Genomic DNA, 70,784 nt, shown 5'->3' with positions numbered 1-70,784 from the left:
AAAAAAAAAACGGATACTCATATGTAAAAGAATGAAATTAGATTCCTTCAATCTAGTTTCAAAAAGTCAACTCTCCATGGACCAAAGACACTGACATAAGCCCTGAAACTCCCAAATTTTTACAGTAAAAAGAAAAAGTACTCGAAAAAAAGAAAGAAAGAAAGAAAGAAAGAAAGAAAGAAAGAAAGAAAGAATACTTTAAGATATACCATAGCCGAGAACTTTCAGAATAGGACTCAAATCAGCCAGGAAATAAGGCCAGTAATGAACAAGTGGGACTTGGTGAGATTTAAAAGATTACAGCAAGGGAAACAGTTACACGAGTAAGGAGACAATCTACAGAACTGGAGAAATTCTTTGATCGTTAAACATCGGACATAAGAATAATACCTAGGATATATAACGAATTTTAAAGATGAAATAAGGAATCAGACAGCCCAATAGATAGGCTAATAAAAGGATCAGACAGTTCTCAAAACATGAAATGCAAACAGCCAACACACACACACACACACACACACACACACACAGATATATATACATACCACACATACCACACACACACACACAGATACATATATACACACCATACATACCACACACACAGATATATATACACACCACACATACCGTGCACACACACACACACACATACACACAGATACATATATACACACCACACATACCATACACACACACACACAGACACACACACACACAAACATTCAACCTCATTGCCATTTGAGGAATGCAAACCAAAATTACAGGGAGATCCATTTATTCCCAGCCATGATACCTGAAAAAGGAATGCTGATAAATCCATGCACTGAAGAGAATGCATATGCATTGCTGGTGGGAATATAAACAAGTCAAACCAATATGGAAACCAATTAAAGATTTCTTAAAAAAAAAAAAAAGTCAGCTGGGCAGTGGTGGCACATGCATTTAATCCCAGCACTTGAGAGGCAGAGGCAGGTGGATTTCTGAGTTCAAGGCCGGCCTGGTCTACAGAGTGAGTTCCAGGACAGCCAGGGCTACACAGAGAAACCCTGTCTTGAAAAACAAAAACAAGCAAACCAATAAAATGTCTAAAGATAGCTTCTCCTTTTCTCCACCATTGTGAGAAATACACCTGATTCGGCTTCTCACCATGTCTTCTCTTAAAACTTTCAGAATCAAGAGATTTCTGGCCAAGAAACAAAAGCAAAATTGTCCTATTCCTCAATAGATTCGGATGAAAACTGATAACAAAATCAGGTACAACTCCAAGAGAAGGCACCGTAGGAGAACGAAGCTGGGTCTATAAGAATTCACACAATGGCAAGACTGAGGGTTTATACTGAATTATGGTCATCAATCAGTCCTACCAGACAGAGTCTAACATTTTTAACCTAGAGACTTGCTCATGTCTAAACTGGAGGTGTGGTTTGTCCAGTAATAAAATGTAGGATCTTTCAAAAAAAATAGTCTAAAAATAGATCTTCCTCATGACCAACCTATATCACAACTAAGCATTTACTCAAAAGACCCCAAGCCCACATGTCACAGAGATGTTTGCATGCCAGTGCTTATTGTAGCAGTATTTGCAACATCTAACTATGGAACCAACCCAGGTAATGAACAACAGAAGATGGATAAGGAGAATGTAGTACCTATGTGTGATACTACTATAATACTAGATTAATACGTATAATGGAATCTTCTTTGCCATAAAGAATTCAGTCATGCCATTTGCAGGTGAATGGATGGAACTGGGAATAACCACATTAAAAGAATTAAGCCAGTCGTGGGGAGAAAAGCACAACTTGTCTCACTTGCAGTTTCTAGATTTTTATATAGTTACATGAAATATATATTATGTAAAATGAAAATGAAGTGGAAATAAAAATGGGGAATGAAAAGGAAGAGAGGAAAAAGATAAAGGAGGGTAGGGAGACATGGAGGAGAATATGTTTAACGTGCAATATATACTTGCAAAAAATATTTTTAAACTTTTTATTGTGTTTCATTATTTAAAGTTGGTATCCTAGTGCATACAGAGGTCAGGGGAAGACTGTAGGGAGTTGACTCTTCTTCTTCCATGTGGGTCCTGGGAATTGAACTCAGGGCATCAGGCTTGGTGGCTGGCACTTTTACCTGCCATGCCATCTTACCAGCCTGAGAAAATCTTTTAAAATATATGATAAAATGTTCTAAACCTGTTCTACATGATTACCTGACTTGGTGAAGTTATGAGATATCACTGAATCAGACACTTGAACTGGATTAATTCTGTAATATACACTAGATTAGAGAAATACAAATTACTCTTAGATTTCATAATGTCCTAGTCAGAATGGCTTAGATCAGGAAAAACGAAACCATTGGTGAGGATGCAGGGTAAGAGGAACGCTCATTCACTGTTGGTGGGGTTGCAAATTGGTGCAGTCACTATGGAAATCGGCATGCAGAATTCCCAAATATTTAAAAGTAGATCTACCAGTGGACCAGGTGACCAATCTCAGTCACCCCTTGACATCTGCCCAGAGGACTTGACATCACATTCCAAGGACACTTGCTCAGCCATCTTCGTTGCTACCTCTATTCACAATACCTGAGAATGGAAATAACCTCAGTGCTTCTCAACTGATGACTGGATAATGGAAATGTGGTCTATATAAACAATGAAATACTGTGCGGCTGTGAAGGAAAACGGAATTTGCAAGTAAACAAATGAAGCTGTAGTAAGTGACGTAACCCAGGCCCAGAAACACAAATGCTGCATGGTTTCTCTTGTTCGTGGATCCTAGCTTCCAGCCTTTGGATTTGAGTATAAAACTGGAGGTATCCAAGGAAGCCAGGAGAACAGGACCTTGAAGAAAGAGGGTGAAGAAGACCTAGAGTGGGGAGACAAGCACTGTACAGGGGTAATGGGGACAAAGGAGGACCTTTAAAGGGGTGGGGAAGGGCACCACAGAGGGAGAGGAAAGGAGAAGTAATTAACACTAAAGATGTTTGAATGTTATAGAGAGACATTATTTTAGAAGCTTACTTAAAATATAAATATATGTGTGTCCATATTCATACATGCACACATATGTGTGTATATTCAGACATGCTTATACATATGCATACATGCATACATATGTACAAACATACACGATACATGGAGTATTTGGTGCTCCCTCTATGAGCCAGTCACCAACAAAAATCTCACTACTAAGTCATGGGAAATCTTCCTTTGAATTGATGGTTGGAAGAATACAAGAGTCTCCTAAAATAGTATTTCTTAACCCTTTGGCAGTCAAATGACCCTTCCACAGACCATCAGAAAGCACAAATATTTACATTATGATCCATAACAGTAGCAAAATTACAGTTATGAGGTAGCAATGTAAATGATTTTATGGCTGGGGGTCACCACAATATGAGGCAGTGTACCAAGGGGTTGGTACATTAGGAAGGTTGAGAGCCACTGTGCTTAAACAATATAGGCTATTACCATAGCCCTTGGTTGCATCCCAAAACTTGAAGGTAAGACCACGCTGCTGAAGACAGCACACCCTTTGGAAACAGGACTTGGAGGAATTGGGCTGGAACTGACCTGGGAAGCTCTTGACTAAAGGACTAGCTCACATAGAACAGAAGGTATTATGTAAGCTCCCAAGGGAGAGGAAGAAGTAGTCCTGCCCAGGTCTGAAGCCTATGAACCGTAACAACCACTGGAACAGCAAGATATCCCCAGTGGTGCAGCAGTGGTACTTTGATCTTAGGCTTAATCAACAGCTGTGACTTAAGGCCTGCTCAGTAGGAGGAAATTCACAGGCCATATATTTGTAGATGGAGAAGTCATAGACCCGTGTCTCAGTTAGGGTTTTATTACTGTGAACAGACACCATGACCAAGGCAACTCTTTTAAAGGACAACATTTAATTCGAGCTGGCTTACAGGTTCAGAGGTTCAGTCCATTATCATCAAGGTGGGAGCACAGCAGCATCCAGGCAGGCATGGGACTGGAGGAGCTGAGAGTTCTACATCTCCATCCAAAGACAGACAGGAGAAGATTGGCTCCCAGATGGTAAGGAGGAGGGTCTCATTGTCCATCTCCACAGTGACGCACTTCCTCCAACAAGGCCACACCAAACTCCAACAATGTCACATCTCCTAATAGTGCCACTCCCTGGGCCGAGCATATTCCAACCACCACAACCTGGGAACAGGATCTATTGCCAGGTTCTTAAACCAGTATAATTTCTAACCGTATTTTAAATAGTTATCCCTATACCCACAGATAAGTGTGGCTGTCATCCCTCATCAAAGAAACCTCCTTTTGCAGCAGATAGAGACTGTTACAGAAATATAGAAATGGTCAAAATGTGGAGAATACATAACTGGATGGGGCAGGGGTACAACTCCAACTGATACCTCTGCAATGAACCCCCTACATCGAAGGCTCAGGGAAACACAGCAGAAGATGGGACAGAATGGTTGTGAAGTCCAGAAACTTAGGGTGCCTGCTGCTAGGTACTGTCCCCTAGACGTGACAGGGAAAATTTCCCTATGAAATCTTAACAATATGGTTATCTGACCAAGGCTGACATGACAGCCTCCAGTTGGCATGTCAATATGAGCAAAGAAATTTCACACAGTCTTACTGCTAGGTGAAGAGCTACATGTGTCAACTGAGAGAAAGGTGGTTTCTCCAGGATGACTTCTGCATTGGATGTCCAATCCCACTGTTCAGCCCTGGGCACATACATACACGAGGAATCCTAAATAGACTGACTCTGCAGGTTCTATGTACATGTATATATGTGTAACAAAAATAACTAAAAAAAGAGGTCATGAATTCAGGAAAGATGGGGGCACAAAAGGGTCTGGGGAAGGGAAGGGCAGGAGTCATGTAGATGCAGTGCTCATGTATAAACTTCTCAAAATATTATTTTAGAAAATTCATTTTTTAAATACTGTTTTTTCAAAAAGATGGCCCAAGTCACCTACTTATAACTGTCCACTTTAAAAAAAAATGCCAGTATTCTCGGCAAAGGTTAAAAAGATTCAGATATCCTGTGGTTACTGAGTGAGGGAGGAGATTTACAGGTTTCTCAAGGTCTGGCACATGTAGACACATGAGCATGTTTACAGTAACAGCCAAATACTGGCTTTTGTAAACACAGAAGGAAAACTCAGTAAGAGATATTTGTCTGTGTATGTTTAATATAAGCCTACCATCTAGCCGGGTGGTGGTGGCACACACCTTTAATCCCAGCACTTGGGAGGCAGAGGAAGGTGGATTTCTGAGTTCGAGGCCAGCCTGGTCTACAAAGTGAGTTCCAGGACAGCCAGGGCTACACAGAGAAACCCTGTCTCGAAAAACCAAAGGGAAAAAAAAGCCTACCATGTAGAAGTTCTACTTCTTGCTTTTACTCTGCTAATCACATTATGAATTTTTCTTAAGCATTCTATGATGACTCTTAGATTATATGGATAAATATCATTTAAACATCACACTCAGATTTTTCTATTTTGTTTCATAAGACATGGTAATAAAACCTTTATCCATAACTCCTAAGATAGTCATAGGTGAGTTCTAGTTGAAGAGATTGACTTAGAAGCTCTGAATGGATGATGGGTATCGCTGACATGTGTGTGTGTGTGTGTGTGTGTGTGTGTGTCTCCAGTTTCAGGACTGAAACTATCACGTGTGCTGTCATCAACCTTACAATGGTACTGATTGGTACTGATTTCATCCCTTCATTCTGTCAGTCATTTTTGTGGTTCTGGGGAATCAAACCCAGGTCCTCTTGCATGCTAGGCAAGCACTCTATCCCTGAGCTGTACCCCAAGATTATTCGACAGGAATACTTTTCTTTGGGTTGAAATCTTAGAGGTTCCTAGTTGTTGCACCTCGATCCTAAGGTTGTAGTCTACCATGTCGGGATAGATTTTCTGAGCTTGGTGCAAAATGGAGGACTCCCTTTTCTTAGTGCGACTTCCTCTTTCCTGCCTGATCTGAGGAGCCAGAGCCCCCAATCTTTTACCTGAGGAATGTTACATAGTCCTTAGTGAAATTATAGGTTAAACTTCCAGTAACGTCTCTCCATGCAAATGAGGTATCCCCAGAACCCTAAGCCAAACCTTACCAAGAGCGCTGTTTCACTGAATAATTTCTAAGAGAACTGTAACACTAAAATTCTCTGCGAAGGCCTCCACCCCACTCCCACCCCCACCCCCCTGCATTTACTGTCCAACCAGGGTCCTGTTAACCCACATATTCCGGACTTTGCTTTATCCTCCCCCCATTGGAGCACAGCAGTGTCTAGACACCACGAGGAAAGAAGCAAAAAAATGGGACCACATCTAGTGAGGCTCCACATTTCCTGGTGTTTAGAAGGCTTATATTATTTCTGTGAGTTGTTGGTTCATGGGTAGCCTTTGTATCTATTTGTGTTATTTTAATTACTGATGAGTACAAGTTTTAAGTGTCCTTAGAAATAAATAAACTTTCTGAATGATACAGGGAGGAATGTAAGAGAAAAATAAAAGCCCCACATTGCTTTATAACTTAGTCAAAGTTCATGGCTCCGACCATAACTGGTATCTCTACAGTCACAATCTTGCTATCAACTCAACACCAGTTCCGAAATAGTGGCCCCAAAGACTCAAAGCTCAAAAAGCCCCTGAACCTCAGGGCTGACTGAGGATTAAATGGGAATCCAAGACTTGTGAACATAGCAGCCTTCAAGTAAATTTTTCTCAAACTACAAAGGATCACGTCACAGTACAATAATATCTCCCAGATCACTAAGCAACTTAACAGAAACTCTGTTCTTGTCTCACATCAAGCGTAGAGTGGAGGGCAGCCTAAACGCTGCAGTTTGACAAGAGCTGTATTCAGTAGTCATGAGCCAGTGTGCACCATGCCTTACAACCACATACATCTGCACCAGTCCAGACTGTTTGTAAGAATCCCAGAGCATAGACCTAAGCTTCCCCAAAACAACATCTTTGTAATCTCTAAAATCATAAATTATACAATAATTCTAAAAATTATTTCTTAGCACTGAGAGAAAGTTTCACCTCTTGGAGTTGTTATTAATAAGTAAATATATATATATATACATATATATATATATATGTATATATATATTTGAGAGTGTCCATAAATAAGCAACTGCTAAGATAATGGGGAAAAACCCTATTCTTCAAAAACAATACTACCTATATGTATGACTGGAAAAATTATTTTGGTTCCATATCTCATCAATCAAATAAATATTTTTAGAAAGACCACCTTTACCCAAATTCTACATAACAGTTAAACAAACCAAAATAAAACAAACTATAAGTCAAGACCATCCAAAAATATTCAGACATTCCAGGCAAGTACAAATTTATTACTGTTTATTAGATCAGATCTAATAAATTTATTCCTGTTTCTTTTTAAGACACTGTGGGTGAATGCTGTTGTTGCTATTATTACTGTAGTTTTGCTTTTGTTTCTCAGTGGGGTAGGTTTTATGTAGGAAAATAAATTCTATTGAGCTCATTGAATCACAAGGTCGTATCTATAATCCCGTTTGAGCTTCAGTTCCCATGTAAAGAAACGTAAGGAGGAACTTTGACCATTTCAAAGAGAAGGAAGCACAAACACAGATTTCCCCCAAATGAGGTCATGCAGTATATAAGAGAAAGTCCAGTGAGTCTGAGCCCAAGTTCTTGGGTCTACAGGGGGACTTGAAGGAAAACAATTGAAATCAGTCACCCTGAAATGTGTTCTCAACCTGCAAGAGGATATCTGGATGAGAGAAGATGTAGTGACTTCTCAAATCCTCCCTTTCTTCTCTGTAATAGGAAAATAAAGTCCCTTCTTGGCCCCAGGGCTGTGCTAGAGCTGATTAATCATTAAGACTCTATGTGCTGAACTCCAGTCTAAGCAGAGAACCAAGTGTGAGTGGGTGAACTTTGAACCCTTCAGAGGCACAGGGGAAGAGTTAAGACTTATTTCCTAATATCTTTACTTATCAGTACTTTTTGATTTGTTTTGACTATAAGACTTATTTCTTTAAGGCCTAGCCTGCTCCTAAAGTTCTTTGCTGGGTTCCAGGTCTAGATCTTTCTAGATCTAAGTTTGATATTCCAGGGACATGGGAAGATCCTGGCAGGTTTATGTGTTCGTGGAGTACCTTGTGACTCTGTAATTGGAAGCATCCTCTGGAAAGCCCACCTGTCCAGCTGCTGTACAGTTCTTCATTGCTCTGGGGCTCTGACAGCCTCAGGGCCTGGAAAATCAGGTCTTGGCATAGAGAATTAGCAGCCTGTATAATTGGTTGTTGGTTGTCTCCTTCTCCCGTGTTGCTCTCAACATGTCCCTTGAAGAAGCGATTCAAGGATTGTTTATTTGTTTGTTTGAAAGAGTGGTATTGCAATGGCAAGGAAATTATTTAATAACTCATGCAATATTACATATTAAGTTCTGCAACTGTTGAGGAATGTTTAATCTCTTAATCTCAAAGATCAGGGTCTTCTTCCTTTCTTCAGTTTTAATAACAGTTAGCAGTCCCTGTACTAGTTGCTTGCCTTGTTGCTGAGACAAAAATGCCTGACCAAAGCAACTTGAGGCTCTCAGTCTGAGAATACAGTCCATCACAGCATCGAAGGATGGCAGCAGGGACTTGTGGCATCTGTCACATTACAGGTCAGGAAACAGAGAAATGCTGATACTCAGCTGGCTTCCTCCTCCTCATTCAGTCTGGCATTCAGGGTCGGTCTTCCCACCTCTATAACCTAATCAAGCAATTATCCCTCACAGACATGCCCAGAAGTCTGTTTCCATAGTGACTTTATTTATTATGTGTGTGAGTGAGAGTGTGGGTGCACACACACCCAGAGGACAACTTGTAGGATTCAGTTCTCTCCCTTCACCAAGTAACCTTTTCTGCCTGACTCTTCCTGCTGGCCCATTCATGGTGACTGTAAATCCTATCAAGATGGTCACAATTAACTCTCATAAGTTAGGGTGTTCCACCCATCCTCCCAAGGGGTTTTACAATTAACAATAGATTAGGCAATTTGTACAAGGTCATCAGTATAATAAAGAACACAGTTAAACCAGAGTCCCTCTTTCTCAAGCATTTCTTCAAATTCGGTTCCTTTTGTACTTTCAAAAGACATTTATTGTATTTTGTCAGCCTGTGGCAGGACCTCAGGGCATATCCTTTCTGATAAAGAAAAGCTTCGTGAGGAGAGCTGCTCGCAAATTTTCTTACTTAAACCAGGCATTAGCATCCTTTTCCAGTAAAGGTTCCAGAGGTAAGTATCTCTGTAGGTCGATGACCTCTGTTGCAGACCATTCAACTCTCCCACTACATTTGTATAAAGCTCAGCGATTGGGCTGTATGAGAGGTAGGCGGAGTGGGGAGAGGAAGAGAAGGAAGAGGAGGCGCTAGGGCAGAGATGTAGGAGCCAAGAACCACACTTATATGGGGAGCAGTCCTGGGTAACAACTTATGTCTAGGTTAGTTAATTGGTTAACACTTCCAATTGTGTGGGCATCTTGTTAATTTGAGCATTACCAAACATATAAAACCTTTGGATATCTTTAAGCATTAGAGTCTCATTCCTACCGGGTACCGAGTGGATGGCGGGATGGTCTGGGCTCAGCCCAGCCTTGTGAAGACAGACAGACAGATAGATAGATAGATAGATAGATAGATAGATAGATAGATAGATAGATAGATAGATAGATAGATAGATAGATAGATAGAGCCATCTCCCACACTGGTGTCCTGTAGGTGCCAGGGCTAGTGTTCTTGCTGGCCTGAGCCACGGCAGCAGCGAGAACACGCAGCCTTGCCTAGTTGGAAAGATGGCGGCCCGTAACTACAAGCCAGATCGGTGCCGCCGCCGTTATAAATATTACCATCAACACAGTACATAAACTAATAAGCTACATTCCAACCAAACAGGCTTGGTTTGTCCCAGTTAGTTTTTCCCCCATCTCTGACCTAGGTGGTGGTACTATTAGGACCAATCACTTTCCTATAAAATGCTTTCAAAAACATTAGTGAAAAATGTTCGGCCCTGAGTCTTAGTCACACAGGGAGGTAAAATTTCTTTCAAAATATATCCATTCTGGTATTTCCAAAAGGCCACTCCACATTTACTGCACAAACATACAGCGCACATTTGCCTCAAGTGTTGTGAACTCATGAAAGGGTAATGTAGTGTTAGCCGTCAGTGTGCAGGTGAGGAAGCAGATAAAGTCTTGAATCTGCTGTCTGAAGAAAAGTGTATAGAGGAGTTTATAAGATAAGGAACTGATGAGGGGTGTGCTTAAAGGGCTGTTGAGATGGTGACGCTTTTTGTCTAAGAGAAAACTATATAACTGATATAAAACAATAAACACATAACTGACATTTATCCCAATAACTCCTTTCATTTTAATCATAGTACAATGAGTTTGTTTTGCCTAAAAGAGGTGACAAGGCTCACTTTAAAAAAAATCATCGTAAAGATGAAAGACTGTGATCTTTTTTCTAGATGTGTACAAATGTCTTTTCAAAATGTCAGGGCGCTCGCTCTTCTGTATGTGCTGGTTATTGGCTGAGAGATGCTAAGCTTACTTTGCTGTGGTCTCCCACTTGTTGCCAGCTAAGTAACTGTCAGTCTGGGCCAAAACCGAATACAGATGGTGCACTCAGAATAAAATCATTCTGAGGGGTCAGTGCAGTTTTTCGGAATCTCTAGGGAGTAGAACATTAAGATGAGGGTGGGGGAGTAGACGGTTAAAATGGGTGGTGACAGTGAAAATGTGCCTTTTTTTTAGGCCCCAAAATATAACACTGGGCCAGCACTCATGAGATATAGGCAGTCTCGGAGGAAACAGTAGTCTTCGCTCATGGGTCAGGTAGGATCTGACAGTTGTCAACTTAATGCTTATTCCTGTCCAGAGCTGGGAAGTCATCTTGCCAGGATCCTTGTCCCAGGACAATTTCAGTAAGAATTAGTGTGCGGAGGAACTCACTTGAGATTTGCAAGAAAGAACATAACTTTTTAAAGGTCATGTGGACTAGACACTGTGATGGACAGACATAGATGTCGCTGGTGGGTTCTGCTATTTCTCTCTTTCCCTTCTCTGTCTTCACCTCATTTTTTTCAGGGTTCATGCCACTCAGCTCAGCCTCCAGTCCAGCTTTAGACACCTGGGGGTGACAGTTTCCATAGACTTCTTCCCAATCTCCTATCTATGTGTTCCACCTAACCACCAAGCATACTAGGACGCACTGACTTTTCCATGAACTCTGCCTTGCTTAGAAACCTTGGTGTTCCATGAACTAGCTAAAGACACCATCATTATTTCTCTAACCATTTGCCTCTGCTGGAAACCTTTCCAGGCCAGAGCTGCCCACAGTTTGACTGAGAGAAGTCATCATCGTTTGTTTTGGTAACTCCTTTCTCCCCGAATGTATTTTTATTTATTTACTTCTTTGGCTAGCAGTCTTCTTCTCCTAATGGACCTCCAGGCACTCGGCCTTGTAGGGAAGGAAGCAGAGGCTCAGATTCTACACCACTCTACAGATCTTTCCATTTCCTAAGTAAAGAGACCTCTTAGTACAGACCATCCAGGTCAGCTATGGGGACAGAGGATTGATTCAGGGTAAGAGAGAGCCCAAAGAGGAAAGGAAAAAGAAAACCAGAGAAATTACAACTTCCTGGGTTAGAGAGATGGCTCAGTAGTTAAGCACACTTCCTGATCTTCCAGAGGACCAGAATTCATCTCCCAGCACCTAAGTTAAGCATCTTACAACTGCCTATAACTTCAGTTCCAGGGGATCTGACATCCTTTTCTGATCTCCACAGGTGTCCACATGTGGTAAGTAGGACTCTGCAGATGGGAAAGTGTAGTTGGTGTAAGAGCTGTGGATACTCCTCTCTGCTCCCTTCCCCTGCAATAATGTCTGTGGAAACGTGTGTTTGTGCAGTAGAACTCCCAGATGAAAGCTCTCTGAAGAGCTGAAGATGGCTGCACTGCCTACCCCACACAGTTTTCCCTCCCTCCCTTGCTTCCCTCATATAGAGCTCTGGATGCTCTGAGACTAGCAATTCTGACTTGCTCCTTCAACCTAAAGGAGGCAACCCATCTCTTGCCAGCTCTGATTCTATTGTTCTGAACCTTACACTCACTCTTGTAATCTGAGCTTCCTAAACTCTCCTCTTTCTTTTGTAATGTTATTCATGTTTCCCATCAAGAATCTGACTGACAGTATGTTTGCTGAGTGTGAAATGAGCCTAAGGACAGAAAAAGCTAGCTCCCACATGTATAAAATAATTCATCCAGAAAGTAAAAATCAGTTTTCTGAGCAATGTTCTAAAATCATTGTCTAAACAACCACTCAAAACACACAATATTCCCCTACCTACTTCAGCACAATGGGCGTTCAATGCTTTCAGTGATCTTGTTTGCTTGTTTAATAGGCTTATGGGAAATAGTTTGCTTCATTCTACTTGGTATTTTTCCTTTAGATATTCCCTTATGAGTCTTAGTTTATGTTTGGGAGAATTAGTAATCAATACAAGTTAGGAACCGGGGCTGAAGGCTCGCCTTTAAAAGGAGTTGATGTACAGACTTCTACCAGAAAGCCTGAGATTTGCAAGGCTTGTTGTTAAGTTACTTATGCCTGTGCAGGGAGACTAGACAGATAGAAAAAGCAGAAGGGCCAACGGCATGAAGAAAATCAACACCAGTGAATGCAAGACCCAATCTAATATCTGATTCTTCCTGTCTGGATACAACCTTTAAGCGTCTCCTCTAATGATAGTAATTTACTTCTGTATCCGAGAGTAGATGGATCTACCATAATTGTTTGTAAGAGCTGCTTTGCTGTCATTACCCCTTTCTATTTCATTAGCTTTTTAGTTCAATGACATTTTTTCAATATCCAAAAGAATGTTGGACTTCTTCATAGTGCAAACTTTAAGTTTCTGATCAAATCTGCCACAGATAAATTCATGACAGCCAGAAGGTATCATTCAGAACAGTTTTATATTCTAACAGTTTTAGATAAGATTTCCAATGTGCCCACTCATCACCGGATTTCTTAACAGGAATGTAAAGGATCACATTCTGTTCTTGTGTGGCTTCTGGGTCAACAAAGCATGAATATTAGCTTTGATTTCATTCCTCAAAGGAAATAAGTGGTAATTCATTAGAGTTCCCATTTCTTTTGTTTCAGACTGTTGGACTTCTTCCCTTGTGATTGCCCACCTCTGTGATTTTCCTGTTTTGTGTGTGCTGAGTATCTGAAGACTTCAGGCTTGGACAATGTCTTAGTCAGTGTTTTATTGCTATGAAGACACACTATGACTGCAGCAATTCTTATGAAAGAGAGCATTTAATTGGGGCTTGCTTACATTCAGAGATCATAGTAGAAAGCATGGTAGTATGCAGGCAGACATGGTGCTGGAGAGGTAGCTCAAGAGTTCTAAGATAGTCAGGCAGCAGGAAAAGGCAGAAATGTTGGGCCTGGCTTGAGCATTTGAAACCCCAAAGCCCATCTCCAGGGACATACCTCCTCCAAGAAGGCCACACCTTCTCCAACAAGGCCATACCTCTTTATCCCTGTCAAATATGGCAGCCATTCCCTAACGACCAAGTGTTCAAATCTATGAGCCAGTGGGGGCCATTCTTATTCTAACCACCACACACAGCAAGCACTTAATCCATTGAGCCATCTTCCCAGCCTCCAAACAAGTGTTAACACCTTTTACAGTCTCCTAACACTTGGGTGTTTTTGTTGGGCTAGAATCCTTACAGAAACTATCTTCTGTGATCTCTCTTACAAGCCTGTATCTCCCATACAATTTTACTCATCATAAATGTAGACACATGTGCTCCAAAAGAGTTGAGTAACACAATCAGGGAGACTGCGTTATCACGCTAATTCAACAACAGTTAGAACTAATACCTATCTTTTCTTTTACCTCCGAGGAATTATCTTCATAGAGAGCCTGCACACATGCTATGACGGCCTAAAATAAAAGGCTAACTGTAGACAGTTTGTATGAAGAAGCCCAAGTGCCAAGGTGAGGAAGTTGCAGGATATTATGCACATCCCAGATCTTGCAGCAGAGCCAGGCTGAGGCTAGATGTCTCCTACAGCAACTCTGTATCTTCAGTCTTAGCTAACAGCAGTCCAGCTTCAGTATAGCCCTAGCCAATCAGATTCAACTCTGTCCAGGTAAAGCAGTGTCTCATTACGCCGCACTCAGAACAAAGAAAATGCCCAATTGTATCCAATTAGACTACTTTTGAAAGTCACTTCCTTCTCTGTTTATAAATATTCCTGCCCACACTACAGGGCGATCCCTCTGAACTTCCGATTCAGAGTATAGCGGGGGTGGGAGTGGGGTGGGGGAAACCATTCACTCATCTTTTGCCTAAAACGTCTAATTTAATTTAGCCAACATTTATATTTCAGTAAGCCGACCTCACCTTCTACTTCCCTTTCTCCTCGGAGTGCTTCTGGAGAGGACTTCTTCAATAAATTTCTTGCATGAGATTCCTGTTCTCAGCCAATGTCCAGTCTATCCTAGCTGGCCTTTTGGGACGTTTCATGTTAAAGTACAAGCCGTCTGACGCCAGATTCTGCCTATGCAATTGGCAGAGAACAGTTCGGTCCTATCAGCCGGGCTAGCTGGGACATCATCAACACTTTAAACACTTTCCTCCAACTTGTTAAACTTTAATTATGAGACTTTCCATGGATATGTACTCAGTGTGTGGAGATAAATCTATCTTTTAATATATTACTATTGCAACTCATTGGGGGCTTTAAACTGTGTGTTGTTTTAATTACTTTCTGGTTTTGTATGTTTGTCACTTAAATGGCCAGTTGAATACTTGTATCACGATTAACCTAACACTATTTTCTAAATCTATCAATCTTAGCAGCTTGAAACACTCATTTTAATGCATATATCATTCTTAAGTGTGTCTTCTGGATTTATTTTATTCTGATTTCTGCAATGCTGTGACAGTTTCAAAATTGGTGTCTTCTTATTGAAGTAGTAGGGGGTATTATTGTATTATAGTAATATATTAATTACTATGTTACTCCATTTCTACTTCAGATAAACTTCTGAATTCAGGCAATTAAAAAAGCTGAAGAGTTCATTGTATACTTCTGGTACGATTCTATGCCTATTATGCTTCTATTTGCATTTTACAAAAAATATCTTGGGCATATTGTTTAGGATCTCATTATTCCAGTTTTTAAAATGTAAGACTCGGCCCCAGCCAGTGAGCCACCACCAAGGACTCAGATGCCTCCCCCTCGAGCCCCTTTGCTTCCTGATGCTCCACCCCAACCCCTGCTTTCTCCAGCATCCACAGGCTGTTTCCACAGAGGAAAGGAAATCATATGTCTGCTATCCAGAACCTCCACTCTTTCACCCCTTTGCTGATGCAAATAAGGGTGATGACTGCTTCCTGCTGGCACTGAGGATTATTTTCATACAAGAATTCAACAGAGAGACTGCAGGAAGATCCTTACAACTGTCCAAGGAATCGGTGATGATTATGATAAAAAGAAACTAGTGAAGGCTTTTAAGAAGACATTTGCCTGCAACTGGTACTGTAATTGAGCATCCAGAATATAGAGAAGTAATTCAGCTACAGGGTGACCAGCACAGAAGCATATACCAGTTCCTGATAGAGATTGGACTGGCTGAGGACGATAAGCTGAAGGTTCATGGGTTTTAAGTGTTTGTGGCTCTCGGAAGCTTAAGTGAGGATTTCCTTGCAATGAGAAGAATTTCCCTTCTGTCCCTTGTCACAAGTTTAAAATCCTCACAGCTTGTATAATGTAATCATTTGGAGTCCACTTTTAACTTGGACTAGTGTAACTCCTTCATGCTATTATTTTCAGTAAAGTTGCATAGTTTTAATAGTCTTTATATCCTAAACATATTCTTAGATCGTATTCTTATTTACAGTTACCGGGACAACCGCTTTTTGACAATTACTGTAATATGTAAAAGAGCTATTGTGTGAAATCTTAAAATCTGCTGTCCACAAAACTACTGTTTTCGTAAATAATTTTCAATCAGGTTGTTCATATAACTTTAGTGTCCCACAAATGTGCCAGTATATTTCCACTTGCTAAGTAAAATCTACAGAAAGTTTTGAAAGTAAGTCTAATAATCTCCTCATTAAGAAGCCCTGGGATCTCCAAGGAGTCATTGAAGACAGCAGCGTTAAGCCTGACCTCAAACATTACGCACTCGTATGCGTGCCAGCTGGCTTCTGTTCGGATTAATCAATCATCGAGAGCAGATGTTTAAGTTATGTTTTGACCACCACCTGTATTTCCATCTACAGATTGACTCTCACTCAAATACGCAATGTACCATACTGTTCTCAGATCCCAAGGGTATTTAATGAACCATTAAAAAAAAGTGAATGTTTTTTTTAAGAAGAGAACACTTAATAGATTGCTTGTGAGCCAGTGCTCTGCATGAATTATTACCTTCATATGCACAACTTTCATTAAATTAAGACTGTTTTCAAACCTGTTTACTATGTGCCAGTTTTCAACTTAGAGTGTAGAAATGGAGAGAGACCAGACAACAATTAGGGTACTGTCTTAGTTAAGGTTTTACTGCTCTGAACAGACACCATCACCAAAGCACTCTTATAAGGACAATATTTAATTAAGTCTGGCTTACAGGTTCAGAGGTTCAGTTCATTATCATCAAGGTATGACAGCATCCAGGTATGCACAGTGCAGGAGGAACTGCGAGTTCTGCATCTTCATCTGAAGGCTACTAGAAAAAGACTGTCTTCCAGGCAGCTAGGATGAGGATCTTAAAGCCCACACCCACAGTGACATACTTCCTCCAACAAGACCACACCTACTCTAACAAGGCCACACCTCCAATAGTGCCATTCCCTGGGCCAACCATGTACAAACCATCGCAGGTACTATGTGCTAGAAAGGCACAGTACATAAAGGCCTCTGAAAGGGTATCTAACCTAGTTTTAGAGCCTCAGAAAATTTTCAGGATATGAATTGGAAATTAAAATATAAAGGGAAACTAAAGTTAGCAATGAAGAGAGTTTTTCTTCTCAGCAGCAGATAAAGCAAAGCCAGAAAAGGAGGGTAGTAAGATTTCTGTTTCCTCAGTTTCCAGATTAATGACCTTTGATCTTAGGTGCTATTATGAATTTAGCTGGAGGATCTGGAGAGATGGCTCAGTGGTTAAGAGCACACTGGTTATTCCTGCAAAGGACCTGGGTTCAATTGCCAGTACCCTCATGGTGGCTTGCAACTATCTCTAGTTCCAGTTCCTGGAGATCTGACACCTTCTTTTGGCCTCTCTGGGCACCAGGCATGTGTGTGTAGTATAGACATAAATGCAGGCAAAACATTCATATACATAAAATGAACATAAAATATTTTTAAAACATGAAGGCAGAAGACCAATTGATTGTATAAGACTTTTTAAAGAAAAAGATTTGGCAAAACAATGTATCAGCCATAGTAATCCCAGAGGTCTGATTATAAAGCATCATCATCATCATAATAATAATAATAATACATGAATAAGCTAAAATATAAAAGCAGACTATTTGGGGTTTTTCCTCTATTCTATTTATTGGAGTCATGTCAAATTGAAGTAGAAATTATTTCTCCTAAAAAATAACAAATACCCTGCTGGTCACCAAGTTCTTATTAGGTCCACAGGTCAGTCGACAGTTTTGCTGTTATCACAGGAACATGGACATTCAATCTAGTTTCTAGATTATTCCATTCCCTACTCAACTTTTCACAGCTACTTCTGTATTTTAAATGTACTACCTTCATTACCCTAATCACGATTCAATTATGACAACTACCTTCTTTATGCTCCCAGCAAAGAGGATAATTGAAACAGCCCCTGGTATAGAGATGGAGTAAGGAAACTGGAGGATGTGGTTTTTTTGAAGAGGTATGGCCCCCATAGACTCATGTATGTGAATGCTTGTCATAGGGAGTGGCACTATTAGAAGGTGTGGCCTTGTTGGAGGAAGTGTGTCACTGTGGGGGCAAGCTTTGAAGTCATATATGCTCAAGCCACACCCAGTGTGATACACAGTCTCTCCTTGTTGCCTGCAGATCCAGATCTCCAGCACCATGTCTGCCTGCTCGCTGTCATACTTCTCACCATGGTGATAATGGACTGAACTTCTGAAACTGTAAACCAGCCCCAATTGAATACTTTCTTTATAATGGTTGCCATGGTCATGGTATCTCCTCACAGCAATGGAAACCCTAAGACAAAGGGGGAGGCATGGGAGGTGGGACAGATATTAAGAACCTAGCAGAACCAAGGACTTGAATATTATTGGTTACATTTTGCATTTATTCATGTCTCTAAAGGCTGACAAGCAGTTTCCCCCCAAATGACAACTGCTCCATCTATGGCTTCATTTGTGACTTATGACTAAATGTACAAGCCTTTGCTTTTGACTATGTACAGTGCGCCAGTTTAACTCCCTAACCCCGACTTTTAAAGAATCCCAAGAAAAGCCTATAAGGTGACATGATTCTTCCATAGATGCTACTTCTGTTTCTTCTGTGCACATGATGCTCCTTAAAAACCAAAACAATCGGAGGGTGATGAAGATAAGAAAGATGCCTCGATCCCATCACCACATTTGATAAGCAAGTGTACTAGACAGCTACCTCCATAATGAGATCGTGCCACCTCAGATCTCTAAAATTAGCCAGCCCAACCAATTTTTCAAAGTCATTATCTCATCCTAACCATCTATATCCTGAAGCATTTAGTTAAAAAGGAAAACATGAGCTGGGAATGCTAGCACTTGCCTTTAATCCCAGCATTCTTAATGCTAGGAGAATTTTGTTCAAGGCAAGATTCTGTCTCAAAAACATACCTAAAAGACAAAAATGTCCTATGCCACTTCTCTGGCCTCACTTCCTAAACTTCCTTCTCTTTACTTATTGCTGCTTACCAGTGGGGTTCTTTCTGCTAGTCCAGTTCATATGCCTAAAGATTAGGACTTGTAGAGTTACTGTTTGTTCTGTCTGAAGCACCAAGCATTCCAGACCTTGGCATGGCTGGCTCCACCAGCCTCAAAGGTCATCTTAGGGAGACCTTCTGCAATCATACAACTTGTAGTGACCTCCATGATATTTATTGTGTTTGTGACATCGATCAATATCTAAAACTTTATGGCACATAACTTGTTCTCTCGATATCTTAACAAGCTACCATTAATAGGACTGCCCAGCTAGATGCAGCTTGAAGTAGGACTACATCCTCAATGAAGTGTTCAGGGATAGGCGTTCACGGCTGATTAAGTGGGTCAACCCTATCACCAACAACTTGGAATTAGGTCTTTCTGCTCTTCCATTTTCACGTTGTCCTTATGATCTCTCATGGCTTCCAGGCAGCTACAGAAGGCACGAGTATTCTGAAATAGAATGGAAACAGTGGGGAGTGCACAGCCAAGGAAAAAAAAATTCTTCCAAGGATCCAGTGGAATACTTTCACCAAAGTTGCAGTGGCCAGCTTCTAGGGAGACTGAGAAAGCAAGTGTCCGCCATTCTTAGGTTCTCCACAGCATAAAAATGGCCACTGATGTAAGGTAGTCAGGGAAGCAAGGCGCTGAAAAGACAAAAAGCAATTTTTAACAAAGGCTGTCTCTAGGTCCTTATCCACAAAATGCAAATCTCCAGGAGTAAATGCCCAGAGGTGTGGAGCCAACCCAACCTCTGTACTTACCAGCTCACAGGAACCTATGCTTTCCCTGGTTGCTAAAGCTACTTTGCGTTTTATTGCACTGTTTGCAATCAGCACCACCCTAAATGATAGCTACCCAATCTGATAAACTGATGAAACCCAGCCAGTGTTTAGGCCTCCCGTGCCAGATTGGTCTATACAAAAGGAACAGGCACAGCGCTTGAGGACCATAATATTTGCAGGAACCTGTGTAAGCTGATTTTTAATTTCCAACTAAAGAAAAATTAATAGAAGCTTACTGGTACAATTCGGATAACATTTTATCTTTATTTCAATGTCACTGAAAAACAGTTTTTTTATGTTTGATGGAGGAAAATGTCCACAAAAAAAAAGTGTCTGGGGCTCCTGAAACCATAAGACATAAGTCCAGTTTATACGAGTCCTGAAGATTTCTGATCGATCTTGGGAACCTAAAGAGTTGAAAAGAATGGGCCACGGAAGGAAAGGAAGAGGACTGGAGGAGATAAGAACGGACAAGGGTTACTATAATTTCTGTGTATGGATGATGGCTTTGATTACAAGTTCTACGGGGATATTTTAGCTGTGGGCCACGACTGCTATTCTAGGATTCCAACACTTTTCCATCTTTGGAAGCAAGCTCTCAGACTTGTGCTTATAGTAGTCTGGCATCAACATCTGGGTTAGAGTTTTTATAGTGTAAGTTAGTATCCTGTGCCTTTATTATAATGTCAGGTTCTATATGAGGCCAAATTAAAGATGAAAGAAAAAAAAAAGGAAAGGAAAATAAAGAAGCCTTATTAGAGATCCTGAGTCCTGATTATTTTGTTCCCAAAAGTGTCTGACTATTCACAATAAAGTGAAGGAAAATGTTTTAAGACTATTCGTTTTAATATTAAAACCTGTGCCACAGCCAGGAAAAAAAAAAAAGCACAAAGCTACTGTTAAAAGACCTGTTCATTTATAGAATCAAATGCACAGCCGGACAGCTGCAGATCCACAGTGTCAGAACCAGATGCACGGCAGCTTCTTTGATGCTGTCCTTCAGAGGCTGCTCTCCATTGAGACCAGCCTGGACGCTAAGATGCACTGTGTCTGCTGGCAGCACAGTAGGGAGGCTGGTCAGGGTAGCTGGTGCTCTTGACTTGGGGTTTTACAAAAGGATCTATGCAGGAGGTGAGGAGTTAAACTGGCTAAGCTGGAGCCGCGGGGGTTTTAGGAAGCATCCCCACTGAGCACAATCTTCCTCCTTACACACACATGAATACCTTAACTGCCTCCATCCATCCAACAATGGGTCTTAAGTTCTAAAGCCGATGCTTCTAGAACTAGCACAAAGGTTGCCCAACATCTCAAATTTACTTACAGCTACTGATCTGTACACTTAAAAAATTACAATATCAAAAATCCAGTGATCTCTACAAAACAATGACTCATTTAAAACAAACAACCAAACAAACAAACAACAACTTTCTCTGCCAATTCACCATCCAGAATTCTTTCTGTGTGCTGGGTGTAGATGCATGCCTTTAACCCCAGCACTTGGGAGACAGAGGCAGACAGTCAGGGCTACACAGAGAGAGTCTCTTCTCTTCTCTTCTCTTCTCTTCTCTTCTCTTCTCTTCTCTTCTCTTCTCTTCTCTTCTCTTCTTTTCTTTTCTTTTTTTTGGTTTGGTTTTTCGAGACAGGGTTTCTCTGTGTAGCCCTGGCTGTCCTGGAACTCACTCTGTAGACCAGGCTGGCCTCGAACTAAGAACTCCGCCTGCCTCTGCCTCCCAAGTGCTGGGATTAAAGGCGTGCGCCACCACCGCCCGGCGAGAGATTCTTTCTTGAAAAACAAAAAAGAAAAATGAATGTATGGAAGTCAGAGGCTAGCAAGCACTGCTATTCCAACAGTGATTCTGTAGTTTGTTTCCTTTTTCTACTCTTGGAATCCTTTCCGCGCTTTGTTACCTGTGCTCTTGGATTTTCCACACACTTTCGCACCGAGTGATGTGGTCAGCCATCCACATTGCTTTCCCAACTTTCAAACTAGAAACCGAGCTCCAGTCTGTTTTAGATTTCATTGTATCGTTCGATGTCACCTATGGAAAAGTGCATAAAATGAATATATAACATGACAAATAGTTACATCATAAATACTTACAAAGTTGCTTTTGTTCAGGAGATAGAACGCTGTGGGAGCCCCCGTGCATCCCTCGGCTCCCTTATTTTCCTAGGTGTTAGAAATTGTTATTAAAAAATTCAAGAAGCTCTTGGCCCTTTTTAATTTTACCGCCCATGCATATTTCACGTAACAGCATACTTAAGCTTTCTAAGTACAGCCGCGGTCCTGCTCGGAACTGAAGCTTCGCGCATCTTCGTTTACTCTGCTTGTATCGTTTGGTTCTGTCTCCAGGAAGAGCTGTAATCTACCAACTATGGCTTCAATGCTAATTGATTAATTCCACCCCCGGTGCTTAGTTATTAATAACTCTCCTCTGCTTGCTACACTGATTTACTGAAAAGGAAAGGGGATGTGTCTTGCCTAGAGTCACATTTGGACAATTTAATTAGTCAACAGAGGCATTCATGAGTCAAAATAAATCCGAGTGAAGCTCCAGAGGACTATGTGACACCTGCTCACTGTGTATCTGCTCTGCCTTCCATGTTCATTATTCTCTTTGACTTATTATTCTCTTTGACTTATTTCATTTATCTACAAAGTCTAGATCATGGCCCAAATCTCAGTATAGTCCTTCTTTTAATATTTGCACAGGTGACAAACTGTTTTTAATCTGCAAAGCAAGAGGACTGGATTACGATGTATTAAATTTATTATTGTGTATATATGGTATGTACAATGTGTCATGTCCAAGAATATATTGTCAAATTCAAAGTTTCAAAGTTATTCCCTCTAAAAAATTTATAATTTTATCTCCTAACATTAAGTCTTCTTTGATTCATTTTCAGTTAGTTTTAACAAGTGGTATTAAAGTAAGGGTCCAACTTAACTCTTAGGTATGTGGATATCCAGTTTTTCTAGTACCATTTGTTGAAAAGAGAACCATATGTACATTGCTTGACCATATGTGTACATGAGCTTAGTTCTCATCTCTTCATTCTATTCTGTTCATCCACACATCTTTATTTATATCAGTACCACATCATTTTAACTGAGGGACTGGAGAGATAGTCCAGCAGCTATGAGTTTATAAGTTTGGTGTACAGCTATGAGGACCAGGGACTGGATCTAAGTACCCACCCAACAAGCCAGAGGTCCCACTTATAGCTGGTACCTCAGTTCCAAGGGTGGCAGAAACAGGAGAATCTCTGAGGCTTGCCAGCTTCTCACCTAACTGAGAAAATGTGAGCCCTAGGTTGAGGGAGAGACCTTGCCTCAAATAGGCAGGGAGTGATGAAGAAGGATACTCCCTTGATGTTCAGATACCCCCACTCACATAAACATTGAAATAAAGTCTTTAAAGTAAAGAAAAAGGGAGGCTGGAGAGATGACTCAGAGGTTAAAACCACTGGCTGCTCTTCCAGAGGACCTGAGTTCAATTCCCAGCATCCACATGGCAACTCACAACTGTCTGTAACTCCAGTTCCAGGGGATCTGACACCCTCATACAGACATACATGTAGGCAAGATGCCAACACACATAAAATAATAATAAATTAATCATGATTTAAAAATAAAGAAGAAAAGGACAGAGGAGGAGGAGGAAGAGAAGGAAGAAGAGGAAGAGGAGGAAGAAGAGGAGGAAGAGGAGGAGGAGAGGCTGAATTTTAAGAGGTTTGGTGTTTTGGAATGTATGGTTAGCACTCACACCAACTCTGTTCCCTAGAAGGGACAGAGGATGCTGTGACTATTCTAGGAGATCTAAGATAGAAGCCCACTTTGTTTTTTCTGTCAGAGGACTTGGTGGTGAGGCTTTCAGATTCATATCATCTAAGCAGTAGAGGAATCATTATACCACCTTTTGGAGGCCGTGGTGGGGTTTTCCTCTTTATTGGCAGAACTAAAAGAATCACCAACTACAAGTTAGGAAGGCCTAGTCAGAAGTTCTGATATTCTCCTGGTGTGTAAGGGTTGAAGACTTCTGTAGTGGTTTGATTGAAAATGGCCCACAGACTCAAAGGGAGTGGCACTATTGGGGATGTGGTCTTGTCGGAGTAGGTGTGGCCTTGTTGGAGGAAGTGTGTCACTGGGGTGGGCTTTGAGGTTTCAGAAGCTCAAGCCAGGCCCAATGTCACTCTCTCTTCCTGCTGCCTGCCAATCCAGATGTAGAACTCTCAGCTAGCTCTCTAGCACCATGTCTGCCTGTGCCATGCTTCCTTCCACCATGATGATAGTAGACTAAGCATCTGAACTGTAAGCCAGCCCCAGTTAAATGTTTTCCTTTCTAAGAGTTGCCATGGTCACAGTGCCTCTTCACAGCCATGGAACCCAAATAAGGACAAATCCTTACTGCTCTAGATTATTGTGACTTCTAGAATTGCTTTGGTCCAATGTCTCAGAACTATTGGGGAAGCTAAAGAAATGGGGGGAGAGTTAGTCTGTTGTAGCAGCTAGATGCCTGCTCAGGCCAAGCACTGTACTATTTAAGCTAATTAAAAACAGAAACCTATAAACTGTCTGCAGCTGTATTACTTTAATGACTCCAGGCTTGGCTAAGTATTTTGCTATTTTTAAAGTCAGTCATTTTTTCCATGCCCACATTTTGTTTTGCCATCATATGTATGTGGTAAGAATTTTTCCATAGCTTTAAAAGTTGAATATAACATTAAGCTAATTTTCTCTTTCACAATAATCTCTGTGATTACTTCAGTCTATGAGATTTTCCCCTGTCCCTTTACATTATGTCTCTGACTTCTGTTCTTTCTGATAAAAGTTCCAGGGGTGGAGAAGGTAGTTAAGATGTTTGATCAAAACGATGGGAACTAGTAAGTATCTTGGTTGCTTGTTCTTACTGTGGTAAAGACTATCTATGATTGAAAGCAACTTCGAAGGAAAGGATTGATTTGGCTTACAGGTTACAGTCCACTGTCAGCAGAAGCCAAGGCAGAAACCTGGAGGCAGGAACTGAAGCAGAGACCACAGAGAAGCACTGCTTACTGCTTGCTCAGCCTGTTTTCCTATATAACCCCAAACTACCTGCCTCAAAGTGGCACAACTCACAGTGGGCAGGGCCTACCCCACCCTCAGTCGTCAATCAAGAAAATGCCTCCACAGACTTGCCTACAGGCCAATCTATCTGTAGGCAAGTTATCCAGTTGAGGGCTCCTTTTTCCCAAATATGTCTAGGCTTGTGTTAAGTTGACAGCATATAGCCACCCCTTTCTTGCCTAGGATCGTATTTAGGCTTAGTGTGGGCTGCTTTTAAAATTACCTTCGCTACAAAGCACATAGTAAGAGAAGACTAAAATTAAGTAGAATCACCCAGCTTAGAATAAAACAGACTCCCACACACCACGCTGTGGTCCTGGGGACAAGTCAGAGCACTGAGGACACAAGAGGAGCCACTGGGTCACAGGACCTGATGCCAAGAGCCTGAGTATGACCTAACCTTCATTCTCAGCAGACATGTCATCTTTCTGGAGAAGTAACAGTTTGTTTACCGCTAATAGTTTAGAAGGTGCAAGCATACTCAATTTTTTTAAATTAAAAAAAATCACAACCATATGCTGGTGAGATGGCTTCAGTGGGTTAAGGCACAAGGCTGGCAACCTGTGTTCAGTCAACCTCCAAAACGGTGGAAGGAGAGAGTCAGCGTCACAAAGTTGTCCTCTGATCTCCATGCTGTGGCATGGATCGCACTTCCCTGCCACATCATGTACATGCATACACACACACACACACACACACATGCACGCATGCATGCACACACACGCACACACACACACACACACACTGATAACTGCTGGTCTGGAATTCAAGACTGCTCAAGGTTTACACTGATTATGGAGAACAGCTAACAGGTTAAGTGGCTAATCAGGGACCGAAAGGGATCAGGGCAGGAAGACTGTGTCCGGGGAACCAGAATGTGACTATTCAGCAGCCACATAAGAAGGTATTTCTGTCTTTTGTCAACACTTCCCCAGAAGTAAGATCAGGAGAGGATTTTCTTCATTAGGTGGATATGCCAGACCTGTTTCCAAGGTGATAGCTAGCCTATTCCCAGCCAGCCTTTCCCTTGGCCAATGATCCCATGAGGATGGCATTTATGCATGGGCTCACAACATGGGTTCCCTTTGACCACAGCTAACCAGACTAAGGCTGCTCTAGGGTGCCCAGCCTCCTGGCAGTACAAACCAACACTGAACTCCAAATATGGCACCATTCCTTGAGGGCGAGCGTGAGTCCAGGAGAACTAGCTAGCCACCTGCTAGATTGATTACATTGATACATTGAGCCACACTCATCACAGAAGTAGCACTGCTTTGTTCTCTGGGGAATAGATACCCAAGGTGGAAGAGGGTTTCACCTTACCTCTCTGTGCTGGTGTCAGAACTACCATCTGGGGTAGTAACACAACACATCTTCTGTATTTTACAAAGCATCACTCTGGAGAAGAAACTAACTTTACAATAGACAAGGTGTGGCATTGGACTCATGACTTTAGAATTTATCCTGTCCCCATGATCGCTAAAGCAAATGGCAGAAAGAATGATGAATCAGGCTTTGAAGAGGTATAGTCCCCACTGCATGGAAACACCTGTAAGGCCCAGAAAATATGGATGCCCTGGGATGAGATTTATGGTGCAAGTCAGATAGCACTTTTCCTCCATAGCCAGGACTTTTGGAATCAAGGTCAAAAGTAGGAACGGCACTTCTTACTGTTACTATTGGTGACACTGATCGAAAGTTTGCTTTCTGACCTCATAACTTCAGGTTCTATTGTTTGAGAGTTCTCCATTCCCATAAAGAGAATGCTCCTACCCAGAGACACAGAAGGGAATTCATTAACTTGGAAGCTGAGGTTGCAGTGTGCCCACCCTAGACTCCTCATGTGGTCAACATAGGGAAACCATAGTTACAGCCTGGGAAGACTATGGTGGGCAGCAGGTGGAATTCAATTCACTTATTCCTACAAACTGGAGGGGGGGAAATCTATGAAATGTAGATTCAGGCATCCCAATATTTTAGACAGGATTCCTTTCCCCAAAATATAGGTTGAAATTCTAATCCTTTGTAATATGGAAACAGAGTCTTTGTTGATGTAACTGAATTAAAATGAGGTCATAAATAATTAAGGTTGGCCCTGGTCCAGTGTGGTTGGTGTTGTAAGCAGAAATACAGAGGGAAGTTGGGCATGTGACAACAGATGCATGTTCCAGACAGGGAATTTCTGAAAATTGCCCAAAGCTAAGAGAGTGGGCTGGGATAGCCTGTTCACCTTCGCTTCTGAGAAAGAACCAAACCAGATGATATTTTTATTGCAGACTTCAGTCCTCCAGCATGATGAGAGAATACATTTCTGTCATTTAAAGATACTGAGCATTGGTAATTTTTATGTCAGCCCAAGGAAGATTTATATGCTTGTACATAGTTATGTGCATATATTCTTAATATTAACACTAGGAGAAAACTACAAAACTCAATCCAGATCAGGTTGCCAATGGCTCTGAATCTCAAGGAAGGGCTTGCATCTCTATAATAGGCAAGGACTCAGGGAAAATTTTAAGTGCTTGTTAAGGCCCAAAGGAATATGGAGTACTTAAAAGCTACATAGTCACCTGTAAAAACAGGATACATATAGGTATTTGTACTTTATTCTAGTGTGAATACACCAAACACACACACACACACAAATCTGTATCTTTTCCAAGTTCCTTACTCATAGTGGTAATTAAATTTATATCTCTATATTAATTGTATCAACAGGAAGTATGACTCAGCCAAAATCGAAATGAATTTGATCCAAGAGGAGTAAAGAGATTTTTCTGTGGGGGAGAGCGGTAAGGCATTTTTAACTGATGGTGTAGCAATGGTAACGGCTCTGCTCTACTCTCCTAAACTGAAATCTATGTTCCTGAGCTGGCACTAGCAATGAGAGAAACTTCGGAAGGCTTTATAAAGCAGAAGTTATAACACAGTCGGGTTTACTTTACACACTGGATGTCAGCATGGTGGCGGAGAGTGTCACATTGTGCCAGTCATCCGCTCACCTTGTACAAATAGGGCAGCGCTTATGCCCCTGATACCACCAGGATTCCAAGCTCCTACGCCACAAGAAGATGTGCTTTTGGTGATGAGATAAGCAAGTTTTGCAACATCAGGGATGAGGATGGTAGGAAACAGATACCCAGTCTGGATTAGCTTTAGAGATTCTAGCTCATTCTCGGTAGTTTAAGTTTACCTTTGCTATTCTTCAGTCTTCTGGTTTAGCTAAATTAGTGGCTTTGGGCTCAAAACCTGAGGCAGAGACTACAGCCTTGTATAGTCATTCCATTCACACCTGGGTTGTTTGAAGTGTTAGTCACGTAATCAATTCCCTTTTCTGCTTATTTGCAGCAGCCCTTCCTTAGCCTGTTGTGAATGTTTGGTCCGCTTAATTCAAGCCATAATTTGCATATCCTTAAAATGAACTTGACTTCATGGTTTCCTTTAAAACTTTTTGTTATTTCGCAATATCTCATGACATGTAAAAATCTCCCGTGTAGACAAAATGTTCAAGTATATAGTAACATACCTAAACCCTTACAAAGAAAATGTGCCCGTATGAAATGAAGCTTCATGAAGTTACCTGTCCTCTTGGAATGTCTGATTCTATCCGATTGGTTTCATCACTGCAGAGAGTGGTTTTAGGAGTAACTAGGAGGCGGTTCTGATGGGGTTTAGTAGAGATTTAATGAGGGGACTCGATACATCAGACTGGACACGGGAGTCAAGAGAGTGGGAAACCCCAAAGAACTGTCCGAAGAAGCCATTTCCATCTCCATTCATTAAGGGACAAAAGACGAAACCAGTATCACCATATATCTACCGAGCACCGAGTCTCTTGAAAGGTGCTGCCAACAAGAACATTATTGATGCTGTTTTGTAGCAATTACCACATGGCTGCAGGATAGGGATATGGAGATGGGGCAATACCCCAACTGCTCTTCAATTCCTACTTTACCTCCAACTGACATTCCCCATAGCAGCAGATCTGGATGACAGAGTAAGTATGGTTGATCAGAGACCGGAAATGAGGAGTGATCATCTGAGAGCAAAAATGATATTAAGGGGGGAAAGATATTTATAGCTCATTACAAACAAATGACCTATAGAGTTTCCACTGTACTCTGACAATCAGAAGGAGGGTGAAATTGAACAGCTTATTCCCCAGCAAGCTTGTAGCTACAGCAGTCCATTTGCATGATCTGCGAGCATCTCTTGAGAGTACTGTCCTGTCTCCACATGGGTAAAATAGTTCAACCTTCATTTCATTAAAGGAATTGAAAGCTAGTACAGTTAGGCTGGTTAGTGGGGGAGAGAACTTAGGTTGCTTTGTTCAGGCTCTGCCTGCTTTATGTGATCTTTCCAGAACAGAAGAGAACAGGCGGTACTCCTAAACACTAAGTACCTCGCAGCTGAATTAGCTCTTGTAGAATATAATGTACAATAACACTCACTCAATTTATTAAGGTAAAAGATGCAAGACAGTCCAAGGGAAGGGGAGAGATATTAGGTAGGTTTATTGGCTTTCTCCCCAGGCTTATCTGTGGCTCATGTTCTGCCTCCCTAGGAGCCCTTGTGAACAGTTAATCCTTCAGGTGATTCTTCTTTCAAACAGCTGTATTGAGGCGCTCTCCGCTGTCTGGGCTATTCCCGGGCAGTTCGGAGAAGTCTTAGCCTCTCCTTATTAACTCTCAATTTCTGACATGGTGATTTATGAATCATCAGAGACAATGGGAGAGGTAGGTTGTCAAGGTCCCTGTGTATTCTGAAAGCATGTCACCTTGCACTTATCTTCTTCCAACCTCAGCTAGATAGGGTGTGATGTGGGTGTGAGTGAGAACACCCCCAACGTTTTAGAGACATCTGTGTCTCCTCCCCTTCTCCGTTCCCTAATCTAATCTACTACCTCCTTTTTCAAGGCTTATCATCTACAACCAGAACTTCACTCATTCATTTGTGTATAGGCCTCAATATCCTTTTAAAATTTCTTTAGACTCACTCACTATGTACCCCAGGCTGGCCTCAAAGTTGTGATCCTCTTGCCTCAGCTTCCCTAGTGGTAGGGTTATAGGTGTGGGACACTACACCTAGGAGAACTCAGGAATTTTCAACTGGTTTTCTGCTGCTAGACTGACTTCTTCAACTTTCTACCCTGCATTCTAGGAATGAATGCCATTTCTAGAATATTCCCCAAGGAAACTGGGAGGGCTTTCTGACAGAACTAGATTTCCTCAACCATATCATTCAAATCTCCCCTTAGCCAGCCACAGTTTATTTGTACAAGGAGTTTTTGTAACCAGATGTTTATAGCCAATCTGGATAGGATGCTCGTCTTAAAGCATAAATGTAATCTTGCCTTCTCCAGCCACTTGAGTATCCTACCCCTTCCTCTAAGCCAAACCCTTTGTCTCAAAGCCTTCTATGTCTCACTTCTTTCTGAGTCTGCATTTTCCATCTCAAAATCCTAGCCCTTAATTAACCTGCAATGAACCAAGTAATTCTTTACAATTATGGATGAGAAAAAGTGACTTTAAAAATATATTTATTTATTTTTTGTATATATGTACACTGTAGCTGTCTTCAGTCACACCAGAAGAGGGCATCAGATCCCATTATAGATGGGTATGAGCCACCATGTGGTTGCTGGGAATTGAACTCAGTACCTCTGGAAGAGTAGCTAGTGCTTTTTTTCTTTTATCCTTTTTTTTTTCTTTGTTTTTCTTTTTTTCATTATTGGATATTTTATTTACATTTCAGATGTTATCCCCTTTCCCCATTTCTCCCCCACCCAGGAACCTCTTATCCAATCCCCTCTCCTCCTGCTTCTATGAGGATGTGCCCCCACCCACCTACTTCCACCTCTCTACCCTCGAATTTCCCCACACTGGGGCATCTAGCCTTCACGGGACCAAGGACCTTCTCTCCCACCTATGCCCAACAAGGCCATCGTCCCTTACATATACAGCTGGAGCCATGGGTCCCTCCCTATGTGCTCCCAGGCTGGTGGTTTAGACCCTGGGAGCTCTGGTTGGTTGGTATTGTTGCTCTTCCCATGGGGCTGCAAACCCTTTAAGCTCCTTCAGTCTTCTCTCTCACTCCTCCATTGGGAACCCCATGATCAGTTCAGTGGTTAGCTGCATCAGCCTCTGAATATAGCCAGTGCTCTTAACTGCTGAGCCATCTCTCCAGCTCATGAGAAAAAGTTACTTTTAGTGCTTGCTATACAACAGGCACATGTATTCTATGGCTTTATATATGTTTAAACAATAACAATAACCCTAAAATTAACCTAACAATTCTAACAGGAAAGTTCTTTTAAAAAAAAAAGACTATTATTATTATTATTTTTATTATTATTATTATTTAGCAAACAAAGGAATGGGTTTCATCCACAACATTCCACAAATAAGTTTTCTTGTTAGCAATTTACAGTTGAATAACTTAGGCATGGAACACAGTTATTTACCCCCCAACAACTAAATCATAAAAGATGGTGAATTTCAATGTAAAACTTGTCTCTAGACCTATTTGGCCTAGGTCTCTGAGAGACCTGTCTCAAAGAAAAGTTGGAAGGCACCTGAGGAACCGCAGCAGAGGTTAACCTTGAAGTTGTCCTCTGATCTTTACACATACAGGCATTCACATGTGTGCACACTCACATTTAACTGCCCACGAATATGGATTTTCTCTAAAATTCACAATGTTAATCGCCAATTTACTCTACATCTTTTTGTGGCCTATTTCATACTGGAACATCCTATGTGGGGGACATACAAGTATTTAACCCTTCCAGTTTCCTCTGGCTAGTTAGTGCTATGAATATGACGCAAACTTTGCGAGACATACAACTGAGCACACACATTCATATGAGACTTCACACCTGTAGTTCTGTCAGAAGAAACTTCTGAGCAGAATAATAATATGTAGGTGGGAGAGGCGGTTTATTCCCATGCAAGGACTACCCTGGAATGTCTACACAGCCTTTTACTCTTTGAGACTGATTTAAATGGCTTAATTTTGTACTTGTCAAACACAAGAAACAGGATGAGTCCTTCTGAGTTAGACGTACCGGAAACAGCTGTTAATTTACTAAATCTGCATACAGCCTGATTGTCCCCTAAGAAAGCAGGATGGTGCTCTTCTGTGACAGATGTCTGCTTTCTTCTCAGCATCCAGGTAAGGGCTGGGACCTTACTCAGCTTCATCCCACAACCTTAATCAAGTTGCCCTTACCCTTTATCCTTTTTTTTTTTTTTAATGCAGAGAGTGTTTCGGCTTTTTGAACACTCGGCTTATCACATTTGCTATGGTATATCATGATATTCTCTCCCTGTTCCATGATCCAGAAGTGTCCATTTCTGCCTTTAGAGTCCAGACCATGACAAAAGGTGCCATTTAGTTTTAGATAGTGCTGCATTAAACACAAACTATCTGGAGTCTTTATTATCTCAGATGGGCCTGAAAGAAAGAAAGAGAGAAGACGATGCTGGCAATGTAATCTGATCATCTATTTACCCATTGCCTCATTACTGTGAGATATAAATATTCCTGAAAGTGACCAGCTATATTAGCGTGGACTCAAGGACTGTTAAGTTATTTTTGGTAGAGGTCTTTTCTGTATTCAAGTCGACTCATATTTTCACATGTGATTCTTACATTTACTCGATTCCTAGACATTTTGAAAATAATTCATCAAGTTTTAGGAGGGATGTCAAATCGCTTTCATAAAATGAGTTTCAGATCCTGAGAACTAAGGGGTTTACTATTGCATTGTGCTGTTTATGATCCATGACTAACAGCACTTGTAGCAGACTCCACAGTGGTAGCCTTTTCCTGAAAGACCTAAACAAAGAAACCGAGCTCTGTGGCTGCCCCTACCAGTCACAGCCAAGTATCCCCTGACTGCTAATTACTCCTGAGAAGAACAATGACAGAGACAGTGCAGTTTGAACCTCTTATTTTTAATAGGAACCGCTCATGGTCAGGAGATTACTGTAATTTCCTTTTTCTTGGTGTTTAACTTATTGAAGTGACCCTTTGTAGCAGAAAGCAAATTGTTTATCTTATAGTAAAGCCAAATGATTTAATCTGTATGGTATTTCTGGGTTATCTAGCCCTAGTCTTTTTACTGAAGAATATCACATTTGGGCAATAGTATCTTTGTAAATAGTATAACTGCGTTGTTCATATTAGCAAATCAGATGCTGAACAATATTTATGGGTTTTTTCCCTTTTCTTTTGAAATATGCCCTAAAGGCTGGAGCCTGGTAAAAATAAAAGCAATTTTTTTTACTTGGCAAATTCAAAACATTGCCTACCTGTCGATATTTTGTATGTGGCTTAGAAAATTTAATTTCAGAGTCTAGACATTTTCAAAGTAGGTTGTTGCATACAGAGCATTTATACAAATAAAATGGGTTAGTGTCTCAAATTGAAAGTGGTTCTTCTGATACAGCTACATCCTACAACAATTTATCATATGCTTCCTTCTTTTACATCATGAAAGGTTTACCTACATCGTGTTCTCAGTATAGATATCTCTACTGACAAGGTTCAACAGTTCTTCATTTCTGTGCTTTGTCATTGGCAGAGAGACAATCTTGTGTCCACTGTGAAACACCTTTTTAGTAAATCTACCTTTGGAAGGCAGATGGAGCGTCACAGATGGCAGTTGCCAAAGGAGACCAGAGCCAAATGCAACAGTGGAGAAAGTTGATGGTCAGCTGCTTCCTTTGGTTGCTAAAGAGGATTCCTTACTGATTCGATTGGCTGCTCTCATGGTGGCACAAAATGCAGACCTTAGAGGGACACAAAGCTGGCAGACTCCTCGGTTGCTCATCTACAGATGCTAGATGCTACAATCTATTTTTGGTCATAAGCACCACCAGCTGCCACCTCACCTTTTTATTGCTCTTAATCCTGGTTTGGTTCAGTTTATCAACATTTTGATGATTATCATGGTTCTAACATTGAGTCAGTTTTCTAACGTTCTGAGTAGGAGTAGGATTTTTATACAGCTCTAGGCCAACTCAAAATTTCTATGAAACACCCCCCAACACCACTCACACATCCTCCAATAATGTTTCCAGGGCAGAGAAGAAGAGCCAGCCTTGGTCCACGTATTCATGGCTAATCTTCACAACTTTGAGGAATTTGCCTATATGCTATACCCATCTCTGATTCTTAAGCTTATTACAGAGAGTCAAGCACCTAAGATTTAAAGTTAGATCTTGTTTTCTATCAAAGCCTACTCTAACTGTCAAGATAAAGGAAAGAAAAGTATGTGGTATAAGTATAGCAAAGCACAATCATGGTGGGAGATGTAAACTGTCATCTTTGGATCCCTTGATATCCCATGAAGCCACAGGCCTTGGTCCATAGTTTCAGTTGCTACTGATGAAACTTCTCAAACCTCTTAGACTGTATTGTCATGATATTTTTTTACAATGCCAGAATGAATTCTATTTATTCCTTTGTACCTTGGTTTCTCTGGAGGCAGCATGAGCAGTAGAAAGGTGGAATTCCATATCTAGCTTCTTCCAGGAGGTCTAGCATCACAACACACACACCATCAGTGGTCAGCCATGGCATGTGCTAGAACATACACGTGCACAAAGGTAATATGCAGAGGCCGTGGTGGAATAAACATGGTGAGGCTCACACTCAAGTTTGGATGGCCCTATCTTGACTGGTTGTGTACAAAGGATGATTCCCTGATACATTTTGATAGAGTGCATGGTGTTGCTCCTCTGGCACACATCTCCTCAGAGCATTTGAGAGCACCGAAATGGATGAACAAATATCCCAGTGTCAGCATAGATTCCTGTTTGGAGAAAAGTCTCTCATAACAGCTTTGTAATGAACCAGTCTGCCTGGTGAGAAATTAAGCACCATGTGCAGGCACAGACTGCAGAGTCGTAGCTATAATGGAGGGAAAGTATGGGAAAGCAGGAGCCCATGAATCCCTAGTTCCCAAGATACCTATTAACTAGTCTGTTAATGCCTACTTTATGCATATTTTCTTCTTCAGGCCTTACCCTCCAAGAAGAACTGATGCTATATTTAAGTAACTGATTTAAAACTGTATTTATTTCTTCTGGAGGATTCAACTGTAAAATAACTTGCAGTGAAAAATCACATCTCAGGGGATTCTCTGTTTTATTATGTTTCATTTATAGGCAGTGCAAACTGTTGAGAAGTAGAAAGGCATACTGGGAGGAAAAGTCAGAGCATGAGATCAGGGCTGTGCCATAATCAGGGCATTTAGGAAGCGCCTCGTATCAGCCAGAGGGTTCACAGTTCTCTTCAGCCAGCCTGCTAGGGAAAATCCTGGCCTTTCAAACCCAATATCTAATACCTTCAGATATCCTGTCTTGCATCTTAGGGCTAAAGCAAATGCAGGTAAAAGGAATGCAGTGGGATTCGAGAATGAAGAAAGAAACCAGACAAATACACTTTGTGTTGGTACAGAATAAACAGATCTGTGAAACAAGGGATGGCTTAGTAACAAAATCATGATTACAGAGTGTTTCATATAGGCTGAAGATGCCAATGGGGTTAGATGCCAGAAACCTGAAATCTATGGACTTAATTAGATTTTATCTTAACATTACATATAAAACAGACTGCCAAAGGGTCAAAGACCCCAAAGAGAGAGAAAATGCTGGGGATTTTACGGGAGATGAAGATTCTTGTTTGTGTGGCAGGAAAACAATCTCAACTTGAGGAAACTCCAGTAAGGGGTCCTCAAGTTAGTAGCACTTATTAAGTTAAGTTTAAGGATTTTTGTCCAGCCAGGAGCATCATGGGCAACGTTGACAGGTATCAAAGTAGAAGATGCGTGTAATGCACACTGGCATGACTCTCTGTTGGAGGACAGGAACAGAAGTGGTAAGGGGATAAAAGAAATACATGAATCAGGAGAGGGACCCTGTATGGACCCGTGATTGCAGTGGAATTCCGTGACCTCATTCTTAAAATGCTACAACCATGAAACATTAGGAAGATTTCAAGCATTTGGTGAACAAATGTATCAAAATGGCTGAGGCGATCCAGAGCAGTTAATATTTTCACAGCATCGCTGTGGATCATATTGAGACTTTAATGTAGAGAATGGACTTTCCTTTTACAGATTTAGGCTCATCAGGCTTTTTTAAATATAACTCTTCAGAATATGTATCCTGGCCACCAATTTATTTCTCATAAAATAACAGGGCAGCCAACATCTGAGAATTTGCCAAGTATTGAAGCAGGCTCTGAAACTACACAATCCAACAAGGCACTGTTTTTCTTTCAAGGAACTCAGACTAGTAGGGAATGGGCTAAAACCAGCAGCGGCATCCAGCACTTCCATAATGCTTGCTATTTGCCAGGCGTCATTCTATGTGTAGGCCATTATTAATCTTAATAGCTGTGTGAGGTGTGAGGTGAGTATTTGTGGGTAATAAGTTAGTCTAAGAGAAATTATGTAACATGCCTGAGGTCATGGAACTGGAAAGAGATAATGCCAAGATTCAAACCCAGACAGACTGGCAATTGAATCCACATTCTCCCCTTCCTGATGCTTGAAACAATTTTATTATACCACTGTTTGCCTTCGACAAACTCTAGTTACAGCGATAAGACTATAGAGAATGGTAATTGTTGCGTTGACCTTCGCATCCATCCTCTGTGGATTTTTCTCATCAGGCTGCTTTAGGGCAACTGCCTAGTGGCCAACTGACTACTCACTGAACAAGAGGTGTTAGGCCAGGAGGGAACCCAGGTCACACGTGGGGAAAGGCAGGCCATGCTGTCCTGCATCCCTCACTCACATACCAAAGTCACAGTAAGGCACATTACTCAGAAGAGGCAAAATCCTCCAGCACAAGAGAGGATGTAAAAGTGCCAGCTCCCATACTAGTGAACCCAGCCTTCCAGGAGAGCGTCTAATGTTCTTAACCATACTGTATTAAAACAATATAAGTACCACTGAAATACACAGTTCAGCTCAATGAAAGAAGAGACTGCTTGTCAAGTTAAGGATAGCTAAATAATGTGCTTGGTATTTCTGAGTTATTAGTTTGAATCTACATGTCAATTTGGAGGGATTGTAAATGTTTTCACCAGTCTTTATTTTATATCCATCAGAACATTGTGTCTCTAGACACTTTCTTAAATCCCACAGTTCTGAGAATTACTTTTAGGTGCTTTAAAAAAAAAGGATAAAGTTAGCCTTAAAACACATTCTAAAACTCACTTGCTAACTTTGTTGCTAAGTAAATTTAGCAATGACCTTTATATTGATTTTTAGATAGTGGCAAAATTAAAAGAAATTGACATGCAAATGTGTTTTATATACCAAGCTACCACTGATCGATCTGTGGAGGAATTGCTTTTTTTTTCTTTTCTATTCTGTGACAGAGACTTAGATACAGTTCCTCAGCATCCTTGATCAGGTTTGGGTATCAAAGTTGCTGAAGCTCTTGGAGATGATGTGATGTATGTGTCTTTTCTGTACCCTGCAAATGTTTCAAGTTTGAACATTTTTGCTCCAGGGATTTTGTGTGGAATTTGACAATAAACATGCGATGCATAGTGCTTCCACAAGAAGGATTTCAAGCATGTGTTTCTTTAATGGTAGTTCATTCATAAGTCTTTGTGGGACTGCGTAAGGGTATCCTGGGTCATGGTTGAGCAGGTACTTAGAACCCCGAGATTCTCCGTGGAATTCTGCGTGAGAACCGGCAGGAGTTCGGTCCCTCCCATCATCTAGGATCCTGAAAAACAGTCACATTTCCATAGAGTCACATAGGCCAGGCTATAGGCCTCAGGCCCTAGAGATTTACATACTAATGAAGGCCAGAGGGCAGAGCAAATTAAACATTCCTCCCCCAGATCCTCCCCCAATCCTCCCCCTTTCTCCCTCCCTATATAACTCTGGACTGCCCTGAGTTTTGGGAGGGTACGCCTAGATCCATCTATTATCCGTCATGACAATAAATCTTTTTGGAACCAAGGACTTCCTCGTGTTATTGGGGCCTGCCGCCGCCAAGGCCCTCAGGCCGCTAGAACCATAAGAATCTTCCTCCCTGATGTGGGACCCGCCATGGCGGCTCAAGCTTGCGCCGCTGTAGCGGCCTTTTTAAATTTTTCCCACAAGTCTTATGGCTTCTTGTAGATCCTTTCAGTCTTGAAATGGTCTTCATTTTTCAAGTTTGCTAGAATTCAAATTCCTTCAACAAGTAGTATTTGTCATTGGTTAATAGTTTTCTGTCTTCACCAAAGACTAAAATCTGGAATGAAGAGTCTTATCACCTTAGTATCTCAATAGACAGTAGGTATTTTATAAGCTTGTGAAATAAATGAGCATATATAAATAAATGAATCTTCCCAAAATATCAACATGTCTATCTTGCTGTGTTGATGGTGCTCCCCATGTTTATGGGATCAGCTATGCATGGTTTCAAGAGTCCATCACTGTTGACACCCCCTCATAGAAGGTAGGTAGGTTGGTCATTGGATCCTCCCCTGAAAGTCCATCAGCTCTTCAAGGCATTTGTATGCCAGTGTGTCCTAACTGAACATGATTCTAGTTTCTAGGAGTGTTATAGCATACAGGCTGGGGGAAGTTAGCTTGCTCCATCTGCATGGTTATGGGGAAGCCATCATCCATGTTGGGTTAAAAGTTTCTCGTGAAGCTGTTTTGGGTCACTGTACTTCTGCTGATAACCCCTGCTAAAGACTGAACTAGGGCCTAGTACATGCGTGTCCAGTACTCTATTGCCAAACTATGTCTCTAGCCCATTTCTACTTTTGTATTTTGAGACAGGGTCTTGCTGAATTGACAAGCCTTGAATTTCATCTGTATTATAAGCTGGTCTGGCACTGGTGATCCTCCTCCTTTGGTCTACAAAGAGGCTGTCAGTGCAGGATTGTGGTACAGAGGCTAATTTCAAGCTGCTTTAACTCAAGTACTAGTTTGGATTAGTGCTTTGATACATGTAAACATGCAAAGGTGAGACCAGGCTTATCTCTGCATCATAGGTTTTAGAGATTAGGTCCTGTGCAGGTTAGGGTTTGGTTTTGTTAAGAATTCATACTTTTCTCATTTCTTAGGTATTAATAAACTCGGATTTCATGCAAGTTACTTTCTTTGCATAAAATCAGCATGGTAGACCAAAACATAGCCTCCAGATATACTTGGGTCTTAGTTGCTTCTCTGTTGCTGTGATAAAACACTGATGAAACACAACTTATGCAACAGAGGATTTATTTAGCTTATACTTCCAGATGACACTTCATCATTGAGGTAAGTCAAGGCAGGAACACCAAAGCAGGAACGGAAGCCAAGACTAAGGAACAGAGCTACTTACTGGCTTACTCTACTGGCTTCTTCTCCATGGATCACTCAGCTTGCCTTTTAAGTAATGTATTTTTTGAAATTCAAAGATAATTATATCATTTTTCCCCTTTCCTTTTCTCCCTTCAACCCTTCCTCTTGCTCTCAGATTCATGGCCTTTCCGACACACATGGGTATGCAAATATGTATACATGTATATGGATATACATACATATGTGATACATATCATATATGTATGTGTGTGTGTGTGTATGCATATATATGTGTGCTATTCCTAAATAACTTATGGATCTTGCTTTCTTAAACCACCCAGGACCATCTGCCTAGGTGTGTGTGGCACTGCCCACAATGGGCTGGGCTCTCTTACACCAATCATTAATCAAGAAAGTGCCCAACAATCATTAATCAAAGTCCAGTCTGATGGCAGTATTTTCCCATTTGCGGTTCTTTCTTCCCAGGTAACCCTAGCTTGTGTCAAATTGACAAAAACAAAGCAAAGCAAACCAAACCAAAACAAAACAAAAAACCCTAACCCGTACAGGTCCTAATCACTAAAACCTATGATGTTATCTTATATGGCAAAAGCAACTTGGAAGATGTGATTAAATTTCTTGGCAGGAGGAGATTATCTTTATCTTCGAGCCTAAATGCAATGTCTTTATAGGCCAGGGGAGATTAGACTGTAAAAGAACAGGTGACAAAGGCAGAGACAGGAGTGATGTGATACTGCCAGAAGTAAGGGGATGCTGGCATCCTCAGAAGCTGAAAAAAAATGGTGCTGTGCCTAGCAACTTCCTCAGTGCAGTTCCACATTGAACCTTAGAGCTCATTTTTCCTAACATGATTCTTTTGCAACAACCGTACAAGAAGTAGATTTTCTTGCATTCTTACATTGAGTTTGGCAATCAATTTGGCATTGGGGCAGCTACTTTCTCTAGCCAGTCTATTGTATAAATAGGTCAGGAATGGAAAGTGGGCGTGCTAATCAGTGACAGCAACAGCTCAGAGAGAATGATCTTTCTTCTTGACATTTGCAGGCAAAGAGCAACCCCTCATCACTAACTGATTGCAGTTAGATAGACATCACTTGAGTAAGCCTCCACCGGTGAGAAGGTACCCATCAATCTAGGATCACTCTCTCCTATTTATAACCTGCCTGTACACGAGTTTCCCAGCAAGATGGCTCTTTAGCGACAAGAATCCCCACCTTCTCCGACCAGCTGGCTTATTGTAATAAAGCCCTTTATTACTGCGTGGCCTCTCAACTGACAGAGTTTCTGTACAGAGTAAGCAGAGTGACTCGCCTGCATGGGAGCACAGGATAAAGAGTTGTGGATAGTTTTATAAGCAAATGCTCACTGCAATATTTATAATATGCTCTGTCACAGAGGATTTGTTAACATAGTATATTTATAAAAGAGAACTTTATGTAGCCATTAAACATTAATGGGGCATTTCCTGTCCCAGTGAAGTTCAGAGTTACCATGTATGATGCATAACTACTAAAGGCAGCTTCCTTCCTTCCTTCCTTCCTTCCTTCCTTCCTTCCTTCCTTCCTTCCTTCCTCCCTCCCTCCCTCCCTCCCTCCCTCCCTCCCTCCCGTCCTTCCTTCCTTCCTTCCTTCCTTCCTTCCTTCCTCCCTCCCTTCCTTCCTCTCTCTCTTCCTCCCTCCCTCTCTTTGGCAGTTCTTCAACTTTATTTGACATTCAGCGGGTTAGCTTTCATCCATATTGATGGTCTGTAGATTTTTGAGTGTTGTAACAGGCACGTAAGTTACCAATGTGTAGAGCTTGTTTGGTGAATCCTCATCCTTGTTACGTTTTCTGGAAAAACATACTCAGATGTGATATGGAACATTCCCTTGGCCCAGATGGTTTTATTGAGCCTGGTGTCAATGCGCACATCTGGAGTTTCCATCTCCTTCATGACAAACTTTCGAATTTCTTTGAGTGCCCGAGGAGCATGCTTCTTGAAGCCCACTCCATGGATGCACTTGTGAATGTTGATGGTGTATTCTCGGGTCACCACCTCATTGATGGCAGAACGGCCCTTCATCTTCTCGATACCCTTCTTGGCAGGAGCCATCTGTCAGGCTCGAGTAGGAAAGGATGGATGCAGAGGATTGTGGGAAGGAAAGTTACGTTTTAAACAAATGAACAACAAATGAGTAGGTGGAAGTAGCCATTATTGGTTTTCCTGGATGGTAGAATTTAGAAGACCAAGTTGTAAAAATACATTTGTTTGTGCTGCCTAAGATTGACACTTTACCAATAGCAATAACAAACTTTCCCCTGAAAGGCTCACTGGCAGATCTTATGGGATCTCGGAGTAGACGGTCAAAAGAACTTCTTGGTTTTAACGAGCAGCATCAGAGACCTGGGTCCTCACATCCTGTGTAGTAATGCAATTGCCTCATGAGTTTATACCTGTTTTCTTATGCATCTGGAAGAGAGTCATTGTTCTTAACTGAAAGAAGGCAGGACTCAATGAGCTCATACCTTATCGAGGACCGAAGCCTGTTAATTGGCATGTAGTAGGGTGAGTTGAATAAACACATCCCAAATTTCTTCACGATGTGACTAAGGACCTTGCTACCAACACCGTCAGCTACAACCACCACTAGTAATACCTTGTGCTGGAACCATCACTGTGGAGCTGGCATTTGCCCTCTATTCAGTGGGAATAGTCTATTCTATTACCATCTCAGAAGATACCTAATTGAAAAATTATGCTCCATATGGAGTTCTGCTGGAGCTTCTGTTTTTTTTTCCCCAAAGATTTTTCCAAAATGCAAAATATGATTTTAGAAATACATTAGACTGAATATATTTTCATATTATTTCATTTAACAGTCATAATAAAGATGCAAATGATTCAGATTAAGGTAGTGTCATGATGCTGTCTTCAGAACTTTTCTGTAGATAGGGTTTTCCATGTCTCTGCTTTGAGTCCATTTACTGATTTTGATTCCTAGAGGCAGCAAAATCTATTATTTAGCCTAATGATGTTTTCCTAAATTTAGCTGTTAAAGGAAATGCAGAAGTTGAGTGGACCCACATGCTTGTTTTGTGCATAGATATCACCAGACCTCTTAAAACTTTACATAATCACAAAGACAATGGATGGAAAGTCTCTCTGCTAACTCAGCTCTTTCTCTCATTTGGGGTATGCTGAATCATGGAGAGAAAGAAAAATGAAAATTAAAAAAAAACAAACAAATCGTTGCTTGACTCAGTTACTTTTGCTAGACCTTTGGATAGCTTTTGATTTCTGTAATTTCAACCAGATGTGACAAAGACCAGGTTTATGGAAGTCTTTCAGTTTCTGAATCCAGGTCAAAAATCTTTTCTAAACTTACATGTGCTTGAGTTAACAGAATGGCAAGAAAAAAAAATCAAAATTGGATCTACCGGCTTAATACAATTGAGACTCCCAGCCCTGGAGTAAAACAAAACAAAACAAAACAAAACAAACAAAAACCAAATTACTCCTTTCAAGAAGTTATTACTTGCTGTGTAGTGGTGGCGCACGCCTTTAATCTCAGCACTTGGGAGGCAGAGGCAGGCGGATTTCCGAGTTTGAGAGTTCGAGGCCAGCCTGGTCTACAAAGTGAGTTCCAGGACAGCCAGGACTACACAGAGAAACCCTGTCTCGAAACCCTCCCCCCTAAAAAAAAAAAAAAAAGAAGTTATTTTAATTTTTTTTTGGTTTTTCGCCACTACTGCCCAGCTAGAAGTTATTACTTAAACACATATACCTTGAAAATCATATCAATAAAGGCCAGCCCTGTACATGTGTATGTACACAATCAAAGTCCTTTAATTACCCTGAAAGTCATCTTTCCTCATTTGTTATCTGAGCAAAGAGGTTCAGAGATTAGATAATGCATCTAGTCACATGGCTTGGGAGCCAAGAGCAGAAGGGGCTACACACCTTTCCTGATTATGTGGATATTGGGTGAATTCTATGGTTTTCTATAATGAACTATACAGTTTTTTATAATAACTATTTTCACTGCCCTGGGGTAAACTTTCAGAGATATTTGTTACCTGAAGATTCATACAGAAAGTTTGTGTGTGTGTGTGTGTGTGTGTGTGTGTGTGTGTATGTAGGGGCAGGGATGGAGGGAACCTTCAGTCACCTCCATCTTAAAGGACAGCAGTGTTTGGCAGGAACTAACAGAATAGTATTTTTGCAATTTAGTCTTTCAAATTCTATCATACAGAATACTCCTTTGGCATGTGACATCTGAGCAAAGAATATGAATTCACTAAAAACTTCACTATATTATGCAACTTCATAAATGTTTAACAGCTGTATAAAGTTTTATTGTGTAAGTGTGCCATGTTAACAAATCACTATGAGATTCTTCTTCTTTTTTTTTTCTAAGACAAGGTTTCTCTGTGTAGCCTTGCTGTAGTCCAGGTGGTGTCGAACTCAGGGATCTGCATGTCTCTTTGCTGGGATTAAAGGCACCACCACACCCGACAAGATTCTATTATAACATTACAGCAAATGTTCACTTATAACAGCTCTTATCCTAAGAATTTCTAGAAATGGAATTACTGGTACAAAAGATACGGCACACTTTTAATATTCATTTTTTTGAAGTGGGTTAGTTTACTTCTTTCCATACCCAACTCCAAATGGCATGCTTATCTACTCTCATCCTTGTCTTGACTGAGCATACGCCCTTTCTAGCCTTAACCTTGGAGGGGAAGGGAAAAAAAAAACCAGAAACGACTGCTATCTTTACCTATTATTTGACCCCATTTTCACTCATTTCAAGATTTTTTTTTTAACTAGGACACTCAAAATTCTCAAGTGCATCGGCTCTTTGACTTCTTTTTCCTAAGGATCACAAACAGTATTACTTGGGACCTTTGGAAGACTTTCACAATCCCACTGCTCATTTTAGTCAGATACATTGGATCATGGTCAATGTAACTGGACTTTAAAGCATGCAAAGATCAGATGAGTGTCTCCTTCGGTGTTTGGGGTGATCAATTTGCTTGTGACTTTCTTCAAGGTTGTTTAGGATTTCTGAGAGTCTCTAGGTTCCTAGCCTGGGCTGTACTGGTGCTGAGACGCAGGAAGGTCAAGTTCAAGTTGTCTGCCTTAGCAGACACCCTGGAGGATCAACGAGGTCCCCACTACTGCACAGCTTGCCTTCTTTAAGGTGTCTGCCCTTCTAATCCGCAGATTCTGAGTGTCTCAAGGCCACAGGAAGGCGCTCGGGGCAGAGAAAGTAAGTTTTGGTGACTACTCTGCCTCTCAACGCCCCGGGCAGGCTGGTTTCTTACGAAGGGGTGGGCGGGGACGCTGCCGTTCTTCAGCCTCAGGCTGGGAGCTTTGCCTGGACTCCAGCCGACTGGAGGCTCAGGGAGCTGGTGAAGCTCCGCGGGCCGCAGCGCGCTTCCGCCCACCCCTCCCCCAGCACACAGGAACCAGCACCGTCCCGGGTCCCGCGCTTCTCTGCTGCCCTCCACCGGGGGACTGCCTTTTATAGGCGCTCCGGCCAATGAGCGCGCTCCTTTTCCTGTGCCCGCCCTCCCGGCCAATCGCCGCTCCCCTGGTGTAATCTTCGGCTCCTCGGCTGCTCTCGGCGATTTTCGCTGTTGCTGGCTTTTTCAGGAGCTGCTCGCTCGCAGCCTGAGACGCCGCTTTTTTTTCCGGGTTCGGAGCCATTCCGGATGCTTTAGGCTGCCGGATGTCTGATCTCCGGATAACTGAGGCGTTTCTGTACATGGATTATCTGGTAGGTGCGGGGCGCGGGCGGCATGTCGCCTCTCGGATCTCGCGGTGGCCCATGGCCCCCTGCCTGGAGCAGCAGCCTCTCGGCTTTCTTTCTTTGGGATGGGATGCCTTGGGTTGCTTTCTCCCGGGGCTGGCTCTGAGGGGCGGCGTCGGGAGAGAGGCCGGGCTGACAGGTAAAGGCGCGGAGGGGACCGGCGGGACCGCGGGAGATGGGGCCACGCTCCCCGCGCCTCTCCGCGCTCCCGGCGCAGGACTTTCTTTCCGGGGAAGCTGGAGTTTTCCGCTCTCCCCTTAGCAGAACTCCAGGTGCTATTAAAGAGCCATAAGCAGAATGGCTCTCTAAGTGCTAGGCAGGTCCGGTCATTTGGTTGTTATTAGATCTCTAAAGGAATGACCTGGGTCGTGGCGGGATTTTAAAAACACATTACCAGAAAGTAGACTGGACTAAACCACATTGCAACCCGGCCTGAGCAGGATTGGGCAGGGACAGGCATTGCCCCACGGCTCTGGCTCTGGCTCTGGTTGTGGTGCACGCCGCTTTTGTGCATGGTGTGCACGGTTTGGCAACCGGTTTTAGATCAGCCCTGTGCTGGGAAGTTTAGGTAGGAAAAGTTTTTAGCACAGCGCTGGAACGGAACACTTAGACGTGTTTCTAGAATTGTGCAAGCCTCGTGTTTTGTTCCAGAAATTGTATTTCCACAGAGCTGCCTGTTTGTGGTCAAGCAGATCCTCTTTGACATGAACTGTGTTCGATCCCATACAATTTCTGTGTTGATGGTGTTAGAATGAACCGCTGTTGCCAAGCAGTGCTGAAGTAGATGGTTAGAAGCGTTGGCCCTTCTGTCATTCTGTAGGACACATGGTTTTCCATTGCGGATTGGCCTGGCAGAGATTTGCCAGTGCCTTCTAGGAATTACACTTAAGACTGTACGAAGACTGAATACTTTCCAGATCAAGAAAGAGAGGGCTGCGTTGTAATGTTACCTGTGTATAAGGGTTTATTTAGATATGTAGGAACTGACAAGGATGGTGACCAGTTATTGCACGACCTTGAGAACAGAGCCGAAATCAAAGAATCTCAGTTGAAATTTGGTTTTGCTGTTTATGTATTTATGACAATAACGTCTATCATTGTCATAAAGGGGTGTTACCACTGCACCAGGTTAAGTAGGTTATCTGTGAACATTCTTTAAGTGCCTTGTAGGTTGATGAATCTCAAATATGTGCAGAAGGCCCTTTTGAAAGTTAAATGATTGGTTGATCTGTAGTTTATCCATACCATGCTATGGCTATGTCTTGTAATCTGCCCCACAAAAAGCCAGCTTGCTGAGAAAAATTACCAAATAAGAAGAAAGTATAGGGTATCTTACTTGTACTGCTAATTTTGGGTACTTGGCGATTCAGAGAGGAATTCGAGGGTTCTTATGATCTGCTGAGACTGTTGTCGTTCTTCAGCACATAGCAGTTTTTGAGGTACCAGGCCCACTAAAAGAACTGAGGGAAAATAGGGTTAAAGTTACTCAGGTTTCCTTCCATCTAGACATGGGTTCAGGGTAGGTGGATGAATACTTGTAAGCATAAGGTTACACTGGGAGTTTAGGTCACTGTCCCTGGGCCCTGGGTTTGACTTTGACTTGGTCTGTCTGTTTTACCTGTTTTGCCCCAGCACCTTGCTTGGCTTTTGTATAAAATCATTGTTTTGTCACTTTCAGTATGCTTTCAATAATTCCCAAGTGCAGTGAAACTAACTGTCCCATAAAAGTCATTGGCTATACTGGGGGTGGGGTGGGGAGAAAACAAAGTCTTAAAGGAGACAGGTCAGGTTTTATGTGAGTGTGTTAGGTACCCCTGTGAAAACACTGAAGAAAGTCCTTCATTACTAAATGGACCGGAGGGTAAACAAAACAGACTCCCGCCTTCCCGAGGTAGCTTTACTGTGCTTTTTCGTTGATCCATGCTCAGAGAAAACAGTGAGCTACATCACTCCATTCTCACAACTTGTTTGCTTATGCACAACCTCTGCATGGTGTCTGTTTAAAATCCCATTTCTGAAAAATACAGGATCAATTTCTTTGATTGGGCCAGGCATCTTATTAATCAATTCCTAAGTTCTTCTATTTCCCTTCCAGGAGGAGGGAAAAATGTTTCTTTCATTCCAAGTTGAACTGCAGGCTTTGCTGAGTGGACGAGAGCGAGTGCCCTATTCATGCACCTGTCAGGAGTAATGGTGTGCCATCCATCCGTCCATCTGTCTGTCCTTTCTTCTCTTTAAACAGTACTCTGCATTTTTGTTGTTACGTTCCACAGAAAAGCTGTGCGTGGAGATGTCACCCATTGGTCTTTATTTGGTTGCCATCACTTGACTCATTTTATTTGGAGGAGCGTCCAAGGAAGGCAAAAAGAGTTGTGTGTGTTTGTGTGTGTGTGTATGTATGTGTGCACACCCTCACATGTGTGCTTGTGTATGTGTACGTGAGTGTGTGTGCATGCTATTTTTAACAACTTCTGATAGCGTTGAAATGGTAAGACAGATGAGGGAAGCGCTTTGATCTTAGAAGTTGCAGTTAGTTTCCTGAATGTTCTCAGAGATGACAGCTAAGGTGAAGGCTCTGTCTTAATATCTAAGATGGGGGTTTTATTAATCTTGGTTCAGGGAAAAAGGGATACCTTGCAAATCCTAAATAATTACATGTTACACTGCCTACTGTGCCTGGCATGGAGTTAAAGCCTGGGATTACATGTTGATGAATGGATGTGAGACAGAAGAGGTAATTCTGTTCTCCTCTGGCTTCTAAACTGAGGCGAGATAGTATCTGTTTGGATTAGGTATTTTGATTTTTGGAATGCAGGATGTATCCTTTACACTTAAGATGATCAAGATAGAATTTGTTTAGCAATTTAAACATAAGAAAGTCTTATCTTTTCTAGGTAATGCGGGTGTCATCGGAGGAGGTCATATCTCTTTCCCTTTTCTCTCGAGCAAGTTTCTAAGTTATATTCTAACCAGACAGGTATATGATTCAGGATTTAGCTGTCACCAACAGACAGCATACCCCTCTCTTTCTGATGGGTTAAGGCAATGTTCAGAGCTTTATAAAGAGAAAGAACAGGATATAACTTATAAAGAGAGAATGACACTGTATTAGGGTTCTCTAGAGACACAAAACTTATGGAATGCATCTCTACAGAAAAAGGGAATTTATTGGCATGGCTTACAGACTGCAGTCCAGCAATGGCCAGCTGTGAATGGAAAGTCCAGGAATCTAGTCCTTGCTCAGCTCCACAAGGCTGGGTGTCTCAGCTGATCTGAATATGCTGCAACTCTGAAGAAGTAGGCTCCAGTGCCAGAGAAGGAATGGATGTACTAGCTAGCAAGGTGAGGGCAAGGAGGTAAAGAACCAACCTTTCTTCTTCCATGTCCTTATATAGACTTCCAGCAGACAGTGTGGCCCAGGTTAAAGATATGTCTTTAGCTTTGGACTAAAGGGATGTGTCTTCCCATCTCAAGATTTATATTAAAGGTGTGTATCCTCCTACCTTGAAGGTCCAGGCTAGAAGTGGATTCACATACTTTAAACCAAAGAGAAAATCTTTCACAGGTGTGTCCCCATTTCTGGATTGTAATTCATTCCAGATAGAGTCAAGTTGACAGCCAGGACTAGCTTTCCCAGATCCATTCTGAATTTCTATCTGTGGAGGCTGGACAGGGTCAGCTTCTACATTCCTTTTAGCTCAAAATGTTTTTGCCTTGTATGTAAGCCTGTGTGGACTTCACCCATTCCTCTTTGTACCACAAACACAACAACAATAAAGTTCATTATTTTCCATATAATACCAGTGATGATTAAAAGAGACAGTGGGGGTAAACTTACTTATACACATTACATTGCTTTTCTTTTTTATCTTTTGAGACATGGTTTCTCTTTGTACCCTTGCTGTCCTGGAACTTACTTTGTAGACCATGTTGGCCTCGAACTCAAAGATCTGCCTCCTCTGCCTCCTGAGTGCTGGGGTAAAAGGCATGTACCACCTCCTCCAGATGTATACATTGGTTCTCAAATAAAAATGTTAACACATCAGGATTATGTTGCTGACACTATATTTCCTGTGGAATCACTGTTATTTAATGGTAAGGATTGAGTTGCATTTTAAAATAGCCCAAATATATTGAAGAATTGGGAGGGTATTCGGCAAGGAAGAAGTGGTAAGACTTTTGAAGATCCTTTATTACCTCTGAAGAGTAAAACTACATTCTCACTGTTTGTTCTTTTCTTTAAAGGTTTATTTGTATCACATCTATGAATGCTTGCCTGCATGTATGTCTGTGCAGCATGCGTGCACAGCATCTGCAGAGGGCAGAAGAGGGTGTCAGATCCCCTGGATCTAGAGTGACAGTTGGGATCTGCCAGGTGGGTGCTGGGAATGGAACCCAGGCCTTCTGCAAGACCCATTTCTCCAGCCTTCTCATATATTCCTTAGTCCGTTCAACAAATACTTATGCAACTCGACTTGTACATGTTCCAGGAAGTCATGGAGAATGGACTACAGTGCTCTCCTTGGTTGCAGGACTGCAAGGGAAATGACTCTTGGGGAGCATGTGGAAGGACAGGTTGAAGATGGCCTATGGGGAGAAGGCAGGTTCTGACACGCTCTGTTGCTTTCTAGTGCGTTTCTCTATTGCATATGTTTCTTCATTTTATTACAAAATGAAATGTAAAGCTAGACTCACAAATGTGTCAAGTGTTTGATTGGTCTTAGATGCTGTCTGTTGTTCTTTGTATTTCTCTCTTAGGCTTAGGAATTAGTAAGATTAAGTTACTAAGCTTTCTTCTTTGTGGTCACTGATGAACTTGGCCTAGTTTCTTGGTCACAGGCTATACCTGCCCAAGGGGGTAGGTGTGTGTGTGTGTGTGTGTGTGTGTGTGTGTGTATGTATCCCCCAAGTTCACACAGCTAGCAAGTGAGTGAGCTGACCTTGTGGCTCTAGGGCCCCCTCTTGACTGTCTCCACCCCCAAGCCATTCTCTCTAGCGCAGGGATGTAGGCTCTTGGTGTTAAAGCCTGATGTAATACAGTTGGATATTTACATGTTTCATGTAAATACAAATACCCTTTATAGAGAAGGCTAGCTGGAAGATGTGTGCACAGCCTTCTGTCTCACAATGCCTCTGGTCACTGAGGTCATCTTCAGACTCTGAAGTGTCATCAGCAGACACAGATGTGTCTCTAAGCATCATTACTGTCACCTTCAGGGCGGCTTCTGCTTTCTACTGCTCTGGTTCCTCTTGATCCCGTTATGAGCGTTCAGGATCTACTTGTTAAGTCTGTTGTCTGCCTTTACTGAGTACAGCTTAGGAAATGAGGCCGACTAGCAGACACTAGGTTCCGAGCAGGCTGTGGCCTCAGCGGAGGGCATTAACTATAAGGGGTTTGTGGCTACAATTTAGGGGGTGGGGGGGGGGAAGATGGCTATTGTTTAGTGAGGATATGAAAACTTCCCCTGATACTTTTCATAAACTGAGTAGTGATGAAGTATTGAGTAGCTCTTCATTACTTAAGGATGTACTAGAGTCACATTTTATTTTTATGAATTTGGTTTCGGCTCATATTTCAGCACATCCAAAGTCAGGTGCTGCTTCTGTTGCTGGCCTTTTTATTAATGCCTGTGTTTGTATGGTCTTCCTTCTTTTTATATAATAGTCTTTCTTCTTTCTATAAAATCACTAGGATTCAATCATGGAGCCTCTACCCCAGTGACCTGGTCATGTCCTCTGAGCTCCACCTACAGACATCAAAGTTGGATTGCGTTCATTAACATGCATCTTTGAGAATTAAACTCCTGTATCAGTTGGAGGCGGAGGCAGGGACCAGCTATCGTGGAGCTACTTTTAGTTATTCTGTGTCATCTCCCCAAATGCTTCGGGAGTCAAAGAAGATCACTATCTTGAAATTCTTGATTTTAAGCAAGATATTTTGTGTCTTCATTTTGTATATGGTCCTGATTTGTCCTGTTGAAATAGAGACTCTCTTAGAACCCGAGCTGTAGCCTGCATCCGAGCTGGTCCCCCGACATTCCTTTTCTAGCACTGCATTCTAGCCTGGTACCTGGTCAAGTGGAGGCTGTGTGCTGAGAATAGTGTGGGGGGGTTTACTTGCATCATCGAATTCAACCATGTCCCATTCCTGTTCATCAGCCACTTATAACAGAAATACTTATTTAGAAAAGAGGAAACTTGAGGCTTTGAGAGGTTGAGTATTTGCTGGGATAATGTAATCAGTAGAGAGGGTCAGGGCTGGCATTTAACCCAGGCCCATGCTTATAAACGTGGTTCTATAAAGCTTAGCTGGAATAATGAATAACTGTGGAGGAGGTGCCCAGATACAACGCTGAAAATGCTGGAAATCGAAGGGTCACTTGATTGCCGCCGTCTCTTGGTTTCTTGAGAGGCCCCCTGGGAACTCCACCGACCTGTGTGGGTGTGTGCCTTGAGGCAAACGCCTGTTCACACCTATTGCCTCCTCCATTTTTGCATAAACATTAGCCACAGTTCTTTGACTCGGAGCCCAACACACCTACGTGATCTCCTGATCTCAGAGGGACTGGCCGCTTGAAAGGTTGACTTTGTAGGACAAGCTCCTCTGGTTCCATCATAAACTGGTTTGCTGGGAACTAGTCTGGCCACTGGACTGCTTCTCCTTGGGCCCGAGTATTTTTTTCTGGTGTTTCAGAGAGGGATTCCTGTGGGTTCTTTGTCTGATAGGATGGTTGCTGATATTGCTTCTAATTATCGGGGGAAAAGCATTCGAGTGTAGAGATACTTGAGTACCATTGGCTGCAGCACAGAGAGCCTTATTGGTTCCAGCCATCCTGGACCAAAGTCAGGAACTAAAAAGGGAGGTAATGGAACAGTCCTTTGAGTCCTTACGGCTTTAAATCAGCAGGTGTAATGTTTTGCATTTTAACTTCAAACTTTGTGCTTTTAAAAATCAGACAGGCAAGCAAACAAAGAAACAAAGGGACTTCCAGGCCACAGCTAGTTCTTTCCACATCTTGCTTCTCTGCTGCTGTCCCTAGTGACAACACTGCAGAAGTTAGTGGGTCTCATTGTCATGCCTCTTTAGGACAAATGGATGGATGTTTAAGTTGTTGAGAGTATTTTGTATGTTAACGTTTGTACAAGAACTGTGACATACCACTCTCTTGAAACCTGCTTTTAACCTTCTCTGATGATATTTCTGAGCTGAATAAATGTTGCTTAGATCAGTGAGTATTTGATTCATGTCTCTGATTTCGAAGTTACCATTTTTTTTGTTATCTGTGGAGATCTTACCTGCCTACAGGTTAAGGGACCAATGTTGGTCCTGAGAGGTGTGTGGTGTTTTTAGCATGACGAGCAAGTCATCAAAATGGAATTTTTGTCATGTTAATTGCAGCTTTTGCAAAAGTCCACCAGTTTGTTTTTGAGTTTTGAAGGCACTTTTCTAATTCCAGTAACACATGAGCTGAATGTAGGTCAGGAGTGAGATGATTTTGATAGCATGCTTATTATTAAAGTAAAAGCTTGGAGAAAGACACAGCAGAGCACAAGGGGAAAATCAGTTCCTAGCAATCCAGAGACAGACAGTTGCTGGGCATTTTAGTATGTTGTCCCAAAGTCTGTATATAGGCTACTATCCATAAGTCCAATCATCCTGGACTTATAATGGAAAAGCTGTCTCATAACCTACTTGTTTATACTTAAAGACTCTTCAGTTAATAACTTCTCTTCTGCAGCATGAAATCTCAGCACTGTCCTGGCAAACTGTAATTCACTCACTAGTTACCTTTCCTTAAGATATCATGCTGGTGGGTAGTGGCAGCCCAGGTCTCTAATCCCAGCCATCAGAAGGCACAGACAGAGGGATCTGTGTGAGTTCAAGGACAGCCTGGTTTAAAGGGCAAGTTCTAGGACAGTCAGGGCAACCCAGAGAAACCTTGTCTCAACAACAACAACAACAAAACCAAAAACCAAAAACAAAAAACAAACCACCACCACCAACAAAACTAAAATAAAATAAACAAGACATAGCGTATTTCCTCTAGTTTTGGCTAATGTCAGGAACACTGCCAATGACATTCTATGTATTCTGGTTTCATTTTCATCACTGTGATAGATAGAACACACTGACCAAAAGCAACTTAGGGTAGAATAGGCTTATTTCAGCTCAGAATTCCAGGCTGTAGTGTATTGTTGAGGAAGGCAGGGCGGCCAGCCATGGCGCGTCCACAGTCAGTAGCAGTGAGAAGTGAGTGTGCCCACTCTGCCTGCTGCTTCCTTTCCGCTAGCTCTTAACACAGGTCAGGGCACCGCCCATTGAATGATGCTGCCCATAGTGGGCTAGGTTCTTCTACATCAGTTAACAATCAGGATAGTCCCTGATAGACATACCATAAGTCAAGCTGATTTAGGTAATTCCTCCATTGAGATTCTCTCTCCAGAGGATACCAGCTTGGGTCTAGCTGACAGTTTAACCAGAACCACGTGTACACACTTGGGGTTTTCCCAGAATGAGCACAAAGTAGTTGCATGATACTGTAGTGTAGTGGTTTGAATATGCTTGGCCCAGGGAGTGGCACTATTTGGAGGTGTGGCCTTGTTGGAGGAAGTATGCCATTGTGGGGTGGGCTTTAAGACACTCGTCCTAGCTGCCTGGAAGCCAATCTTCTCCTGTTTGGCTATGGAACAAAATGTAGAACTCTCAGCTCCTGCTGTGCCATCCCTGCCTGTGTGCTGCCATGCTTTGGCCTTGATGATAATGGATGGCCTTTATAATGGATAATGTTGGCCTTTATAAGAGTACCTTGGTCATGGTGTCTGTTCACAGCAGAATAACAATACTACATGTAGTGAATCTTAACTACTGAAGGGGGCTCCAGTGTCAAAGAGGTTTGGGAAACCGTCAGAACTAAACAGGTTCCTTTACTGTACAGCCAATAAACAGCTGGCCATATATGCTGATGTTCATGGTGACTCTTTAAAGGGAAATTGTTACAGTGTTCGTAGTCCTTTGAGGGTAGTTTTGCTTTATGATCAGTTCCTGAAAAGTAGAAATTTTGGGTCAAAAGTTACCTATATTTTAAGGTTCTTGATATTGATTAAGTAATTTAATATTTGTAATGCACTTAGAATTGTTTCTGAATGTAACCAGCCACTTTTTGTTATGATAAAGTGTTGAAGTGAAGTCAGTAATAGAGATACTAATTACTATTGATGGAAAATTACTGCATGCCAGATTCTGTGGGAAGTGCTAAATAGCTGTCTGTCCTTTCAGCTACCCTGTGAGAGTTGTAGCAGCTGTTAGTTCTTTCTCTATCTTTCTTTCTTTGTCTCTCTCAGTCTGTCCATCTGTCTGTCTGTCTGTCTGTTTGTCTGTCCATCTGTCTCTCTTCCTTGTGTGTCTCTATCTCTGTCTTAAATGTTTGAGGGAGCTAAAGACCAAGGAGAGCTGAATAGTCATGACTGCCTTAGTTGTTGCAGGATTGGTGACAACTTTATGCGAATGTAGTTTTTGTTAGAGAATAAAACTGAGTTTGAAGTCTGACCCAGATGTCTCATCTGTAATCTGTGTAATATGAAGTATTTCTCAAATCTCAATCTGTGCCAACAAAGAGGAATGTTATAGAACAGTCGTTAATTTACATATTTTAAGAAATTATATTTCCAGAGTTTTATGGATATTAGATTATCTTTCTTATTTGAAATGATACTGATTACTGCTATCTCCTAAAATGTTATTATCAGGCAAAATTAAAAGACGATAGCAAAGTCCTTCAGTTTATATGTATATATTTAGAATGTACTTATTTCTAAAATTCCAAATATTGGGGATCAGGTCTAATACAAGTCACCCCAGACCACCAATTCCTCTTTTGCAAAACTTGGATAATTAGAGTCTTTGTGATAGTTTGCACAAGTAAAAACATTGTCAGTATATTGAAAAGCGGGTTTATACTTTATTGCTTCCATTTTTTTGTTATTTTATGTACTTCCTAAAAATAGTGATCTTTACTTCCATTCTAATTCGATGATTTATATGACTATAAAATTGCCTCTACATACTTTATCATCCATTTACTCAATTCACTTTTGTTTATAAGCCCTTTATTTTCTGGTGCTCTTGGGCACAAGGGATATACAAGTGTATTAAAGACAGTGACTTCCCTTCAAGTCGCTTAAAAACTCCTGTGCAGTGAGAACCAAGCAGTTGCCTTTTGGACTGTGTAGTCTACTTAGAGGAGAATAAAGGTGCAGACGGAGCACAGAAAAGGGGAACTCAGCCTAGACTTGGAGACCAGGAGTGCTTCCCAGAGGAATTCTTTTTAATTTGCAACATGGAAATGTAGTAAGGATGGCCTAGTGACAGGCATTGCCAGGGCCAGGCAAGGGACAACTGTGCAGAGACTTGAAGGGTCCTGTGTGACGGGGCAGAATTTGGAGCAGTGACTCCACCCAAAGCTGCAGAATCCAGCTGTTTATTGGCTGGAGGGACATGATCAGACCTAGCTATCCAAGATGCACAAAGGAGAACAGGCTGCAAAGCATCTCATTCGAGAGATGCTCTCCTGATCCAGGGATGAGATGGTAAAATTCACAGTCAGGTGAGGGCAGAGGATAGATGGGCATTTCAATAGGTAAGAATCATTTAAGAATAGCAGAAATTTTGCAATTGGATATAGAATATGAGCAGAGATCACAAAGGTAAAGTCTTGAATTTGGGGTTTGGGTTATCTATTACAGAAAAACAAATGACCTTGGAACTCAGTAACTATTTTGCTCACAAATCTGTTGGTTGACTAGGTTCAATGGAGGAGTGAGTCTTGCTCAGGATTCCTCATGAAGGTATAGTCGAGTGGTAGCTGGGTTCATCTCAAAGTTTTCTCGTACATGCGTTTGGCATCTGGGAATTCTGTAGTGACTGGGTGGGGGCATCTCTGTTTGTGTGGCCTTTCTATGTGGTTGCCCCCAGGTAGCCTGAATTGTTTGGAAAGTGAAGGCTTGCAGAGCAAATGTACGGAGAGAACCTGGCAGACTCTACCTGGCCTTTTCTCATCTATCCTAAGTAATTATCTAGCATCCTTTCTGCTGTTGACACTTACAAAGGCATACTGGGATTTAAAGGCCAGAGGCAGATCTTTTCATGGGAGGACAGTTAAGAGTTTATGGGCATGTTTGAAAACTGTCGCAAGCATTTTGAGGTGACTAATGGGGCCACATATGGTCACAAAGCAACAGGGAAGAACAGGTTGGGAAATAAAGTGAAGTTGGCATGCATCTTAATCCCAGCACAGGGAAGACAGACAGGAGGATTCCCAGGGTTTGCTGGCCAGCCAGCCTAGTGAAATCCGAGAACCTCCAGGTTCAGTGAGAGACCTTGTCTCAAGACTAAGTTGGAGAACAATTGGGGAACTCACTCAACATTGATCTCTGACCTCTACATGGATGCACAGGGACACACACACACACACAAAGCAATGCCAACACTTGTTACTGTGCACAGTGCCGTAGTGTGCTGTCAATACTGTGGGAAGGACGGTGCCCACCCTGTCGTTTCATGTTATTTAGGGATTAGGAAGCTGAGACATAGAGAAATCGAGTATCATAGCTAAGATGTCATGGAGGCTGAACTTGAACCTAGGTCTGGCCAATGTCCAAGCTTATGTCCCCCACCGCTTAGATAGTAATGTGAGACTTTCTGGTGTTGTTCTTAGGGTTGCCTTAGACACATACACCTTTGAGACACCAAACAAGCCCCTGTTCAACTTGCTGGGGTTCCTATTGTGAAAACAGTGTACTAGCCATGCCCTCCATTGGGTTTCGTATCCCTAGTACAAATTACATTGTGTCTCAGTAAAGGCATAGGCTGCAGGCTTCTTAATATCTTCGGGATTTGATAAGGGTACACAGGATAAGGAACCTTGAACAAATGGTTGGATGGAGAGGCTGCCTAAGTAATGGCTAAGGGCACTGATGGAGCCATACTAAATTCATTAGCATTCTAAATACGTTTTGGAGCTAGACTAAATACACGGTTAGTTACCTGCTAGGGTAGCCTTTGTGCCTTAGTTTCCTTCTGTGCAAAATGGGTATAATGGTGTGCACATACCTTGTATGATGCTTCAGTCTGCAGTCGGCTGTATGTGTGGTTCTAAGCCTTGTATCTCTTGGTGATGTTGTAAGTATCTTAGTTTGTCCAAATATCTTATTTGATGTTTGCACAATGAAAAAGTCACACAGTGCTGTGTTTTCTCAGAGTGTATTGCTACAGCTAATGTTCAGCTCTGCATGTGTATATCTCTGTGTGTGTGTGTGTGTGTAACTTAAAAGAATGTGACACTGTTAAGTACTGTACAAGTGTTTTCTATGATTGTATTGGGACTTAATATCAAACAAGGACATATGTGACTGTCATCACCCGATGGTTGTACTTCAGTTCTGTTGGCTCTAACATGCCAGGCTTTCAACACTTCCTCCTTCCACCTACTAAGCATGGTGCAGAGGAACTGGGTTAAAGATACTGGAGGCGTTCGCTGGTGTTTTGAGTGGCAACTGTTTCTAATTCACAGAGGTGAAGGTCCTGGCTTGGCATATGGTGGCCCACATCTGTCCTCAGGCCAGTTCTCCTTAGAGCTTTTATATGAGTATAGGCAAATGTGATGGGTTATTTCAACCCAATCGGGCAAGTTCCTTTTGGAATTACGCGATTGCCTGGAACTGTCAGTTCCTCTGTGGTTGAAATCTAAACAGTTTGAAAGTCAGGGTTTGCTCTTGGGAACTTCAGTCCCTCACATGGGATTTAACTGGCTGTTCCTTTATCCTTTTTTCTGTTCTGAAGGTTTCCTGAGAGGCTGCCTGGGGTAGAGTAAAGAACACGGCTGATTTTTAGCACAGTGCTGGGGTCCTTCATCAAGTTGAATGCTTCCTGAGTGGGACTACTTCTTTTTCCAGATCAGCCTGCTAGATGTACCAAACCTTTGGTGATGATTGGACTACTTTCTCTTTGTGTAGAAATACTGCTTCTCTATCTTTCCTCCCTGTGATACCCCCTCTCCCATTGTTGGCTTTTCAAGATGTGTTTTTGTTTTGCTAAATGACATGTTAATCATTTATTTGAAACATAGTAACTTAAGGTATTTTAAAGACTGGATCACCTAAGAAGGAACATTTGATCTCTGCTGGGTTTCCTTTATTTCTGCCTGTTTCAGGGCCTCTGGTTTCCTGGCCTTGGGCTAGCAGTAGGTTGGCCTTTTCAGCCAGAAGGGCAGACTCCCTTTGTCGTTTCCAGGGACACGAGCTACCTTTTTCTGAAGTTTGAACGTGTAGGATGTATTGTTAGATTAGTGACAGTTCCTTTTCACTCATATTCATCTATTTGGGGATAATACTTAACTATATAGGTTGTCTTCGGAAAACCTATATATTCATAGGAAAATATTTTCCATGTTTAGTATCCTATCAATAATTGTGTGAGTTAATATTTGCTTTGAAATAGTTTCAGAAAGTAGAATTATTAAAAATTGTTTTGGCTTCATGTCATGTACAGGTCTTCATTGTTCTGTGGGATCTGAAGATAAGAACTTAGGGGGGCGTTTAATACTATGTCTTAAAAAAACAATGAAGACTAGGTCTTCATTTGCTGATTCTAAAGCTTCTGCTCAGATTCTTTAATTGAAGAAGAAGATACCAGTGTAATGGGAACACATTAAGAATTTGAAATTATAAAGAACTATACAAGATAGGGTACACATCTTAACTCTTTATACAAAGGGCATCTTGATTAAATCGACATAAACAAGTGTGATTCTGAAGAATGATGAGGAATCAGGAGGTTGTAATGAGGGCTGGGGAGATGGCTCAGTCAGTAGCGTGTCTGCTGGGCAAGCATGAGGAGGATCCAAGTTCAATCCCCAGAACCCACAAGGAAAAGCCATGGGTGGTGCTATGTGCTTGTATTCTCAGAGATGGGAAGGTGGAGACAGGTGGATCCCTGGGCTGTTCACCAGGCCATCTGGCCTAATTGGCTAGGCTAGTTTGGGGGTGGGGGGAGAGACTCCGTCTCAAAAACAGTCAAGGTGAGGGCTCCTAAACAGTGTCACCTGAGGTTGGCCTCTGACATCCACATGTGTGCACACATGGGCACAGACACATGCACAACCACCCACCTGCACATACACACATGTGCATACGAGAGTGTAACGGGACCCCTGATTTGATTCTTTTCCCATTTGTTTTAAACTTGTCTTTGTTGTTGTTGCTGCTGCTGCTGCTGCTCAAATCCAGACTGCTTAGGGGATGTCACAGGGGGAAAGATGATTTGTCCTAGCACAGTGATATGGAAACAATAGAGTAGCCGTGTGGGAATATCCTTCCAAAAGGGGGTGTGGGAAAGGAGATAAAAATTAACAAGGCTTTCTGTTTTGCTAAGTGACGTTTTAATCTATGTTGATTTGTCTGAAGTGAAACATAGTAGCTTCAGGTGGTTCATCTGAAGCCCAATGTTCTCCTGTGTTGAAACACCTGACAAGACCTGCTAGTTCTTAAAGTAGTCTGTGAAGAAGAGGGCATCCCATCAGTTTGGGGAGAAGAAAAACTGTTAACTCCTTTGCAACCCCTTGTCTTTCCTTTGTGCCGACATCTCCTTCAACAAATACCTATTAGAGAGCTTACTGTTTTGTCAGGCACTTGGCTAATACAGGGAAGGCTTTTTTAGCTAAGACTGGGAGCCTGTGCCATTGAATGTCTTATACTTCTTCGTGATGGAGAAATCCCAGGTTTTTACAGGGTCAGACCTGGTGGACACACTTCCTTTTGAAGAGAGGTCAGTTGGTAACTGTGTAGGCTTTAGGAGTCAGTCATTCTGGCTCAGTTTTTAGGTCCATTATTGTAGTTACACAAGCAGCCACAGATATTAAACATGTTTACCACATTAACAGACAGAGGACAAAATTTGGTCTGCAGATTGTAGTTTCCCAGTCACTGGGCTGATAGAAGAAGAGAAGCCATATTGCAGCTATTTCTCATTGAATTAAGTTTTTGTTTTTATACTTTGGGAGAGTGTGTGAGCGCGTACACGAACACAACACACACACACACACACACGAACACACACACATGTGCATGTATGTATACATATGCATATGTATATTATATATGCATACATGTGAGGTAGCATGGTTGATCAGTGGTTCTAGTGATTTGAAGAACATGAACAGGCCTCTGTGACTCCAGAACCATATATCTAAGGAGGGGGCCAGAATGAAAAGGAGGCCAAGGGCAAGGAGAACTCTCTTTTGGTTTGTGGTTTGCTCAGTTACCTGGAGTAGGAGCTAACCACGTGGCGGAGACATCACGGAAGGCCTTCGTGTGGAATGTTCCCAATGGAATCAGCCAGCTTCTCTTTAGCATGTGATAGGCAAGGACTTCTAATGTTTCTTTTCAGCAGCGGACTGATTTCTTCCCACCCATCTTTGTGTAGAATTATAAAACAAGCTATTTTATCATCTAGTTTTTAGTAATTGCTATTTTCTTTCTATTACTGAGAACAGGCTGTTTTAGATTAGCACAGAAACTGAACTAAGATGTAAGGACCGGGTCTGGAGATACAGCTCACTGGTTCTGTGCTAACCCAGCATTTGTGAGTTCAATACGAGTTCAATACCCAGCGCTGGAAACCAACCAACCAACCAACCAACCAACCAACAATCAAACACAAAACCAGACAAGGCTCAGTGTTGGAGGTTCTTGCCACATGGCAAGCTGTAGAGACGTGATACCTGAAGGTTTGTATTCTAGGAGATTTGGTTCAGTGGTTTGTTCTTTTATTTTTGGTGTGGTATGAACGGAAAACCGAAGATTCCAACAGCAGTGCAGTTGCAAATGTGATAGATTGCGAAGTAGCCCCCTGTGCCATCTCAAGTTAATCTTCAGTCATAAGGCAGAACGAGGCGTGCGCCCACCTACCCTGCCCCTGCCTCTGGCAGCACAAGCTAGTGTGTGGGTGGTTTCCAGGGCCTTGAAGTTTGAAACACGGAGCATTTGGATATGTGCTTGCTTTTATTTCAGTCTCTAAGATAATTAGAATTCAACTTTCATTTAAAAACCTGTTCTCGTGTATCACAGTGCTCTTTGCAAGAGCATTTAGGGAACAGAGTTTGAAACCACAGGTGTGTCCTGTCATTCAGGCCTTGAGTTAGTAGCTCTCGGCTTTTTCCCTCTGACAGAGAAGCCTAGAAATCCTCAAGCTTTTCTCACCGAGGGCGGGATGAGTGTTGAAACACCCAGCATGTGCTAGTACGTCACTAAATGTCATTCTTCCTCCTTCGGTCATGGCTTGCAAGGTAAGGCCGGCCTTGTTAGCTGAATGCTGTGTGCTTCTGTTTGAACTCAGCAGGTCTGGTAATTAGGTGTTGTTTTTACTTTAAAGGGATGCTTGAATGGGAAGGAATTCTGCCTCAGAAACACTTGTTGTTCACGTGAAAGAGGGGGCTAATGTGGTGGTGGTGGGAAAAGTTGTGATTCCATCTTCTGACCTGAGAATGACTGGGGCTGGTAACAGGTGGAAGTCAGTGTAAGAAGTTTACTTATGTATGTAGTCAGAAACGCTGGCAATAACCTCACAGGATTTCAATATTAGACTGTCAGTCTGTTACTTTTGGTATTTATGAGGAAACCCATATGTCAGTAAAGGCCAATGGATATGCACATGCACATTTTTGAAGACACAAGGATCCAGACAGCAAAGAAGTGAGGGAGAGATGGCCTTCGCTGGACAGCTGTTTCTTAGGGGTGGGCTGAGGATAAAGTTGGCAAAACCGAGGAAGAAGTGGAGAGGGAAATAGATTGAATGCCCAAGGCAAAAGCAAGCAAGTCTTACAACCCAAGTTGGGCATACGGAAGTCTGGGACTTAACAAAAGCCTCAAGTGGTTCTCTGTATTGATTTGGGGAATGCTTGTCTTCAGCAAGTGACTTGGCTGTTCACACGCATTGTGCAAGCTGTGGTGTCACATATCAAAGAGTGTGGTCCAGAGTGCTGGTTCTGAAACAAGGCCCAGTCCATGAGCTTGATGAGAACTTGCTGCTGAGGATGGTGTGATGATGTGTGAGCTTGAGTTCTGGTCTTCAGGAGGTGATGGACCTGACCTGAGCATTGGAGCCATGCTCTGGCTCAAGGGAGGAAACTGGAGTAGACGAAGCCCAGAAGGGAACGCTCTTTGCTGAGCCCCTGGTGTCTCCTTCTGTGATCCTGTTAGGTGAGTGGGTTTAGTGTGAGTTTTTCTCTTCAGGTACAAGGGCCACTGAGTGACAGTAAGAAGAGTAACTGTTCTAAGATCACTCCTAGGTTTGTGTTACCTAAAACAAATCTTTTTTGTGAAACCTTTTAAAAACAATGTCAGAAAACCAAGAGAGTACCAGATTGCTTTAATTATAAGCAAGCGATAGAAAGTAACATTTGTGAAATAGGTATTAGAACTTAGTATCCCACTATCAATGATTCCCCCCCCCCTACATTGGTCCAGAAAAGAAGTGGCAATGTCACAGAAAGGACTTGTCCATTGGGCTATTTAGAAGGGTTTAAGTATAGACTTGATATAGCTTTTATTCTCAACAAAAGTCTCTAGATGACAATACCTAAGTTTTTAATCCAAAACAAAACAAAAAACCTCAACAAAACAAAACAAAACAAACCTCAACAAACCATTGCTGAAATTTGTGTTGATTATAGAAAAGGGAATGAAGAAGAGAAAATGGGAGACGGAATCCATACTTTGTAGAACTGAGTATCTTTGTCCTCATGATCCTGAATAGTGCTCATTAATATCCCGTGGTCAGGACATAAGAAATTGAAGACTCCTGATTATGAATGATATAAAATATTAAGTAGCATTCAAGATTAAAATATTGAATGATGATGAATGATAAAATCTTATATTCTAACTTCTTCAGTGTGTACACAATGCTTTGCCTCTCTGGACAGTGAGTGCTACAAGATCTGGCTAGAAATCAATGATAGTTTCTCACCTGCCTGCCCTCTCACCTACCTACCTACTTCCTTCCTTTCTCCCTGCATTCTTTTTAAAATTCTTAATTAAAATTTAATTATATCATTTCCCCCTTCCTTCCCTTCACTCCATCCCACGTCACCTCTCTGCAACCTCTCCTATGCACAATTGATGGATTCTTCTTCGTTCATTACTATTATTATACAACACAACACACTATACACACACTCACACATATACATACACACAGGACCATATATATCCTTCTGTGTCCATTTACTATTGCTTGTGCATATATGATTCAGTGCTGACCACCTGGAGTTGGATAACGTTTTACGAGCTCATCTCTGGGAAAGACCAGTTCTCCTGTTCTCTTAGCAGACATTGGTCTCTTGTAGTTTTGTTATTGCCTGGGTTAGAGCCCTGTAAGTTTCCTCCTTTCCATGTTAGCATGTCTATTGGTATTGTCACCTTTTAGGTCTTGTTTAGACAGCCATGCTGTTGAGGTTTCATTGGTATAGGTTCCCCATCATTTCAAGGAGACACAGTCTCACAACAGACTTCTTGATCTTATGGCTCTTAGAACCCACCTCACCCCCATGGTGTTCCCTGAGCCTTAGGTGTAGGAGTTGTAGGGTAGGTATGTTCATTGATTCATCCATGATCAGTTTGCCTCTGTATTTTGACCAGTTTTGATTTTTTTTGAACTGGTCTTTGCTGCAAGCAGGGGTTGGTGAGAGGTAAGAGCAAACTGTGGTATAAAGCTAAACATCATGGTGGTGTGGTAAAGTGGAGGTGGAAGGTTCCTCTCTAACATCCATGACCTCACTAGCCCTGAGTCAGTGTTCTGGTACCAGGCATGACTTCCCTTGCCTTGAGCAGGCCTTACAAACAATCAGACAAACATTGGTTTCCACTGAAATGTGGGTGCTACTATTATGGATCTCTTGACATCCTAGTCATTGTCGTGGTTCGTAGGTATTAGAGCTGCGTAGATCTGTCGTTTGCTTCTCTCCTTTGACAGCTTGCATAGCAAATTCTGGCACTGTGGAAGCTAAACCTCAGAAAGACTTTCAGGTCATATCCAGCTCCAATCTTGTGAGTCTTTTATCTCTAGTCGTTAGTATCTCTAGCTTTAGGGATTCACTTTCAGCCTCTGGTAGGTAACCTCGGGCAACAGTACTAACCTGTGTTGTCTTTGGAGTCTCTTAGATAACCCTGACCGACAACTCAGAAGGAAGTTTCTCATGTCTGGGTTTCTTGTTAGATAGTGTGTGTTCTTATGGAGTCCATTGTCAACTCAAGTGGCGTGACTTCATTTAAGTCGCACACACCATATTCTTGTGTATGTATGCATGTATACTTATATTTTATATGTAATTTTAGGTAAATATAAAAATAATGTAAGTCCTTATGGAACACATGTGTGGTGTTACTTCCCTCTCCCTCCTCCTTGTGTATTGTCCTCCTTCCGAATGAAAGCATTCTTCCTCATTTTGCTGTTTCCTCCTCATATCTTGGCCTCAGATTCTGAGTAGAGTGCTGAGAACTGGGCCCTCTGGCTTTGCAAAGTCTGCTCCTTAGGGGAGTTAATATCGTGGCCTAGAATGACATCGACCTTCCACCATCCTAAAACCAGGCTTCAGGCTTCCCATTTTTCTCAGTTCCAAGGCCTGGAAAACCGTTCAGTAGGTAAAGTGTACAAGTATGAGAGCTGGGAGTTTGGATCCCTGGAAACCGAATACTAGCTGCATTGGCTTGGTGGTGTGCTGGTAATCTTAGCATGTGGAGACAGGGAGGCCTTGGAGCAAGTAACTTAGTTGAAACTGGTCAGCTCTAGGTTCAGTGAAAGACGACACTGCTTTAACAAATAAAGTGGAGAGTAGTTGAGGAAGATATCTGATGTCAACGTCACCTGATGTCAACCTCAGGTCTCTGTGTGCATAAGACCACCTGCATGCACACCCCCCCCCCCTGTTCACACACGAGCACACACCCCCCTCTGTTCACACACAAACACACACACCCCTCTGTTCACACACAAGCACACCCCCCCTCTGTTCACACACGAACACACACACCCCTCTGTTCACACACGAGCACACACACTCCTCTGTTCACACATGAACACACACACCCCTCTCTTCACACACGAGCACACACACCCCTCTGTTCACACATGAACACACACACCCCTCTGTTCTATCCTTTAGAAATGAGAACTTGGCACATTCTTTCCACACGTTAGTTTCTGGCACTTATCTTCTGATCTAGAGAGAAAGAATGGTTGTTTTTCCTTCTGGATCACATTCTGGACATTAGCAGCTTAGCAGGGACAGTGACCTGCTGTGTGATGCTTGTGGGCAAAGGAACAGCAGAACACTGACCTGCTAAGGAATATGGTTGCTGTATTAACCTGAGTAGACGTCAGGTAGTCTGTTCACAGTTAACAGTGATCAGCACCTGAGGTAAAGTGAAGCATGGCCAGTCAGCAGGTTAGGAGGGTTTCAGGGCATGGCCATCAGCTCCCCTGTGCCTGCAGAGCCTGTCACTTGTGTCTGGTCCACCTTTGTACCCCCTTTCACCTCCCAGTGTTTTAAGTGTCCATGCAGTAGACTAGAAAGTCTCCTGATACCTGTAACTATGGGTTCAGTGTTTCTATTGTGTTCCCCGAAGTCCCCTGTGCATGCCTTGTTCCTGTCAGTCATTAATGTGATACACCTGTCTGTCATAAGAATTATAAATTATTTCTTTGTTCGGAGCTGGAAGAGTAATCCCATCAGGGTTTGGTCTCCATATTGTTTCATTCTTGGTACTGTCTGCAAGTGAATGCCACCTGAGGGGCTCTACAGATACTTCTTTCCTACCTTCTTTTCTTCTTGTGTTTAATTTTTAGCCCCTGGTCCTGACAGACAGGGAAGGAATATATTCTCAAGGCAATTACTGCTAATTATTTTCTTTTGCTAAATTAAAATATTCCTTCCTTTTCCTCTATTATTTAAGATCCGAATTTTCAGAGCTATTCTTGAAGGTAAGAGTTTCAGCCAAAATTGATTTTTCTTTGTGTAGTGGGTGGAATTTTGTGTAGTGGGTGGTGTCTTGCTAAAATGGCGAAGTCTATAAATTCAAATAGGGTATATATCTTTGTTGGGTTATTTTGCTAAATAACTTTTCATATCTGAGGTTATTTCTGCTAGGCTGCCTTTTAAGACTTGACTAACTATACAGAGAGGTCAGTGATTTCAAGTTCCTGGTCCCAGCTGTAGATTTCTTAGGAAGCATAGATTTTTACTCTTAGGGCACTAGTATTATTGAAAATATTTAATCTCAATTAGGGGTTTCTGCCCTTCCCTTGATCATTCAGTTCCCAGATAAAAGACACACAACATTTATATTTATAATTAACCCTTAAAGCACTAGAGCTGGGCAGATAGATATCTACCATCTAGGCTATTAGTATCTATTTCCCTATCAATAACCCTGAGTTATAACTTGCCATTTTCTGTCTGGACCACTCTTAACTCCAATTGACCAGCCCTCATGGCCATGTTTTTATGACTCACTGACCCCATGGTGTCTTCTCCTCTTTCCACCTTCCTCTTCCCTCTGGTGGTCTTGCCTCCTCTGACCCCAAGCCCTGGAACTGAAACTCTGCCTACTTTTCTTCTGCCCAGCTATAGGCTGTTGGCATCTTTATTCAATGAATAGTTTCAAATTAAGGAGCACGGATACATAGTATCACTTGATGTATGTGAAGATTCTCTGGTCCCTGGACAAGTGTTTAGCACAACAATACATAGCCACAGGCCAACCCTCAACACTCTGGTAATCTTTTTATCACCACAGCCACCTTAGAAAACATCCAGAGGCCAGTTAGAGTGGTGTTGGCTATGTTTTCTTCAGGCAGATTCCCGGCATCCTTTTCCCATTTGAGGAAGCCATGGAATACATACTGTGGAGCAAGGCTCCACATTTTGCCAACAAGGACTAATTTTATTTTGTAGTGAGGCTTTTTAAAAAAAAAAGTTATTTTTCCATGTGAGGAAATACCTTCTGAATGTACTCTGAGAGTCAAGTGATTCGCTGTTAACGTTTGCAGTAACAGCTCCAACAGAAGGCCGTACCAGTTCTAAACTAGGTGGCCTTCTCAGTCTCCCTGTACTGCCCGAGGAAAGTCAGAGGGACCTTTACTCAGAAGTGCTGCCCACACACTTCTGTAGAGCTCCCGGGTACCGTGGGTCTTCACTTGCCAGTCTGCACGCCCTGCATCTTTGCTGCCATCCCATCTGTACAGAGATGGTGATGTGAGAAAATCCCTAGTCAGTCCATTGGATTCGGAAACAGGTGTCCCCAGGCCTGGGCCTCATTCCAAGGTGCATCTTGCCCCTCTTCCTTTCTTGTTTTACTAGTTTTCCCATCTTATTCCCAGGACTCTGGGCTTGGCTCTGTTAACTTTGTATTATCACAACAAGCAGAATTATAGAGGAGACAATAAAGGAAGGCCATCTTGCTTTATATCATGATGAAAGACTGCATAGGACATCAAAACTGGAACTGGCCGTTATGTCAAGCATTTAAAAAGGAGCTCTCTTAAAAATACCCCTTGACAGAACTGAAATACTTTAAAATCAGGTTGATTTTACACTATATGGCAAGTGGCTTTTGTTTTCTGCCATCTTGTTGTGGTTGTTTTTTTTTCCCTTCCATTATTTTCATGGTTACCTTTGAAATTTCTTAGGAAAACAATTGTAACATTAAATAATCATGTCAATTTTAAAGCTGACTTTTTTTTCCCTGCTTTTTTCTCTTTTGTACACATTTTAAGTAGACTCCTCTTAACATATTTTAACCCATCTGTGATTTGTTTTTGACAACCTGTCGTCCCCCCTCTCCCCCACCACCTCCCCCTCATGTTCCTTGAATGAGATAGCAAAGAGGATGTGATTGGCTTTGAAATAATATTCCTTAGTTTGTCTTCTGTCCAGTCCAGGTGCAGATTTGTGAATGGCGACTTTGAGGCTCCCCGGTCACAGTTTATCTGGCTATTTACTTTCCAATTGGAAATAATTTCGTGCGCATCCTTCACTATATGTCTTCCCTTCTAGAGATTTACTATAAAAATAGGGTTTGCCAGTGCTCCTGAATCTGGGAAAGAATATGAAGTATAATCATGTTAATTTTACTGACAGTTCCTATGTCATGATTAAAGGATGCTTGGCTTCTAAGTGCTCCTTTGTACCTACCTCTCCCTAATTAGAGGGGAGAGGCCGTCCTGAGAATACGATTGTTAGCATGAATTTGGAGTCTGGGTGGTGGACAGCCACTTGGGCTGGGGTGGGATGTTCAAGGGTTTGACAGTGTTTGTGAGGATTAGAGGTTGGAGAGGGGAGGAGGAAGTAACGGTGTTGTTCAGGAAAATGTTACTTGAGGTGTGTTGAGCAGTTGCGATTCTGAGGGTTGGAAGAAGGAAGGGGTAGAGAGTAGTTCTCCCGACAGAAGATGAAATATTTCTCTCTAAAAGTCAAAGCCCTTTGAGAGTTTACAGAGAAATGTAAATATTTATAGTCTTTTCTTGTGGTTTGGGGGGTACACTAGTACCTTTTCAGTTGGTATAATAAAACACCCGGACCAAAAGCAAGTTGGGGAAGAAAGGGGTTTCTTTTACTTTGGCTCAAGGTTCTAAAGGGATGGGATCCCACACGGTGGGGAAGGCACAGCAGCTGTCAAGGAAGGGTAGCCATAGGAGTAGGCCTCTGGCTAATCACATTTTTATCACATACAGGAAGCAGAAAGGGACAGAAAGGAGAGCCATGTTGTAAATCCTGCCATGAACATCCTCCAGCAAGGCTCCACCCACCAAATGATTCTATCCCCTTTCCCAGACACAACTACTGGGGATTCAGTGTTTAGTCACACTGGGGGCTGTTTCTCATTCCTGCCACCCTGGGGCGCCTACTTTATAAAGGATTTATTTTCCTTTATGTGTGTATGTGTGTGTGTGTGTGTGTGTGTGTAGCCACTCCTGTCATTGTCATCTTCAGGCTGGCTCATCGTCATGTACCCACCATTCTGTGTGTGCCCGTTACAGGTCAGGACTGTCATCAGAGAGTAAATCTCAGTTACAGAGAGCAGAAGTAGGACAGAAGAGAAAAGGGTTGCAGGGAGAGGCTAGAGAGGAACTTTCCTATTCATCTTTCACTTATATTTCATTTCCAGGATCAGTCACAGGACCCCTGCCTTCAGGGAAGGGTGCCAAACAGTCTTTTATTTGGGTGGGATACAATGAATATTTTTCACTTGGGGGAAAAAAAACTTTTTCCATCTCACAGAGAAAGAGTAACTATTATGTTACAGAGGTGTAGCACTGAATAATTTCCAAAGACAGATGGAAAGAATGGGCCTTGGCCAAGTTCATGGACCTTTTCAGCTTCCGAGTTTGAGACAACCAGTGGTGTTATCCCAAGATAATTCAGTCATGCGTTCACTAAAAATAACTCTAGTAGTATTACAGTTATGGTAATGAGACCCTAATATGAAGTGATTGCTAATATTAAACGACCTCCCATTTCTTTTCAGTCGAGGACCAGTGAATGACTGGAATGTTTGGAGTGTTTTGTTTTGTTAATAACTTTATCCAGCGTGTTATTGTCTCTGTCTGATGTACCATTCTGTTTATTTAAAAGTCTGTGCAAGTAGCCTTCGGCTTTCCAGTCGTCTTCTGACTAACTTCCTCTCATCCTGAATTCAGTGTCTTGTGAATATTGTCTGAAGAGATGGGAAACTTTGATAGAATGTGCTTGGTGTGATTGGTTGGCCTTCAAAATGGATCATTTTTCAAAGTCATCTTTTATACCACCATGGGAATCTGGGGAATCCTCTACCTGCTGTCTTCTTTGGTGCAACAGATAAAACCACCCGTGCTGAGATTTGTGGCATTGTAAATCTATGGAGAAACTTTCACGTGATGACAATAAGCCAAAATAGCAATGTGAGACTGTATAAAGCTAGGGTTATTTTGACTATGTACTAATTTAGTGTGCTAAAAATAGCCATCTAAAGAAAGTCAGAGCATCCGGTACTCGTGTTCACTGTTGACTAGTTGTGAGTTTTAGGAACTTAATTTTCATTTGGGACTGAGTCTATGAGTTCTATGTGCAGAACTTCCTTAGTGTCATGAGATCAAGGACTCAGCCTCTCAAACTTGAGCCTATTCAATGCATTGTGTGTATGAGCATTTCTGTCTTTGTGCTGGTTTCCTTTCTGTCTGTTACAAGGACTGTGGGCATTTGTTGTAATAAAAAATTGAACTAAACAATTTGCATCCAAGAGGCTGGAGAGATGATGGCTTATTCTGTACAGTGACTGTTGCACAAGTATGAAGACCCAAGTTCAAGTCTCCAGAACCCACATTAAAAACCAAGTGTGGCATGAGGTATCTGCAGTTCTATCGATGGGGGAAGAGAGGGTTATGATGGCCTGCCGAGCCAGTCACTGAGTATCAGGTTCATGGAGGCGACCTGGTCTCAAAAAAAATAAGATGGAGGAATGAGAGATGAGATGAAATGAAATGAAATGAGAGATGGCTCAGTGGTTAGGAGCACTGGCTGATTTTTTCCAGAATACCCAAGTTCAAGTCCCAGCACCCACCTACATGGTATGGTGCCTCAGTCTGTAATTCTAGTTCCAGAGGGTTCCAGCACCCTCTTCTGGCCTTCATGGGCACTACATGCACATGGCACACAGACATACATGC

General features: G+C 42.0%; 1 protein-coding gene and 3 pseudogenes across 1 annotated transcript in view; 3 read left to right on the top strand and 1 right to left on the bottom strand.

Annotated features, from left to right (window-relative positions):
• The first annotated feature begins 1,150 nt into the window (after nucleotides 1-1,150).
• LOC114634437 lies at nucleotides 1,151-1,306 on the top strand (annotated as a pseudogene).
• A 14,095-nt stretch (nucleotides 1,307-15,401) lies between these two features.
• Nucleotides 15,402-15,742, top strand: LOC114634405 (annotated as a pseudogene).
• A 25,209-nt stretch (nucleotides 15,743-40,951) lies between these two features.
• On the bottom strand, nucleotides 40,952-41,322 carry LOC114634685 (annotated as a pseudogene).
• A 3,581-nt stretch (nucleotides 41,323-44,903) lies between these two features.
• The window catches only part of Arl15 (ADP ribosylation factor like GTPase 15), a 365,525-nt gene continuing 339,644 nt past the window's right edge, over nucleotides 44,904-70,784 (top strand). The window contains exon 1 of the mRNA XM_028784212.1: nucleotides 44,904-44,995. Within this exon, the coding sequence (XP_028640045.1) occupies nucleotides 44,948-44,995 (48 nt within the window). The 5' untranslated portion in view covers nucleotides 44,904-44,947. The remainder of the gene's footprint in view (nucleotides 44,996-70,784) is intronic.

The sequence above is a fragment of the Grammomys surdaster genome, unplaced genomic scaffold, assembly GCF_004785775.1.
Source record: "Grammomys surdaster isolate TR1022 unplaced genomic scaffold, NIH_TR_1.0 99, whole genome shotgun sequence".
In the NCBI taxonomy this organism is placed as follows: domain Eukaryota; kingdom Metazoa; phylum Chordata; class Mammalia; order Rodentia; family Muridae; genus Grammomys; species Grammomys surdaster.
The sequence above is the reverse complement of the archived record's forward strand: the minus strand, read 5'-3'. Positions and strand labels throughout refer to the sequence as shown.